The sequence below is a fragment of the Alnus glutinosa genome, chromosome 2 (genome assembly GCF_958979055.1).
Source record: "Alnus glutinosa chromosome 2, dhAlnGlut1.1, whole genome shotgun sequence".
NCBI lineage: Eukaryota > Viridiplantae > Streptophyta > Magnoliopsida > Fagales > Betulaceae > Alnus > Alnus glutinosa.
The window spans coordinates 13150476-13222564 of NC_084887.1; the positions used below are offsets into that span (position 1 = coordinate 13150476).

Genomic DNA, 72089 nt, shown 5'->3' on the forward strand with positions numbered 1-72089 from the left:
TTCAAGCCATGCCAACTTACAGCATGAGTGTCTTTCAATTGCCAGTTGGTTTTTGTAGGGAGTTAAACAGTATGATGACAAGGTTTTGGTGGGGGCATATGTCAAACTCCTCAAAAATAGCCTGGATGAGCTGGGAGAAAATGGGAAATGCAAAGTTGGCTGGAGGATTGGGTTTTAGGGATCTCATTATTTTTTTAATAAGGCCTTGCTTGCCAAACAATGTTGGAGGCTCTTACAGCAACCAAACACCCTTATGGCCAGGATCTTCAAAGCTAAATATTTCCCCCACTCCTCTTTTATGGAGTCTTCTCTTGGGAGCCGCCCGTCTTTTGCGTGGAGGAGTATCTTTTCAGCAAAGGATCTACTCCAATAGGGCTTAATTTAGAGGGTTGGAAATGGCCAGAATATTCAAGTCTGGGGGGACCGATGGCTTCCTGTTCCAGTTTCATATTCTGTCCAATCTCCCAAACAATTGCTTGCTGTGGATGCTACAGTAGCAAGTCTCATTAATTCGAATACGAAGGAGTGGAAGGCTGATCTAGTGAAAGCTGTCCTGAATGCAGAGGAAGCACAAGTGGTCCTGAATATCCCCCTTAGTCCTTCCCTTCCACCTGACAAACTTATATGGCAGGGAACCAAGAATGGTGTGTTCTCAGTCAAAAGTGCCTATCACCTTGGAAAGGAAATTCAATAGTGTATGGTGGAAGATTGCTCTCATGTGGACAAGGAGAAGGATGTTTGGCAACTCATTTGGTCTTTGAAGATCCCAAATTTTGTAAAACACTTCCTCTGGAGAGCATGTAAGAACATACTTCCCACAAAAACCAATTTGTTCAACCGTAATGTGGTGGACTCTAAACTTTGCCCTTGCTGTCTTGTGGAGGAGGAGGATGTCCTTCATGCTATGTGGAGTTGCCCAGGATGTGTGGGGTAGTGGCCCTTTGATTTTCCAAAAGAGTAGCTTCATTTGGATTTCTTTTCAGCAGCTTTTGAGTTTTTTCTCTAATAGGCTGGGGTGGGATGATCTTAACTTAATGGCGATTTTGTCTTAGCGTATATGGTTCAAGCGGAATAAATTGGTCTTTGTTGATGTTCTCCTTCATCCTTCCATGGTAGTCCAGGAGGCAAAAATGGGGTTGGAGGTTTTTTTGAAAAGCTATGCTTCTTAGTTGAACAAGTATAGCCTAGCCCATCAATGTTTACTAGAAGATGGCAGCCCCCTCACCCAGGTACAATCAAAATAAACTGGGATGCCTCAATAAATAAATCTACAGGTTGTGTTGGCTGGGGGATTGTGGCCCGTGATCACTGCGGTTCTGTACTAGGGGCAAAAAGTGCTTACAAGAAGATTTCTGTGGAACCGGCCATGGCTGAAGCGTTGGCAGCATTGGAAGCTTGTCTCTTTTGCAAAGAAGTGGGTTTTTTTGACATCATACTTGAGGGGGACGCATTACAGATAGTCCTTGAGATCAACTCGGGTTCACCTTCTCTCTCTCGTTTTGGCCATTTCATTGATAGCATTAATCGTGAATTATCGTCTTTTTGTTATGCAAAGTTTGTTCATGTACCAAGGGAGTTGCATTCAGCTGCCCATGTTCCAGCAAAGGAAGCTTCCTTCCATTGTCTAGACCATGTGTGGTTGGAGGAAACCCCCTATAGTATCAGTGATGTTGTACTTAGGGAACATGTGTCTCCCTAGATCCTTTTTGTTCTTGGATCAATTTTTTTGACTATTTGTCTAATGAAGCTTGATGATTTTGTTCAAAAAAAAAAAAAAAAAAAAAAAAAAAAAAATATACACTGAAACCTCAAAATATAGTTCAAAGTTCTATTAAGTTAAAGTCTATGGGAGGAAAGTATAGTTTAGCCAAATTATAGGGTTCCTTTCTTTATAATGGTATTTGGGCCAGCCCACCGACTTTGCCTAAGTGGTGTGCACATCAAGTTATAGCATATTTGTTTGGCAATTGACTTTATCTTTGTTCTCACATCTCTTTAAAAAAATATAAAAAAATAAAAAGGATGGGGAGGGGGGGGGGGGGGGGGGGGGGTGGAACTATACATCCCCTCAAACTACCATTCAATTGTCAATGTCTTCCCTCCCCTCAAACTACAAAAAAATGTCAATGTCCCCCTTAAGACTAACAAAAAGATAAAAATAACCATTTTTTTTTAGTAAGAAAAAATGTCCTTATGAATTTGAAAAAAAAAAACTAAAAACTAAAAATTAAAAATTAAAAATTGAAAAATAAAATAAAATTAAAGAACTTAAACAAAAAAAGAAAAGAAAAAACGAAAAAAAGAACGAATATTTTTTAAAGAAAAAAACTAATTTTTTTTAATAAAAAAAAAAAGAAAAAAAAAAACCAGTTTTATTTTTTGCTATTTTTATTTTATTTTTTGTGTAACTTTTTGTTATTTTATTTTTTTAATAATTTTTTTTTTAATTTAAAATAATTTTATGATGGATATTTTTGTCATGAGGGGGAACATTGACATTTTTTGGTAGTTTGAGGGGGGACATTGACACAATTGGTAGTTTGTGATGCAGGAGAAGATTGACTTTAGGGTAGATTTATTTTATGCATGTGTGCTTTAGTTTTACTTTTGAAATAAGGATTGAGTTTTCTATTTTATGCATGTGTGTTTTAGTTTTCCTTTTCAAATAAGGATTGTGTTTTTCCTTTTCTACTAGGACTATGTATTTCTTTTCGAATTAGGATTTCTTTTCATTTTCCTTGTTCAATAAAGTTTTGAAGTATCAATTAAATTTTAAGTCTTTCAGAGTAATTTCTCTGTTTACTTATTTGGGGCAATTAGGGGTTATCTCTTCCCTATTTGTTATTTTCTCTCTTCTTGAATTCCCTTTTCTATCTTCAATTCATAAATTCTATTGCTATCATACGCTATCAGAACAATCTTAGTTTTGCCTGGCGTCAGTTGGTATCAAAGCTTAAGTGTCTTCTTGGGGTGAACTTTTCATCAGCTTTCATGGTTGGTGGTCATGGTCGTGGTTGGTGTGGACAAGTTCCGAATGAGGAAGTCCCCTACCATAAATGTTGTTGTGAGTTTTAATGAGTACTCACAAGCGCACGAATCGTTTGCAATATAGTGTGTGCAAGTGCGAGGTCGAATCCATAGGGAAATGGTCAAATATTGATGTCTTGTTTAATCAACCTCATTTTTAACCTAGTTCCAAAGGTTTGAGGATTGATTCAAGAACAAAAGACTAAATAAAAGAGATGAAATAAAATATGCAAATTACAAGGAACTAAGGCTAAGGAATCTACCAAACCAAATCCAACAACTCACACTCTGATAAGTGCTGAATGTTACATATTCAAGCCCCTTAATTTACATATGTTAAGCTCTTATTTTTGTTATAATTTGATGTTTTGTGTTGTTTTTGTGTTTTCTTGTATTTTACAGGTTTTAGAAGAAAAACTGATCAAATTCCAAGATTATAATGAAGTCAGCAAACTCACTTTTGGATAGATTCAAACTCCAAATCAATTTTGAATTTAAGGAAAGAGAAGTTGGCAAAAATTCATTATCTTTGGAAAGAATCCAGAATAAGCATGTTTCAGTAATTTAATCATAACTTTCGCCTCAAGTATCAGATTGCAACAAAATTGGTGGCGTTGGAAAGCTAATAATAAAGGAAACAAATATGTATGAAATAGGTTTTTCTTAATTCGGACGTTTTCCATGCCAAAATCGCCCCGCAATAAAAGACCGCAAATCTGTACGAATTTTGGAATCCTTTTCCTACTTGGATAGAAATTTCAGAAAAGGAGAAGACTTGTAATTATTCTTTTTGGACTAGAAAACGTACTTAGAATTGTAATAGGAATATTAGAGCTTTTAAAGCTTCTATAATCCCTATAAATAGGCCTCTAGCCTTTGAAGAAAGACACACAAACTTAGAGGAAGAATCAAAGGCTACATCAAGAAGGAGGTTTTTTTATAGTTTTTATTTTCTTTCTTTTCCTTTATTAATTTCTTATGAGGATGATTTCCATCCAAATTATGTGTAACTAATACTTTAGTTAGGGCTCGATTGAAGCCCTAATCATGTCTTTTTAAGTTTTTCAATTTGCCTTGCTACAATTTATATATTGATGCTTAACTTGATTAATTCTAGTTTCTTGAATTCCTCGCATGTTTATGTTTAGCTAGTATATTCTTGTGGTATGGATTTGTTATTTATGTCAATTTGGATGACCGAGTCCTGGGTATAATAGAGTAACGGAAGAACCCCGACACAGGTTCTTGGATTAATCAACATAAAGACAATTGGAATAGATACCATATTCCAATTTGAGTGTGTTTACCGATTTCCATAGATTTATGCTTTCTTGAAGAACAACTTAGTAGATACCATGCCTAACTCGTTGTTTAGGGAAATTAATAGCTTTAGGAGAAGATACCATTCCCTTGTGGCTGGTAAGCATTAAGCATCATGTTATGATTGTAGTATTGTGCATATTGCGAATCTATTTGAGTATGATTAGCGGTGGATATCGAAGCCTTACCTTTTCTTCATAGTATTTTTAATTCAATCTTTTATCCTGTCTTATTTTACATATCGCTTTTAGGAATTTCTCTTTAAATACAATTTATACCAATCTTCGTGGGAATGATCTTGTATTTGCCTGCTATACTATTGTTTTGATCTTGTGCACTTGCGAGTAAAACGTACAAGTATTTGCCTATTTATTTAGTAGATATTTGCACAACACACTCTTGGTTTCCACTTGAACACCCAAAGAACATTAAGCTTTGGATGTCATTCAAATTTCTTTACCACTAACTCTAGAACCATTAAATGAATCCAACTCAAAAATAAATCACAAAGAGTACCCATTTGAAATCAAATCATCAAATGTATCCATTCAATGAACAAATCACAATGGATATCATCATTCAAACCGATAAAACAATGTATCCATCGGTTGAAACACATTAAATGTCATACATCTACCACCAACCACATTCATTGCAAAAGATGAAGCATTATATGAATGGAATTTGAACAACAAATATGATATATCATTAAATGTGCAAGTAGTATAACAAGAGTGTGAGTGTCATCACTGGAAAGGTTTCATCCTCAACCTTAGTTGAGGTTACTAGCCTTCCATGACTAAGAACACCACAAGAAAATGAAGAACAAACATGGAAATAGAAGAAAAGCTTTACAAAGAGAAAGTGTCTAAGAACAAAAGCTACTGGAATACACTACAAAATGCACGAAATTAAACCTATCTATTGCTCTCTAAACTCCCACAACAAGGAGGCATGGCTATGGCTTTATAGAAGGAAATTAGGGTTAGAAACCCATGTAAAATGACTTCTCTAACTCCCTCTAGGGTTCCTCTCTTGCTAGAGACAACCAAGGTCACGAAACCAGCGTGTTCTGCTGTGAAAATCAGAGGGAGAACTACTTTTTGTCATGGAGATGCTCCTGATTAGGTGTTCTGGCGCGCTTCTGCAAAAGTAAGTTCTGGGAAATTTCGATCGATCGATTGACTTTTCAGGACTTCCGAATTTCTAAGCATTTCCACATGAATTTTGCCATTCCTCACTTATTGACCTACAAAACATAAAAACACAAAAACTAACCAAAGCATCAGAAAATAACAAGGCTAAAGGTCTAACTAATGTAAATCAAGGGGTCCAAATACACAATATTTGGCACTCATCAAATGTGATGTACAAGATGTGACTATTGAAGACTTGCAGAGGCAAGTTACAGAGTTAACCCAGCGTCTAGCGGCGCAAAACTTGGAAAGGGATCGTGAGATGGATGATTGCGATTCCAATTCCAGCTTTGAGAACCCGTATCATAATTCTGTTCTGGGTTGGGAACAACGTGGTCGAGAACATCGATATGGAGATTTAGGCTTCAAAGTTGAGCTTCCCTTCTGGCACTCTACAAGCCGAAGGCTTCATTGATTGGCTACACGAAGTAGAGCAGATCTTTAATTATAAGGAAGTTCCAAATCGCATGAAGGTGAAGATTGTCGCCATCAAACTAAAGAGTCGTGCATCTGCTTGGTGGGAGCAAGCAATTGAAGCGGTCACGGGATAGACAAGGCAAGCCAAAGATCTATGATGGGGAGAAAATGAAGAAGAAGATGAAGGGGCACTTTTTAACCTTCGAATACACACAAACATTGTTTCACCGGCTTCATATGCTGAGACAAGGTGTGGAATCTATTGATGATTACATCGAAGAGTTTTACCAATTGGTTGCTCGAAACGACTTGTGAGATATCGAAGAGCAGTTGGTGGTGCGATACTTGGGAGGTTTACGGCAGTCCTTACAAGACGTCCTTAGTCTCCACTCCCTTTGGACGGTTTCTGAAGCCTACCAACGTGCCTTGACTGTAGAAAAGCAACAAACCAGAAGCAATTCCAGATCTACACCAAGACGAGATCAAAATACACGAGGAGTCCATCCTCAAGAACCTCACCCTAATCCTCAACATATGCAAGGCCATAGTTCCAACTTCGACATTCACTGTTTCAGATGTGGGGAGCCCGGTCATCGAGCGACTGATTGTCGAAAGCCTGAATGTAGAACGAGTAAGAATCAATTGAAGATGAAACAGTAGAATAAGTCAACATCAAAGATCCTGTTTTTAATGATAGCAATGACGAGGAGATTTTGTAGGGAGATGGGCACGAGACTCTTGTTGTCAGAAAAAGCTTGCTTGCTCCAAAAGATGACTCCGAAGAAGCTTGGTTAAGAACCAATATTTTTCATACCACATGAACGATAGCGGAATAGGTTTGTAAGTTTATTATTGACAGTGGTAGTTGCGAGAATGTGGTGTCAGAGGATGCAATTAAGAAGCTTTAGTTGAAGATTGATCGCCATCCAAAACCATACAAATTGTCTTGGTTGAAAAAGGGAAGTGAGGTAACAGTAGATAAAAGGTGTTTGGTTTCGTTTTCAATTGGAAAGAAATATTTTGATAATGCATGGTGCGATGTAGTGTCTATGGATGCATGTCATTTATTACTAGGCAGGCCTTTGCAGTATGATCGAGGCGTTGTCCATGATGGGCAGCGAAATACCTATAGTTTGAGCATCAAGGGAAAGAAGGTGGTGTTAGCACCTCGGCGAGGAGTCATCCCTATACCGGTGGCTAAGAAGGACATTAATCTATTGTCAATGTCTCGGTTCCTGGAGTAAATAGAAGAAGAGGGCGTTGTGTACGCCTTGATGACATGTGAAAACGGTTCCAAAATAGATGATGACGTGTCAGTGGAGTTACGAGAGGTGTTGCTTGAGTTTGCTGGTTTGATGCCAGAGGAACTACCCCTTGGTTTGCCACCCATGAGAGATATGCAGCACCACATCGACTTTATGCTAGGGTCAAGCTTGCCGAATAGACCAGCTTATTGCCTCAGTCTGAAGGAATCTGAAGAGTTGCAACGCCAAGTGACAAAGTTGCTGAAAAGAGGTTACATTCATGAGAGCATGAGTCCATGTGCAGTTCCCGTGCTCTTTGTTCTGAAGAAGGATGGATCGTGGTGCATGTGTGTTGATAGCAGAGCCATCAATCCTTATATATATATATATAATATGTGTGTGTGTGTGTGTGTGTGTGTGTCCAATGTTCAATATTATACAATTTATAGAAAAGCAACATTAATGCAATTGGAGTTTTGGACGCTAGTTCCAATAAGATTTTACTTGCATGTTGAATGATCAAGAACATGTTCTTGACGTTCTTGGTGTTCTTGATTAAACGTTCAGATCTTCTCTTTGATGAATGATTAGGACCGTGAGTGTGGACTTACAAACTATTCTCAAATCAATAGAATAGGTAGAAGTATAACCTTGAGAAAACCAAGTATTCTCACTTGAATATTTCTCACAATCCTTTTTGCACGTTCTTGTGTCTTTCACAAAAATATTTATGAAACTTGAGTCTCGCAATTTTTTAACTTATGAATTAAAGAATTCTATCAATCAACGAATTGGTGAATTATGTTTCACTATAGTCCTCTATATAGACTTAGATTTACAATCATGATTGGCTTAAGAGATTAACTGGAGTTGTAGAAGAACTAAGATTGGAGTCATGGATGAACTAAGACTCCTAAAATCCTATCCTATAGGGTGCACAGTCGAGGGGATAAAATTACTCCCTTTGTGTCACAGTTCTTTAGGAAGAAGAAGGGTAAAGTTGGGATCTTTGAATGGAAGAGCATGGAAGAGGATAGAGGCATAAGGGTGTTCTATTTCAAAGGACACGTGGCAGTAGATGAAGTGGTGTTAGTGAGGTGCATTCCAGCTGGGGCACTTTACAGGGGTTATGCGGTGCGTTTGGGGCTAGCCTAGGCCAACCGGTTATGCTAAATAAATGGGCTGTTATAGTGGTCTATTTAGCATGGGCTTTAGTTATCATTTAGGCTATTGGGCTTATTTGTAAAAGACTATATATATAAGGTCTCTACGGTTGTTAGAGGGTATCTTCTTGGCATTGATTGCTTTCTGTTTTGGAGGTTGGCTTCCTTGAATCAGCCATTACTGTTGCTCCCTTTATTCCTGCATTTTGCATTTATTGAAGCTACCAATATTTTCTTCATCCTATTCCCTAAATATCCAAACCATAAATTGTGTTGTTCCACTTTGCCCCTGCACCATATGGCCATGGAGGGAAAAATTATCGCCATGCGCTTAGGGCTAGGTTAAAACCCTAGCCCACTACTACTACACACTGTAATGTTCTAGTGAATTAATTAACTGGTAGTTAACTTCATGGTTCGTCTCCTAATCTTATTCTAAGAAGAACAAGACTACAAGGATTTCATCCTCTCCAAAGAGAGTATGGAATAGAAGACTTTCACTCAAAAGAATAAAGATAGCATTCTAAAATCCACAATCACCACTAGAATGGCTAGAGTAAACTAAAACATAATAATAATAATAATAATAATAATAATAATAATAATAATAATGTCAGCCAAAGCACTTAAAATACGGTCAAAAGGTTAGTCATCAAAATTGTTAGTATTTTATATTGGCTACATTCTAGATAACCAAAAACACTTTATGTAATGGTTGCGAATTAACAGGATGGTCGGGTATCAATTCAAAATCTTCATATAATCAGACAGTGTTCAAATCAAAGCATATTGACTGATCACAAGCTTCTAGAAGATGTCCATGAAGAGTCCTTGCAAATTCCAAGCCAAATCAACCAGCTCTTGTGCAATCGTCCGGACGAGCCTTTGAAGACGTCCGGACGCCCCGCAGTGTCCAGCAGATTATGTTGAAGACGTCCGGATGATAGAGCAACACCGTCCGGACGCTAGGTCAATCAGCATTCAACTCGGAGTTGGATTTCAAAAGTCGATATTGTTAGGGAGTCTCTGCAAGCTGTTCGGATGACATGGCAACATGTCTGGAAGCTGTCCAGCATTTCAGAATATTCCAGTGTTCCGTTCGAATGTAGAAAGGAGTTTTAGCGAGGACCGTCCGTACGCTCGGCCAAGCCATCCAGACGTGGACCTAATAAGGATAGAATTGCGCTGTTTCTGAAAGGATATCGCAGAAGACCATCCGGGCGTGGCTAACTTCCGTTCGGACACTCAACAGCCATAGCCCGAATCTCAGCAGTTTTAGGTTTCTTATAAGCCTATAAATAGAGGGCCCTAGGCTTGTAAATTGTATAGAATTCGGTATTGAATTCTCTTAGCTTTGAGGGGGTGTTTAGGGAGAATTAAAAATCTGCTAGCTCTCAAGCCGTTGCTGGTGTGTGCTCAATAGTTAGTGTGAAGTCTATCTTAGGGCTCGGCCTTAAGGTAAAGGAATCTATCAAAAACCCCTTCAGGTAGGAGATCTGGTTGGAAAGCGTTCACGATAGGCTTCGTATCAGAGTTAAATGTATGACTACTGCATAAGGGTATGTGAGTACGAGTGTCTTGTAACTAGCTTTGTTTTTAGATAGTGGAGTTCTTGGGTTTAGCTGCCCCGAAGTGGTTTTTCTCTTCATAAAGTTTCCACTTCGTAACAAATATCTTGTCTTATTTAAATTTCGCATTTAAGATATTTTGTTGCATACAAATACACACACTTGGTTAATTTAGAAGTCATTATTTATTTTCAAAAATGATACAGATTCGAAACAAAAAGATCTGAGAGTCACCAACAACAAGGGTCAAATCCACACTTAAGAAGATACAGCATAAAGTGATATCTATCATAGCACGGCGGGATTCACTAGGTTCTCTCCACATTTGCGCCAGCCAAATAGGATCTAACTACTCAAAAATGATCTTGAGCAGTCCCTCCAGCAGGACCACATGCTGCTCCGAACTCGTCATCACAAAAACTATCTATAAAACAATACATGTTTCATAGGTCGAAAGATGCAAGTGTAAGTCTATCACTTAGTGAGTAATAATATGCATGATACACATGTTATTATATGGTGAACTCAGTTTAAGTTTAAATCACATGCGAGTATTCTTTTCATTGTACAAGATGATGATGATATACATATAGTATATTGCAAATGATCTATAGTTCATGTTATAGTTCAATTCCAAATGATCTACCCAGGATATTAACCCCTTCCTAACAGTGTAATGTCTGAGACATTATTTAATGTTTAAAGTATACAAAATTAAGTGATTAAATGATTAGGATTAATAAGATGCCAAGAAAATACTTAGAAAACCTTAGAAGTTGAGTTTCTAGACATAGCGTCTGAACAGGCTTCAGAAGGGCTTTGGACGGGAGCCACAGAGAGCAAATGTTCTCTCTGGAGTATGCGTCTTGACGGCTACAACTCCCGTCCGGATGGCAGCCACAGAGAAGAAATTTTGCAGCATTTTGCATGCGTGTCTGGACCTTCACTTAACCTGTCTGGACAGCACCTGAGATAAATATGAGAATGAGTCTTTTTGGACTCATTTCTGCCGAATCACACCCCCAAACACGATTTTCTCTTAGGGTTTTCACCTAAAACCCTAGATCTACGAAGATCCAAGCTTCCAACCTCAAATCTAACCCTAGAAACGTGATCTACGAAGCTCGATCTACGTTTCTACCGATTGTTTTGAGGTAATTTCGTAAACTTTTATCTTTTGAAATTTTGGGCTAAATCTTGTGATGTTAGAGTTTAATCTTTGATGTTCTTTAGTATTTGTGTGTTTTGGACCTTCCAAAATATTCCCAAGCTTTAGGTAGCGTTTGAGTGAATTTTGGTGAGTTTTCCAAAACCCTAGATTATGAACATTTAGTTTAAATAGTATTTTATAAGTTTAATCCTAAGATATTCTTATGGGTTAATGTTATTATGATTATGTTAGTGCTTTATGTTTATGGGTTAATGTTTATTGTGATTAGGTTAGCAAAATAATGTGGTTGGACTAGTGTTTATTGTTTATGGGTAGTTGATTGGAAACCCTAGAAAATTCTATGGGATTTTCCATGGGTTAGCTCTTGAGTAACCTAAGAGCTAAGTGTTGGTTTAATATTAGAAAAATGCTAAGTGTAGTGCAATTTTTTTATTTACAGTGGCGCATTGCAAGGCACTATCTAGGAAACCTAGTTTGAGTTTAATATCCGCACAACCAAGGTGAGTATTATACTCACTGAGAAAATGATACTATTTCTATGTACTTTATAGAAACACAAATAATATATTGTTTTCTATACCGAACCGACATTATGTTAATTATCTGTTTTGGATGTTTTGAGTAGCTTTAATTAGCTTGAGATATATAAATGATCTTTATGAGAAACTAGAATTGATTGTGAAATATGACTTTTTTAGTGAGTTTTATTGCCTGCTGTTGTTGGGATAATTGAGAAATTGACATATTGCATTGTTTAGAATAATGTTTATCAAAGAGCATGATCATGACTTTGGGAGTAATACATATATATAGTTTTGAGTATAGAGCATTGTGTTCTAAAAGACCCTTGGGCTGGTGTTCCCATTGGCAAGTTGGAAGACCTTTAGGCCAGGGTTCCCATCGGCACTATTTGTGAAGACCCTTAGGCCTGCGTTTCCATTGGCACAACAACATTATGGTGATAAAGACTTGTGGGCCTACATTCCCTATGGCACAATATTGTGTTGTGTACATGAGCATAGCATTGTTTTATGATAATTGAATTGTTTTCATGATTATACATAGTAGTTTTCATGCCAGACGTATCTATATGCCTATGAGGCTAATGGGAACAACGCATATGTATACGTTTACGGCTAGATTGCTTAATTGTTTTAAAAGCATTGAGCTTTGAATGTACATGGATGTTCACATTGCTCAGGATTGGGAAATGCTAATGTCTTTGTATAGATAAGCAAACTGTCATTTGTTCTTCAACAGAGACGTGCTTGTATACTAGAGCTTCGCTCGAGTGTGTGCGTGATCGAACTGATGTAGCAAAAGCACTAAGCTTCAATGTACTTGGATATGGTGTTACCTATTTTTAGAAATGCTGATATCTTTGTATAGATAAGCAAGATGCCATTGTTTTCTTGCTTAAGGCCTATGTGTATGCGTGAACCCGTAATGGAGTAATCGCGTACATGTATGTCTGAGCTACCGATCATAAAAGTATTATTGTAGATGGGTTTATATGTAGATGTTTCCAAGGTGGGATGACTGGAACTTCTACATATGTTCACAGCTGCATAGTATGCTTTAATGTTTTCTTAAAAGTCGGTGTTTACTATATCAACTACATGTGTTTTTAAAATGATAAATGTTGTAAAAATGGGTAGCTAATATTGTAAATGTAAGACAAAGGAAAAGTTGGTTCTTTGTGAAAACTCAGTGATTTTTATACTATTGAGGTCTGGGTATATTATGTACTGAAACAATGAACTCATAATTTTCGCCTGTACGAATGTGGTCAACCCCACAACCGTGCATACATTGAAGCTTTGGCTGCAGGTTCCGTGAATGTAGATGATGACCGGTATGCTTAGTGTGGGATGCTATGATTTGAGCACTTCGTGACAGTCATATGTCACGGGTTCGAGGGTAGTCTGCATTTTGGTAGTATTTTGTATGGCTTGTGTATGATGCGACACTTGTATTTGGAGAACCATCCTTTTGTTATGTAATTAGAGTATTATTATGTTAAAGCCTTAAACAGATAGACTCATAATGGCTCTTTTATGTAAACAACAGGTGTGTGTGTGTGTATAGATGTGTTTCTGCTATTGATATGTATTCCACAATATATTGATTATGTTTTCCATTGCATAGATGTAACTCTGATTATTAGGTACATGTTATGGGGCATGTGCCATATGTTGGCTGAGCGACAAATAGTTGTGCCATTGTGATGATCCGTTTGTATGTTTTCGAAAAAAAGGGTGAGGGGGTCGTCATAGACAGGATTGGCACTGTCCTGAGGGACCTGTAATACAACACTAATGCCCCGAATATGTACGCATACCATCATATACTAGCAGCCCAACCGAGTTCGACCTCAGATGGTCCTAGCAAAGTCGTAACCGTGACCTCTATTCAGATGGCCCTAGCAAGGCTCATCATAACACATTATAAACTTTTGACCATAAAGAACAATCTAGATAATAGTGAACCCATGGCTCTTTTTTTGCACAAGATGGTGTAACATGTCATACGATGCAATTTAGTCTTCATCGTATTTTACATGCATGCTTTCATAATTTCATTATCTTGCGCCATTAATCACACAATTTCACAAAAAATAGAGCACAATAATAAAAATGACATTTCATGTGAGTTGTAAACATACATGTTTTGAAACAAAAAACATTCGTGCTATGCGGAAAAATAATAATAAGAAGTATCCATGTGAGTTTTTACTCACTTGTATCGCATGGCTCCTTCAACAAGTCTCCTTAAGGTTCCACAATCTCGAAATTTGAGAAAAACCTTTCATCAGCCTTAAACTTGAGCTAAAACAAGCCTTAATTCCTAAACAACTCAAAATAAGCTTTCTATTCGTTTGGCAATTGTTCGTCCAATGAATGGCGAACATTCGACTTAGACATCGTCATTCGTCTAGTGAAGGACGAGCGTTCAAGGCTCGGGCAAAATCCCAAATTCCAACCAAAAAGCCATAAAACTTATTCTAAACAAGTTTTAGGGTCTTAACATGATCTCTAACATAGTTTTAACCTCAATAACATCTCGATGCAGTACTAGGTACATTAAACCTCATTTAAACCACTAGTATATCGATAAACCAATATTAATGCTGAAACTAAGTAAGGATGTAAAACTAGTTAGAGATATTAACAAAACAGTAAGCAAGGTTACGAAAATTAACTAAGAGAGCTCCTTCTCTTTTTTCTCCAAAACACTGTCTCACTCTCCCTCAAGGATTTATTGACGAAATGGGCGAAAATGATACGAAAAGGGTGAAAATTATACGAAAAGGGCTAGGATAAGGGGTATTTATAGGAGAAGAAGTTGAAATGGATAAGAATCAAATGATTTGGCTTTTGGCGAACATTTACCAAGCGTAACGCGAACATTAATGTAAAATCTAGGGTTTGGCGATCGTTCGGCGTACTGCCGCGACTGAGATTTACTTTCTAACACACAATACAACACGCCAACGATCATTCGTGGAGGGGACCACGAAAATTCCTAGTGGGAACTGTGAACAATCCTGGTTCGTTCAACGAAAAAGTCAAAAGATTCAAATTTCCATAAGTAAGAGCTAATTATCTTTCGATAATTATCTGGGGCACTACATACACTCTTAAGCATGGGCTTGAGTTTTATCACTTAGGCCTAATGCTTCTTTAATTCCACTTAATTCTTTTGGAATAAATTCTAAGAGCTCAAAGCTCTTTAATTGCTTAAGCTCTTATAAAATAAATTCCTAAGCTCAATCATCTCTAAGTAATAAGTCACTTAGGAATCATACTCCTTTAGCCCATGTTTTATTAAATAAAACAATCCAAATAAATAAATGTATAACTAATGTCCAAATCAAATGGTCAATTTACATCACCTCAAAGGGGGGACCTATAGGAAAAATTACAAGTAGCTTCAATAGGTCTGTGACAGTATTACACGACACTTTTAATAACAATTGATTCCATTAAACAAATTTGATTGCACTCTAATATGTATTTTCAAATTAATAAATTAATCTACTTATTTATTATATATTAGCCCTCCATGGAATCAATCCATAGTTGAACCAAAATCAATACACTGTAACTTTGTTTACTACCTATTTTTCTTGATAACCTTATTTACTTACATGATATATCTTTTTTGTTCCCTATGAGATATCATCTCACCTTTCACAAAACAAAGTTTCAATAAATACTACTAAAACACTCAAATCTGAGCTTTAGGATATTGATTCACATTAAATTTACTTCAAGAAAAATATTCCTTACCACTTTGTTCTAGGACAAAGGATTTGGATTTGTTCTTGAAGAAGGTGTTCCTACAATATCCATGCGATCACCCAATGCACACATATGTTGACCATAGATTGATCTCACTCACATACATCAAAGTGACTTACATTTTACATCTTAGTTCACAATCTTCTTAGGATTTAGAGTAACTGTTATAAGTTGTCGTACACGTACATCATTCTTTATCATAGTGTTGAAAGAATGATTACTCACGTAGTCTGTTCGGTGCATGGTACTACCTTTCTCTTACACCAACATATTAACCTGAAGCCCTACCTGCTTCTCCTAATCAAGATAAATCGTTGAGGTTGACATGTTATAGTCTAGATAGATTTCTTAGTTCAATTTACGACTATGAACAATCTTTTATAAGTTACAGGACCCTATGACTATAATATTCTATGTGATAATCTCATTATTCACACTATAGTCAAATACAATTTAACTTAGGGACCTTATATGTATATAATATAAAAATATTGAAACATATATGTACATGTAAAATATTAACGTATATGTCCAATGTTCAATATCATACAATAATAGAAAAACATCATTAACACAATTGGAGATCTGGACACCAATCCCAACAGTTAAAAGGGTGCATGATGCTTCTGTACTAGCGCATACACCTAAATATTGACATTAATAAAGAATTTTCTTTTCTTCTCCCTTTCTAAGTGACTCTTCTTTCTTTGAAGGCTATATAAAATTAATGGAAAAGGATTCGTTCCATTTTATTTGAATATTTGTTTTATTATTTAAATTTAAAGTTAGTGTATTTAACCGTACATGATGTCAAATTATTTAACTTTTATAAAAGACGAACAAAAGTTGATAAGTGAAACCTTTCTAATATATATATCTATATATTTCCTGCAATTATTTTCCTAGGTCAATTACAATAACATTTCAATTGTGAACTGCTGGGAAATTTTATTTATTTATTTTTCAAATTGAAATGGAAAGGATCCTTCTCGGGTAACGGTGGACTTTTTCCCTTTTCCAATGTTTGGTTAAGAACATGGGAGTTTAAAGTGGCAACAAAGTAAAATAGAGAAGAGGAAGCATGGTTTTGATGGGATACGCTTTACAGCACTAGTAATAATAGGCGTGTTCCCTATAATAAAAAATACAAATATTTATAAGGAAAAATTTTAAGAAAATAGTTCGACCTCCCCCTTCTCCCAAAATTGGCAAGAGCAAGTGGCTCAACCGCCCTAAAGAACTTAGAGATAGTTGAGCCATCCCCTCTAGCCAATCTAGAGGTAGTCCGATCGGTCATAGATTTTATTTTATTTTCTAATTTTAATTTTATATTTATTGTTTTTTTTTAAAAAAAAAAATTATTATAAGGAACATGTCTTATTATTATTGGTGCCGTGTGGGTTCTAATAGTTTCTGTCAAAATTTTAAATGAAAATTTGCGAAGAATTATTTGCCATTTAGGCTTACCATGGAAAATTTTAAGCTATTTTTTTTAATCCTTATCTTATTGAGCTTATTGCAAAACAGGGACTGATTTTGCATTATTAAAAATGTAGAGAAGCACAACCCTAGCGCACAGAAAATATATATATATATATATATATATATATAAAACCTATCCAAAGAAGAAAACCACATTAAGAAATTTTTGAAATCCAAACATAAAGAGACAGGAACATATAGACTTTTAACTCAAGCAGGGTCCACTCGCAGTCTTCAAAGCTTTGAGCATTTGCATGCGCAGAGAATACAAATAACATTAATGAACCAAAATGTAACGCCCAACTATACTGGTCCAAATTTGATAGTTAGGTGCATCGTAGCATGGTCTATTTTCGATACTGGGGAGACTGGACCAGCCAGAGATTTGAAATTGAGACTTGCGTGAAATCCGGGTGTTCAAAATGAATCAGAAATAACCCACAAAATTTGCAGCAGCCATAAAACATTTTGAAATTCCCATGGTTAGAAATTAAGCGTTTAAGAAAGTCAAGTTGAAGTGGACAAAAAAATTGATATCAAACTTCAATATAATCATGCAAATCTTAGAGCTGGCTCTCAAAAAGAATAAAAAAGGCGGCCTTCAAAGACATTAATTAAGATAACTACTAGATGATTGAATTTCTTCACAAGATTCATCTTTCATTGATAAGTTCAGAAATCATTTGTTCATCCGGAAGATGACTTCAGTGAATTTGAAGTCCAAAAGATTCACAAATCATTTCTCCATTAATATTTTAAGACCAAAAGACAACAATTAAGTTTAACGTACATTTAAGAAATTCGTACAAGCATAAAACTCCCATCATCATGCACCACTTGCATATAAACGGGTCCATTCCTTTGCTGCAAGATTCCAATCAACAAGGGCAGTAATAAGTAACATGAATGAAAAACGTCTTGTAAATTCAACTGAAATCATTTTCATTACATTAGACAAGTTATATATTATGGTGAAAATAAGATACAATTTAGCTCTACATAATAAAACAACAAATAGTGATATAAGATAGATAATCTTAAAAACTAATCCACTATGGAACTATTCTAGGTCACATGCCTAGGATCTTGGTATAAGCTAACAGCAGAACTATAAATATCATTGAAATTACCTGTCTCAACAGCTTCAGCTTCGTCTGTCTTCCAATGCTTCGCAATGTTCTCAGAAAGAGGATCATCAGGGTTTGGAGCACTCAAAAGAGCCTGGATGCTGATCCATATAAAGCACACAATATTGTTAATAAAGTCAGTTCTCTTTGCTTAAAATATCATATCAAGACCCAAGATCAATATTTCTTATCTACCTTTGTCTTCTCACGACTTGGTTTACATTTCAGTAGGATTTTAAGTACTCATGATCCGAATATTACACTTTTTTTTTTACGTAGATATTTCCACATGTTTTAAATGAAGGAAAGCCACTTCCTAAGCATGGAGTTATGTATGCTTTTAATGTGGGAGGACCAGATCACCTCAGCAATACCGTTCGAATTTGGAGGGCTGGACTCCATTTGTCTTTAAGAATATCAAGGCATATCCTTCCAAGCTGCATAATAATACCCATTATATTCAGAAACAATAAACATCGGATTTCAAGCAAGGGAAAGGAGTGAAAGGGGGCAGATACTATACTTGCCTTATCAATATTAGGATGATATATTTTGGTCAGGAAGCGAACCTGTCATGGAAAAGCAGAGTCTATGAAAAAAAAAAAAAAGACCTCAAGGTTGAAAGCAACAATCCAACTACATATAAAGGATATGACATTGTTCAGAATTGCCAAGTTTCAACCGCAAAAACTGCCTACAGTGAAGGGACATATAGTTAAGAAGCACTTATGTTCCTCCTAAAGGATTTTCAAATATAATAAACTTTGTTACTATGGCTAAGAAAAGATCAGTTACGTATTCAACCATGTATTTGGTTCTACATATGCCAACAGAAGGATAAACAAACAGACTGCAAGATTAAAAGATGTGCTAATTTTTTCCACTTCTGCACAAAGAAAATAAACAAATCAAGTCTCTTCCAACTTAAATGAATCAATTGTTACATGAGTAAGATATAGAAAAGAACGGAAAGAGTTGAAACTAAGTGCCTAAATTAACAATCAGGACATCACAATCTTGAATAGCTAGCTCATCAGCAGAAAATTAATTTAACCTATTTAGCAAGGAATTAAATCAATTGATCTAGCACAAGGGAAAAGAGGCTAAATTGTAGCCGTTAGTTTATCACAAAGGAAAAGTTAATCAGTTGGTATAGATAAGGAACCTCCATCACTGTCATTCTAGACAATGAAGCAGATTTTGTGTTCACGACTGCATGTCTCATTTGATACAAAGCAGCTTCCTTTTCTAGAAAGTGAATTTGATATAACAACCTCTTTACTCTCATAGAGAACCTTTTCTACAATGATCTATCTAGCTACCCTGATCTCCTCACAATCCCTGTAATTATAGCTTCATTCAACACACTGTTTCTCCAGATCTCGTTCTTCAGTGAAAAAATTGAAGCCTATATGAAAATGCAAGATAATAACTTAATTTTACCATACACTGGTCAAAATAATAATAATAATAATAATAATAATAATAATAATAATTTTACCATACAGGCTTCAATTGTTTCATGTAGGTCATCACCTTATACTTTTTCTTTTTTTTTTGATAAGGCCTTATACTTTTTGTTAGAACAAGTACAAAATCAGGAGAGCCTTTTCCTGGCTGTTGAATGTAAGTTCAGACCATCAATTACGTAATATAAATAAAAAATGGAAACACATGGCTGAACTAGTATTTTATCAAAATGATTATATATGCTTGAAGAACAAATCGGCTGCATTAAACATATATGCTGAACTACGAGAATAGATTAGACTACCTAAAACTCAAATATCACTTTCATCAAAATGAACTTACAGATGTCAAATATCTCATTCCCATAAACTTCTTACTCCAATAGATGATCTGAAATTTTGATTTGCTCTTGTACATGCCATATATGGAAGGCCTAACCATACTAACTGTTTTGGTAACTTAACTTCTAACCACTTATCACTAGTCCAAAATTGCTCTAGGAATTTTATTGTCTATAGAGTACTTAGTGGCTAAATGTTAAATGAAATCTCAAAACTTTCTTAAGTGAAGGAATCCTCTGGAAATCAATGATGTCCAAAGATTTGTTTCACATTAATTTTATACCAGCAATACAATCAAATATCAATGGAAACATCTCAGTAGAATCTCTTCAAAAGCCAAACCAACTTATCTAAGAGATCCTCCAAATTCAATTCATGGTGGATAAACTGCCTCTTGACAATGATGCTGCACACAGAACCACCATTTCTGGTGTTTCTATGGCAAGTTGATCTTGTATGCAGCATGCTAAAGAACAGAGCTGCATACATATATCTAATATAGTAAAACTTACCAATTTTGTCTGTATTCAGAAATTATTCTAGGGCTTTCTCCTGTCAGATCATTTAAGCTCATTGAATACTCCATAATTTTGAAAACCTAATTTTTCTGTGAGGTTTATTTCATTATCAAAATATTTCTGAATGATTGGAAGAGATATCTTTTCTCATATCAGTACATACTGAGCTTAAGGCCAGAAATTGAAAAAATTGAAAAAAAAAAAACAAAAAAAAAATGTAGAAATTTTCCAATCTATAAAAACCAAATTGCTCTTGAAATTTAATTGTCTATTGAGTAGTTTATAGCCTAATGCAGTCCCAAAACCTCTTTTAGTGGTAAATAAGGAGCTTACTCTTAATTGAGTAGTTTATATCCAAAGATATGTTCGTATAAATTTCATATAAGCAATACTATCAAATATCAACTTACCTAAGGAGCTACTCCAAATTCAACTCATGGTGGCTAACTGCCTATTTAAACTGACGCTGCAGAAGAGATTGGTATGAGGAGGTTTGTGGTGGTGTTATTGTGGTGAAGTGGTGCTGTATGTGTAAGAAATGTGGGGAGTCTATTCACCATCTTCTCCTTTGTTGTGAGGTTGCAACAAAATTGTGAAATGTGCTTTTCCAATTGTTTGGTGTTGATTGGGCTATGCCTTGAAGGATGAGCGAGTTGTTAGGAAGTTGGAGGGTACAATTGGAAAACCTTAATGCTTTGAAAATATAGAGGTTGGCTCCTGTGTTTAATGTGGTGTCTTAGGAAAGAGCGGAACACAAGAAGCTTTGAAGATTGTAAAGAATGGATTGTTAGAGATGAAAAAGATGATGTTACAATCCCTTTGTACATGGAGAGTGGTTCTAAATTTTCCCAAGTTTTTGGAACATAGTTCTTCTTTTTCTATAATGTAGGGGGTTCTCTTGTATACTTCATGTGTAAGGGTTGTGCCCCTTTGCACTTTGAATTAATATATAAAAAATAAATAAATAAAAAAATTGACGCTGAAGAAAGAATCATTTCTGGTATATTTCTATGCCAACTTGACCTTGTAGTTCTTCATATTTTTAGTATTTTTATAATTCTAATATAATAAAAATAAGCAAGCACACTTGCCCATTTTTATTTACGATTTTTCTTTTTCATTCTCACTCGATTCATAAACTTCTCTCAACACAATTTGATTCTTTTTTCGACCCAACCCCGGAGAGGAGGGGCTATATGGGACATCTATCTATGGGGGCCTGCACTTTATTATAGGGAAAGGGGGGAAGGACGAACTTAATTCGGTAGCAGCGGGGTATGAGTCATTGGAATGCAGCATGCTAAAGAATGGGTGTGCATGAAACATATTTATCCATTGTGGTAAAGCTTAGCAAGTTTATCTCTGCACAGCAATTATTCCAAAGGTCTAGGGCTTTCTGATCTGTCAGATCCAATTAAGGTCTTGCATACTCAAATAGTTTTGAAATTCTAAATGTTCTGTAAGGTTATTTTCCATGAGCAAAACATATCAGAACTATTGGGTTAGACATCTTGTCTGACAACAAGACATTAATCCGGGTAATGAGACCAAAAATAAATTTTAGAAATTTAACCAATAGGATTTCAAAAAAATAAAAATTATCCAACCTAGATACTGTTATGCAATAACCAGAATGCCTAAACCAGAATACAAAATCATAGATTTAACATGCTGGCAGAAAGAAATTTGGCACAAGTTCAGCCCCGTCCAAAAGTTGATGCATACAAGAAAAAATAAAACCACGAGAAAGAAAAAAGTAGAGTCACGGAAATGTGGTCAAATAAACATCCGAATTTGACAGTGCAACTTGTTTGTATCAATTAGTTGCCTGGAAGTTACCATTAGACTTCAACTCCCTGAAAGAAAAACAATTAAAAGTACGACAACGAGGAGATCACAACCTAGACCTGCTTAACCATTCACAATGAGATAGGAGGAAATATAAGGAAAACTTTACAATCTAAGCCACTATAAAAATAATTATCGAATAATGTGAGCGACAGCAATTCTTCAGACAAGCAACCATCTGAAACAGCATATATGTATCTGACTCTCAGTTAAGATCAAACAGGCGAATGCCTTCATAATGAGAAAATGACAACTATAGAAGTTCAACAAGATAGCATTACATAGCATAAATAATATGCCTACATATTACCTTGGGAGCTGCCATTGGGTATTCTTCAGGAAGAAACAATTCTAACTTGAAAACTCCACCTAGATAAATATCAAAATAAAAGAGTTAACACCAAGCATAAATAGGTTAAAGGGGAAGTGATCTAAGAAACAAGGGATAACAAATGCTTTTATGAGGTTCCAAAAATTCCCATATAATCCATAAAACGTTTGCATGATACTATCAGTTGTATACAAGTCATTTGTGTACTTATCGCTCACAGTGTGAGAGACAATCACAAATATTCTCATCCAATGAAGCCACAAAGCAATCAATATTCAGAAGTGCCAATTAAGAAAATCCATAATATATATATATATATATAATGAAGTCAACCATAGAAACAATGTTAATTAGCTAATTACCTTCATAAGGTGATTGAGCTGGGCCAAGAATCATAACATTAAAATATCGCATGTTTTCCTCGGAAGGAGAAGCACTTATCCCAGGAGCTGTATACAAATTTCACAAAGCATACTTAATAAAATTCAGCTCTTCGATTAGAACAAGAATTTAATAAGGAGAATCTACAAGAACATAACCATCCAGATAAACAAAGAAGGCTTAATTGGTCCATTTCTAGCTTCTTGACATTGAGCCTACGTACCCTACATTGGCCAACCCATGAAGTGCAGTACTGCAATAAAGTTAACAATGGCTACTGAAAGCTAGGCCAAAGAAGGCTAACAGAGGTGCTGTCACTATGACCAATCGTAAAGGATTTTTTAGTCCCTTCAAAAAAAGTAAACCGTAGTAGCCTATGAGAGAACATTGTTTCAACATTCAAATATAGTGCTACCCAAATCTATTCAGTTTTATGAATTGCTAACTGAAAAAATGATGTACTGATATGACACACATGATCTTTTAGGCGACTAAGATACTGTGACCCCAACACAAGCTAAAGTAAGCTTGCATTAGTCTAGGTTATCCTATTCCATACTAGCGCATGAAGCTGTTTGTTTTTTATTTGCTCTCCATATTTAAACTAATATGGTTCAATTTGAGTGTACTATACAACATTGAAAGAGACAAATAGAGAGGTAGTAAAACCAAAACATATTTTGGGCACACCAGGTCCAAGGTGGATACGCTGAAGATCTAGTCTTATGCCTAAGTTATTGTATGCTGACACTGACAATTCCTGTTCCTTTTATTTCCAAACTTAGTCTGGTTAGCCATGCAAGAAAACACTGTAGTATGGAGTAAAGAGTTCCACTTGGCGCCTTCCATGATTAAGAGCGGTGCTTGTATGCAGGGCTATGCTATCCCAAAACAGGTTAGAAACATGTGTTCATGGTTTTTGATCACAATTATGTGTAGGAACAAAATGCAAAAATTTACTCCACCCTGAAAAGGATCTTCCCAAATCCTATCCTCAATATACTCCTTCCGCATTTCTCCCTCTCACCATCCTCTTAACAATCTCAGAGCACCAGGAGACAAACATCTTCTAATAATCTCAGGGTTCAAATTTCGAATCAAGGGAAGGGAAAACACGACCCATAACTGGAAATCAACTTCTTCCAAACCAGCTCTTGTAGTTTTTTGTTTATCAATCAAAATATCATAGACGAAAAGAATTGCCGTGTACTTTCTTCGCTCTCGAGAGTAAATGGAAATGATTTTAGTCTTTAAGAAGTAAAAGAAATATCCTCAAAGGGCAAAGCAAAAAAAATCCTTTTTTAGGGGTAAGTAATTGTATTGTATAAAATTGGAGAAAAAAAAAATAAAAAATTCACAAAAGCACGGTGTATCCCAAGCAAAAGAAACAAAACCCAAATGTTCAAGGCTATTCGTAATTTCCATAGCATCGAAGAATAAACCTAACTACCACTAACATTAAGCAAACCCACCGACAAAAGTTGGAGGATTTCAGGTTCTTAATAACTCAAAACGCATAATTAAGCATAAGTAAATTAAAATCGACAAAGTTATCCGCAACATAATAAACACATAAATATATTTACAAATAGAGAGAGCGAGAGAGAGAGAGAGACACCTGGTTCACTGAGAAGCCGCTGGGTTTCCTGTTCATTTACAGAGTCATATATAACCAAAAATAAACCCACAACGATACGAGAGAGAGAGAGAGAGAGGTAAAGATCGGAAGGTGAACCTTGATAATTCTTCGGGGAAGAGTGTTCGCCATTGATTCTTTCGAAGATTGAAGCTGAAAACAGAGAAGGAGAAACGCAGAAGATGGTTTGTATGGAACGGTAGAAAAAGTTAAAAGCCTCTAAATTTTAATATTTCTTTCTTCTTCTTCTTCTGGTTCTTCTGACTCCACGGGCTATTATTTGTTTAATTATTTTGTTGGGAAGTGCGTGCTTTGTTTGCTGGGTAGCTATTTGTTGTCACTGACCAATGAAGTATGGGTTGAAGCATGTGAAAATGAATTACATTATTTTATATGTATTTTTTTAAAATAAAAAAAATTGCAAAATCAATTATTGTGATTTCACCAAATTATAATTAGCTTTATGGGTTATAAAAATTTCCTGACATCTCCCTATGTAAAATAAATAAATAAATAGATCCGTATAATCAACTTTCGTTTAAATTTTTTACAAAAACAGCCAAATATCATGTCAGTCTCAATTATATTATGACATGTGTCACTTACAAATAAAAAAATATATAAAAATTAAAAAAAAAAAAATTGAGAGCGTGGTCGTGCCACCATTTTGCCAAATGGGGAGAAGCCGAACCACCCCATGGCCGATAAGGTGGTTCAATTGCGGCTAAATTTGTTCAGAGAGAGTGGTCGAACCACCTTCTAAAAAAAAATTCTTTTTTTTTTTTCTTATATATATATATATATATATATATATATATATATATATATATATATATATATATATATATATTTTTATTGTGGGTGACACTAGGATTGTACATGCCAATACATTTATTGACAATAATCGTATCTGCATTCACATTTTGCAGTTATCATTTTTAGGTAACCGCATCCGCATCATACGGTTTCTAACTGTTATTCGTGTGGTTATTGAATGCTATCCATTTATCAGGTAATTGGCATTTTTAGGCCTATTTTAAATGATTTTGAAAATGTTTTGGGTTTTTTTTTTTTTTTTTTTTTTTTTTTTTTTTTTTTGTGTTTTGGGCCTGTGTTTAGTATTTTTTTTTTAAAAAAAACGATTTTGAAAATGTTTTGGGCCTTTTTAGGCCTGTTCACAAGAGATAACCTATACAAGTTGAAGTTTAAACATTTACGTTTGAATCTAGATAACATTGATTCTTATATATTCAGTTAGATAGCTTTATCTTTATCGATATCTGATGGTTGATGAGTATTTGAATTCATTTGTTGAATATCCTTGACACGCCCCCTCAAGAAGCGTCCTTATTCGGTCATGTTGTGAACAAGAATAGACTTGCAATTGATCCAACAAAGGTAAAGGTTGTTGTTGAGTGGGAACGACCGACGAATGTTCAGGAGATCTGTAGTTTCTTGGGTTTAGCTAGTTACTACCGAAAATTTATTGAGGGATTCTTCGCATTGTCAAGGCCACTAACTGCTCTCACAAGGAAGAATGCCCAATATGAATGGAGCGAGGAATTTGAAGCTAGTTTCCAAGAGCTCAAGCAAACACTTGTGACTGCACTTGTGCTTACACTACCCATGGAATCTGTTGGTATGTGGTTTATATAGATGCATCATGGAAGGGATTGGGATGTGTGCTTATGCAGCAATGCAAGGTTATGCCTTATGCCTCAAGGCAACTGAAGGATCATGAAAAGAACTACCACACTCATGATTTGAAACTGGTAGCTATTGTGTATGCCTTGAAGATATAGAGGCACTACCTCTATGGTGAAGAGTGCAAAATCCATAGTGATCACTAGAGTCTCAAGTACATTTTCACACAAAGAGAGTTAAACATGAGGCAACACAGATGGCTTGAAGTGCTGAAAGATTATGGCAACAAGATGTTCTACCATCCTGCTAAAGCCAATGTAGTGGCTGATGTACTAAGCAAAAAGTCTCATGATGGTGAGATCAACCCTGAAATGCTTATGGAGCAACTAGCGCAACAGTTTGTGATTGTGCAGATTGACGAAGTGCTAACTGATGGGCCACCAATCATGGCAACCCTTGTTGTGAAGCCACTATGTGTGGAATGAATCAGACAAGCGCAAGAGAATGATCTTGAGTTGCAAAATCTTGTTGATAGCGTCAGGCATGGAGAAGCATCTAGGTTCTATCTACCAGAAGGAGGAATGTTGAAGACTAGGAGTGGGAAAACAGTTATTCCCAATGATGTTAAGTTTATAAGGGAAATTCTTGATGAAGCTATGATGTGGTCTTTTGTTTACCAAAATATATCAATAATAAAATTACCACTCGCAATAGTACGAATCCTTATAGGATAGGGCTATATTGAGGGTGTCGAACCTCAAGGACTGTAGGGGTATTATTATCAAGCTTTTTGAGATTAAATATAATTTAATTAAAAAGACATTTGATTTTTGTCTTCTAAAAATAAATGCATAAAAATAAAAGACATAAATTTAAAGAGAGTAGGGATGAGATAAAGAATAGATGATTGATTTCACCACTCACTGCATAACAATGGTCAATCATACATTAACAAAGAAAATTCATACTATGCAAGATATAGGGCTCGTCTCACTCAAGTAGTCTAGAAATTACCTCTAAAGAATAAGTATAATCCATCTTCGGTTGGCACGGACCATCCACCTAACCGCTAAGATGCGGTACGACTCGTCTTCCCTAAGTATGGACTAGCTACATCTTTAATAGGATATACACACAATCAATGGAATAGTATAACCCATCTTCGATTGGTTCAGACTGTCTACCTAACTTACACTAAACTAGGGTGTAGTACAATCCGTTTTTCCTAGGCATGGCCTATCTAACCCTCTTGTTCATATGTCAATTAAAACCGTTGTATAACAATCATTCACATAATCACAGAAAATATGAAGGATTGAGTTCAATCAATATAAAAGACTTTCTAAGACAAGATAAGAAATTCATAATGATTGAATATAAACATTAAGATCAATTCTCACAGTTATACAACCATCATGCATATAGAAAATACCAAATTAAAATACAATCAAACCATTGTTACTTGGAAAGGGCTACATCAACACCCTATTAGGAATTTAGCCGCTCATCATGGTGCTGGGATGGCTTCTACTATGTTATTCTCCTCTTCAACTTGTCAAGCATCCAAGAATAATTTCCTGTCTAAAGCTAAGCACAAGCACAAGCACAAGCACTAGTACACCTTCTCTTGAAGCTTAGGGGTTTATTTACAGAGACTAGGAGAGGTCTAGAAGCTCTTGGAATTCCAAAAAAATCGTCTCTTGAGTCTTCTTGTCCAAGTATGAGATTGAAACTTCAATCCAAGTAAGAAAAGGATTCCAAATTCGTCCAGAATTGCTGTATTTTATTATAGGGAAATTGTGGCATAGTAAACGTTCGAATTAGGGAAAAACTATTTCTGACATATTTGTTTCGTTTTTTATTATCTTTCCAACACCACCAATTTCATTGCAATCCAATATCTTAGCCAAAAGTTATGATCAAAACACTAAGACATGTGCAGAATCCAAATTTGAACCCAATCCAATTTTGACTCTTAGTGAAAAAATTTCGATTTAATCCTTCACTTGATTTGATTAAACTTAACCACATCATATAGGTCTTCAATTATGATTGGTTAAGCTTAAACTTATCTTCTAGGTCTTCTCAAAGTGTGCTTTAAGCCCAAAATTAATGAAATTAATTGCATCTTTATTTAAAACCCAAAAATATTAAAACAACACAAAATCAAACAAATAACAATGCTAATGAATTAACATATACAAGTTAAGGGGCTTGAATGTACGACATTCAACGCTTATCAAGCTAATCAGACATGGTACATTGTTCATCCCGGCAATAATAAAATGTGTTAGTTTGTATTGGTTGCATTCTGTTTGACAAAATCATTATCTCGTAAAGTTGCTGTTTTAATCAGGGATGCCTTATATTTCAGAGTCTTCATTATGGAAAAGTTGTTCAAGATGTTCAATGACTATTTTGTGCAAATTCCAACTCAGAAAAGTCGGATCCCAAGTTTCCATCCGAACGGCCTAGTCATGCGTCCGGACGCCCATCAGTGTCAAGAAGTCTAATAGTTCAAGGTTGCATCCTTCCGGATGTCATGGCAACACATCCTAATGCACTTTAGGGTTCGAGAAGAATTAGGTTTTCCTTCACAGAAACGAATATGGGAAGACAGCTGCATCCGTCCGGAAAATAGGGTAACATCGTTCGGATGAGGTCCTTAATAAGGCAACATGGAGAAGAATTGCAACCGTCCGGACGTCAGGGCAACACCGTCCGGACATGATCCTTATTATGGAAATTACATACAGCAGAGTTGCAACCGTCAGGATGCTAGGGCAACACCGTCCGGACGCGGCCTTAATATGGAGAGCGTGAAGCGCGTTATGGAAAGGCAGTTGCACAATTATTTGTCCGGATGGCCTTAGCTTACGTTCGGACGCGGCCTAGAGAAATCCAATTCAAAGTTGATTTAGGTCTTCTATAGCCTATAAATAAAGACCTTTAGTCATGTATTATACACAGAATTCGGTATTCAATTCTTTATAGCTTAGAGAGGGAGTTTAGGGAGAAATTGTGAAGATCCGCTAGCTCTCAAGCTGTTGCCGTTGTGCTGTTGCTATGCTCGTGTTTGAAGTCTATCTTAGGGAGGAGCCCTAAGGTAAAGGAATCCATAGAAGACCCCTTCAAGTAGGTGACTTGATTGGGAGGCGTTCACGTTGGGTTACGTGTTAGAGTGTAAGATACAATCGCTGCATTAGGTATGTGAGTGTTACTGTCTTTGTACTAGCTTTGTTTTCTGATAGTGAATTTCTTGGATTTGGCTGCCTCGGGGTGGTTTTTCTCTTAATTAAGTTTTCACTTCGTCAACAAAATATCTATCTCTTTTAATTCCGCACTTTTGATATTTTGTTACACGTTGCACACACACACGGTAAATTAGAAGTCAATTTAATTTTCAATTGGTATCAAAGCTTGGTACACTCTATTTAGATTTATTTCTTGAGTGTAATCCTTTTGACTTCTATTTTTTTGGCTATGTCTCAAAATTTTAATTCTTTGATGGCACGAACTATGGCTATTGGAAAGCTTGTATGCGTTTTTTTTTTTTTTTTTTTTTTTTTTTTTTTTTTTAAATCATTGATGTTTGGCAGATTGTTGAATCTGGTTGGATTCAGCCAAAGGATACAACTATTGAACTAGTTCATCAAAAAAATGCATGACTTGCTAACGATAAAGCCCTCCATGCTCTATGTCAAGCTCTTTCACTGTCTGAATTCGCAAGATTTCAAACTGTGAAACCGCTCTAGAAGCATGGCAAATTTTAGAAACAACATATGAGGGCACAAAACTTGTTAAATCCGCTAAGTTTCAAATGTTGATTTCTAGATTTGAAGGAATTAAGATGCTTGAAGAAGAGACATTTAAAGAGTTTTACACTAAGATCAGCGACCTAAGAAACTCGATTGTGAGTCACGAGAAGTCAGTCTCGGATGTAAAACTCATCCGAAAAATTCTAAGATCTTTGCCGAAGCGTTTCAGTATAAAGATGACTATCCTTGAAGAAAGCAAGGATCTAGAAGAGATGAAGATTGAAGAGTTGATGGGATCTCTTCAAACCTATAAGTATTCGCTGCCTCCAGTCAAGAAGGCAAAGACTATTGCCCTCAAGGCATCTAAGAAGAAGGCCAGAGTCTCATCTGAGGAAGACTCTGATAATGAAGAAGATGCAGTGGCAATGCTGGTCAAGAACTTGGGGAGACTAATGAAGAATGAGAAATTCAAGAAGAAGTTCATTGAAAGACTAAAGAAGGCCCTTAGAGAATCTAAGCCTGAAGAAGCTGAGAAGGACCTGAGAGGTCCTAGGTGTTTTGAATGCTCAGGCTTTGGGCATATTCGGGCTGACTATGGGAATCTCAAGCAGGGTAAATGGAAGGCCTACAATGCGACTCTTTGTGATGAGCCAGAAGAAGAAGAAACTCCTGCTAAAGATCAGAAATTTCTAGCCTTTGTGGCTATACATGAAGACTATAAGGATTCTCAATCCTACTACTCTAAGCACAGTGATGAAGACGGGGAGGAACTCAAAGAGGCCTATAAAGTCTTCTATGTAGAGTTCTTGAAGTTGAGGGAGACTCGCAAGCAGCACATCCATGAGCTAAATAGTATGTGGACAGAGAAGAGTTCCTTGCTGCTCAAAATTCAAGACCTAGAGGAGAGGCTATTGGAGACATAGCTACAGTTGGAGAGGGTCACTGAATAGAAGCTTACCTACATGCTATTTATTTAGAAGAGCCCAACTGATAAAACAAGACTCGGGTATGTAGTTTCTTCCTCTGATATCCCTTCTACTTCTAAGACTGTATTTGTCAAGCCCATAGTCCCTGAGCCTCCATTTGTCTGCATGGATAAAGGAAAGGAAGTAATTGGTGGGGATGTTCCGGCTAGTGCATAGGCCACTCAGAAGCCTCCTACCATTAGATGGCCTTCTATATGCCATCACTGTGGTTTAAGTGGTCACATCCGAATCCATTGCTCACTTCTCAAAGCTCAGAGATCAAAGGTCAAGAAGGAGTTGCCAAGACAAGCTACATTCGGCACTAGACCTCTGGCCGGCATCAGGCTCTATGTCATCAGGCCTCACGGCATCAGGCTCCTTAGCATCAGTGGCAACAACAGCGATTTGTTCTTGCCAATCAGAATGGCAAGCCCAAAACAAACAAATCAAGGCACTACATGAAGAAGCCATAGAAGACTAAAAGTGACCAATTTTATAAGGAGCTGCCTATGTTGATGCAGAGCATGATAAGGTGGATGGACCATCAGATGAAGGTCTATCAACAACCACCACTGGCAAGGCAAGTATGGGTTAGAGAGGATGAAGCCATTCACCCCATAAGGGGGAGTGGACTCACCTAGATGGTGAGGGTACACATGCTTAGGGTTTGGTTCCTAATCCTAGAGCATCAAGTTTGATTGCACTGCTTTGTTTTCTCCATGACATATTTTGTTTGCCTTGCAATCTAGGAACCAGTGTTGTCTTATCCCCATTGTTTTCTCATGTTGTCTTGAGAAACTTTTGTAGGTACTATTTGGGGATAACAGAAAAAGCACGTTGGGCGCTGGCTTTTCTGTCTTGGTAATTCTGAACCTTTCTCCTTGAGAACAGGTTTGATCTTGCCACACATGCTAGGTTTAGTTTTGTTTCTTTACCGTTGAAACTTGTTTTTATTGTTTTTATTGGGGAGTAAGGTTGCAGGTTGTTCCTTTTAAGTTTTTCAGCCATCTCATTTTTTTTATCTGATATCTCAGTTCATTGTGCTTTGATGGATTATGCTTACATATGTTTGAGATCATAAGTCTGAGATTTGCTCAGTTTTCCTACTGCCTATTTATGCTAGATAGTTGCTTTTCTCACGCAATGATAAATTGTGCACTGTCCAAGGCTCCCCTAAGGTACATTTTTTTTTTTTCTCTCTGACTTTTAACTTCTAAAAATTCTAATGAGAGAGTTTTTTTATGCTAAGATGGTCAAATTGACCAACTCTCAGGTTGAACCTAAAACCTATAAATTCTAGTATTCTTTCTAGTTTGCAGCACCAAGTGATAAAAAACATTTAAATTTCAGTACTTACGGATATTTGAAAAGATCCACTGCTTTTGTGCTATAAATTTGTTCTTAAACTTGTCCCTAAAGAAACAGTCAGTAACCAAATCATTGTTGTTAGTATTTTGGCCTCATTTTGTGTTTGGACAAAATCACTTATATGTAAGGATGCTGTAAACAGGGATTCCACTGTTCAGAGTGAAGTCAGAAGAATTTCAAAGTTCCCTGTTAGCCGTCCGGACGATGTGTCATCCCGTCTGGATGCCCATCTGTCTACTTCTCCATCCATCCGGACGATGTGTCATCCCCTCCAGACACCCCAGCATCATCCGTCCGGACGACGTGCTTCTTCCATCCAGACACTTCACTAAATCGAGAAGCTTCTGTGTCAGCTTGCTCCGTCCGGATGTTTCAACAGCACGTCCGGACGCCTATCAGTTCTCGAACGGTTCACTGATTCTTTCCAAGTTCCAAGAAAGGGAAGATCAATCAACTGTCCGGATGATGTGGTATACCGTCCGGACGTGTATCTCCGTAAGGCAAGAATCGTAGTTCAAAATGAACCGTCCGGACATCTGACAGCTGTGGTCCGGACGCTAGTGCATCGTATATGGTAACTGACGATTCGACTTCAGCCGTCCAGACGTCTCCTCCTTATGATTCGGACACACACGCATCAGATATGGAAATTGCGTATTACTTGCAGCGGACGTGCGTCCGTCCGGACGATCGAGCCATCCCGTCCGGACGATGTTCTTATATAGGAAAGATTTCTCCGCAAAAATTTTGAAAAATCCTGTCGCATAGTTGTCCGTCCGGACGGTCATGGTCCACCGTCCGGACGATCATGGTCCACCGTCCGGACGGCTCACAGGCTTATTTTGCTTGATGCTCATTCTGACCCCCAGACTATAAATAGGGGTCCTTGGGCACTTAGAGCTGCAAGAATTCGGTGTGAATTCCATTAGAGCTCAGAGATATGTTATTTCCTCTAGAGCCGTTTTTCAAGTGTGCTGCGCTATAAATCGAAGTCTATCTTAGAGGTCGGCTCTAAGGTAAGGAGTTCCATTGAAGACCCCTTCAGGTAGGTGAACCTGGTTGGGAAGCGTTCGTGTTGGGTTACACGTCAGAGATCAAGGTACGACCACTGCATCGGTACATGTGAGTGTTACTATCTTGTATCTATCTTTGTCTTCTAAATAGTGGAATTCCTGGGTTTAGCTGCCCCGGAGTGGTTTTTCTCTTAACTGAGTTTCCACTTCGTCAACAAAAATCCTTGTGTCATTTACTTTCCGCTGTGCCTTAATTTTTGTTGACACTTATGCACACACTTTACTTTTAGAAGTCATTTCAATTTTTCAATTGTGAAAATAGATAGACACTAAAGGACTAAGTAAAAGAAAAGTGATGCAGCTTAGGGGGAGTGTATCAGATGAGGGTGGCTAGGCCCTAGTAAAATAAGGTTTGACTTTTGACTGATCTATTTTTTATTCTCTCTTGTTTAGAAAATTTAGTTGCTTTAAGTCATATCAACGAACTTCAAACCTTATTGAGAAAGCCTTCACACATACACACACACACACTCATTGCATGAGTTGAGCAAGCTATTTTAAATATTGTGTCTACAGGGAAATTTTTGCTTATTAAATACTTATCTCTCTTCTATATGTTTGCATATTTCTGACTTGCTATCTAACTGATGTCTCAGGTTTAGATACATGCGTGTGCTGATTTTCTTGTGAAAGGACTAACCTTGTTGTCTTCCTCTCCTTTTTTAGTAGGATGTTTTCTGTGGCTTTTCTTAGTTTGTGTTGGCTGCATTCTGTTTGACAAAATCACTATCTTGTAAAAAAGTAGCTATTTTAATTAGGGATGCCGTATTTTCAGAGTTTTCATTTCATAAAAGTGTTTCAAGATGTTCAAAGAAGATTCTGTGCATATTTCAACTTAGAGAAGCAGGATCCCAAATTTCTTTCCGGACGGCCCATTCATGCGTCCGAATGCCCATTAGTGTCTAGAAGATTCTAAGTGCTCCAATGTACATCTGTCCGGACGTCATGGCAACACGTCCAGACACATTTCAGGGTTCGAGAAGAATTAGGTTTTCCTTCACAGACATGTATATGGGAAGACAGTTGCATCCATCCTGACGTCTAGGTAACACCGTCTTGACGCGGTCCTTATTATAAAGTTATGTGTAGCAGAGTTGCAACATTCCGGACGCTAGGGCAACACCGTCCGGACACTAGGGCAACATCGTCTGGACATGGCCTTAATATGGAAACACGTGGAGCGCATTATGGAAAGTTGGTTTCACAGAAAACCGTCCTGATGCTCAAAGCTTCTGTCTGGTCGCCACCTAGAGAAATCAAAGACAGACTCATTTTAGGTCTTTTTAGCCTATAAATAGAGGCCTCTAGGCATGTATTCTTTACAGAATTTGGTATTGAATTCTTTATAGCTTAGAGAGGGTGTTTAGGGAGATATTGTGAAGATCTTCTAACTCTCAAGCTGTTGTCGGTGTGCTGTTGATGTGCTCGTATTGAAGTCTATCTTAGGGAGGAGCCCTAAGGTAAAGGAATCCATTGAAGACCCCATCAAGTAGGTGACTTGGTTGGGAGGCATTCACGTTGGGTTACGTGTCAGAGTGCAAGATACGATCCTGCATATGGGTATGTGAGTGTTACTGTCTTTGTACTAGCTTTGTTTTCTGAATAGTGGATTTCCTGGGTTTCGCTGCCCTGGAGTAGTTTTTCTCTTAATTGAATTTTCACTTCATTAACTAAACATCTGTCTCATTTAAATTCTGCACTTTTGATATTTTGTTACACGTTGCACACACACACGGTTAAATTAGAAGTGAATTTAATTTTCAATTGGTATCAAAGCTTGGTACACTTTGTTTAGATTAATTTCTTGAGTGTGATCTTTTTGACTTCTATTTTATTTCTACCATGTCCCAATCTCTTAATTCTATTCCTACCTTTGATGGCATGAATTATGGCTATTGGAAATCTCGTATGTGGTTCTTTTTAAAATCTATTAATGTTTGGCAAATTCTAGAAACTGGATGGACTAAACTAGAAGCTACAACTGCCGAACTATCTGTTATTCAAAACAGCGCACGATTTTCCAATGATAAAGCCCTCCATGCTCTATGTCAGGCCCTTTCATCGTTAGAATTCGCAAGAATTTCAAACTGTGAATATGTTCAAGAAGCGTGGCAAATTTTGGAAACAACATATGAGGGCACTAAACTTGTTAAATCTGCCAAGCTCCAAATGTTGATTTTAAAATTTGAAGAAATTAAGATGTTGGATGATGAGACATTCAGTGAGTTTTACATCAGGATTAACAACCTGAGAAACTCGATGTTGAGTCTTGGGAAGAAGGTCTTTGATTTAAAACTCATAAAAAAGATTCTAAGGTCTTTGCCGAAGCGTTTCGGGATTAAAGTAACAACTATTGAAGAAAGCAAGGACTTAGATTCGATGAAGATTGAAGAGTTGGTGTGATCTCTTCAAACTTATGAGCATTCCTTGCCCCCAGTCAAAAAATCAAAGGTGATTGCCCTCAAGGCAATTAAGAATAAAAGTAAAGTCTCTCCTCTGATGAAGACTCAGACAATGAAAAAGAAGATGCAGTTGCCATGTTCGCCAAAAATGTCGGTAGATTGATGAAGAATGATAAATTCAAGAAGAAATTCACTAAAAGACTGAGGGAAGCTCCCAGAGAAGCCAAGACAAAAGAAGATGAGAAGAAGGATCCTAGAGGTCCTAGATACTTTGAGTGCTCAGGCTTTGGGCACGCGAGGGCTGATTGCGGGAATCTCAAGTAGGCCAAGGGGAAGGCTTACAACGCTAATCTCAGCAAATCTAAAGAAGATGAGACTTCAGATAAGGATCAGAATTTCTGGCCTTTGTAGCACCTCATGAAGAATCTGCGGGGCCATAGTCATACTACTCATAGAGCAGTGATGAAGATAGGGAAAAACTTAAAGAGGCCTACAAAATCCTCTATGTAAAGGTCTTGAAGTTGAAGGAGACGCACCAACAGCACATGCAGGAGCTAAACAGTCTAAACACAAAAAGAAGCATGATGTTGATGATGATCACTGATCTAGAAGAAAATCTGTTGGAGACACAGATGTAGTTGGAAAGAGTTATTGATGAAAAGCTCACTCATATGCTATCAATTCAGAAGTGCCCAACTGACAAAACAGGACTCAGGGATGTAGCCTCTACTTTTGATATCCCTTTTACTTCCAAAACTGTGTTTGTCACACAATTCCCGAGCCTCCACCAACCTGCATGGATAAGGGAAGAGGCTGTCATTGGTAGAGATGTTCTGGCTGTTGCAGAGCCTACTTAGATACCTCCTACCAAGAGAGAGCCTCCTATATGCCACCACTGTGGCTTAAGTGGTCACATCCGACCCAAGTGTCGACTCCTCCACGCTCAGAAATTGAAGGTTAAGAAGGAGCCACCAAGGAAAGCTACATCTGATACTAGACCTCTAAAGGAGCATTAGCGGCAACAACAACGATTTCTTCCTGCCAATCAAAATAGCAAACCCAGGAAGAAAAATCAAGGCACTACAAGAAGAGGCCGCAGAAGCCCGGAAGTCTTATGAGAGGTTGCCTATTTTAATTCAGAGCTTGTTGAGATGGATGGACAACCAAATGAAGGCTTGTTAACAACCACCACGAGTAAGGCAGGTATGAGTCAGAAATGATGAGACCATTCACCCCTTCAAGGGGAGTGGACTCACTTAGAGGTGTAGTCTTACCATGCCTAGAATTTTGGTTCCTAAATCCTAATGCATGTCAGGTATGTTTGCATTGCATTGTTTATCATATCATATCTTATTCATGCCTTGCATTCTGTTTGAGGAACCATTTTTTCTATCCCCATATTTTCTCTTGTTTGTCTTGAGAAACTTCTGCAGACACTTTTTGGGGATGACAGAAAAAGCATGTCGGGCGGCTGCTTTCCTGTCTTGGTATTTTTAAACCTCTCTCCCTAAGAAGATGTTTGATTTTACCTCACATGCTAGGACTAGATATTGTTTCTTTTCCTCATAGCGAGTTTTTGTTGTTTTTTTGCCTATTTTTTTTAACTTTAAAAAAAAATTGGGGGAGAAGATGTAGAATTTTTATTTCCTCTTTTGATAGCTTTTCAGATATTGTATGTATTTTAGCTTGATATCTCAGTTCACTGTGCATTGATTGAATATGCTTATATATGATTGAGAGCTTATGTTTGATATCTGCTAAGTTTTCTTGTTGCATTTTAATGCTAAATAGTTGTTTTTCTCATGCGATGAAAAATTGTGCACCATCCAAAGCTCCTCTAAGGTACTTTTTTTTAGTCTCTGATTTGTAGCTTCTGAAAATTTTGACGAGAAATTTTTTTTTTCCCTAAGATGGTCAAATTGACCAACTCGCTAGTTAAACCTAGAACCCATAAATTCTGGTATTCTTTCTAAGTTGCAGCACCAAGTGATAAAAAAAAAACATTTAAATTTCAGTATATATGGATAAATAAAAAGATCCACTACTTATTGGGCTATAAATTTGTTCTTAGACTTGTCCTTATAGAAACACAGTCAGCGACTAAATCATTGCGGAAATAGATGGTTACTAAAAGACTAAGTAAAAAAAAAGTGCTGCATTTTAGGGGAGTGTATCAGATGAGGGTGGCTAGGCCCGAGTAAAATAAGGTTTGACTTTTGATTGATCTAACATTGAATTTCTCTCTTATTTAGAAAATTCAGTTGCTTTAAATCATATCAGCAAACTTCATACCTTATTGAGAAACCTTTCACACACACACGGATTGCATGAGTTGAGTAATCTATTTAAAATTTTTATTTGCAGGGAAATTTGTGCTGATTGAATACTTAACTCTCAATTATATCTTTGCATATTTTTTAATTGCTATTTGACTGCTATTTGCAAAATCAAGCGACTAAAGGTTCTTCAATCTATGGTCCCCTGCTTCAAGAGCTAGAAGCCGAAGTAGCACATATTTAGCTTTATGCACGGTTCTCTCTCCGTCACTTGCTTTCAGTGGATCCGCATGATTTGTCTATGGTTTTTATATATATACTCTGTTCACCCTTGTCCTGTTGAGATATTAAGGGGAAGTATTTTATAGCTGGTTTTTCTGCTATGTTTTCCCTTTGTCCTTTTGAGACAAAAATGGGGAGTAATTTTTGTTTTGGACCGGAAATGTATTTTTAAAACCGGTCAAGTGATTTTTGTCCCAGAATGGCCAAAGGGGGAGTTTGTTAGTTTGTGTTAGCTGCATTCTGTTTGGCGAAATCACTATCTTGTAAAGTTGCTGTTTTAATCAGGGATGCCGTATTTTCAGAGTCTTCATTTTAGAAAAGTGTTTCAAGATGTTCAAAGAAGATTTTGTGCAGATTCCAACTTAGAGAAGCCGGATCCCAAGTTTCCTTCCGGACACCCATCAATGTCTAGAAGATTCTTAGTGCTCCAATGTACATCCTTCTAGACATCATGGCAATAAGTCCGGACGCACATCAAGGTTTGAGAAGAATTAGGTTTTCCTTTGCAGACATGTATATGGGAAGACAACTGCATCTTTCCGGACGACAGGGCAACACCATCTGAAAGAGGTTCTTAATAAGGCAAGACATGGAGAAGAATTGCAACCGTTTGGACGTCAGGGCAAAACCGTTCGGACGTGGTCCTTATTATGGAAGTTATGTGTAGTAGAGTTGCAACCGTTCGAACACTAGGGAAACACCGTCTGGATGCAGCCTTGATATGGAAACGCGTGGAGCGCGTTTTGGAAAGCTGGTTGCACAAAAGATCGTCCGGACGCTCAAAGCTTCCATCCGGATGCTGCCTAGAGAAATCAGAGTCAAACTCGTTTTAGGTCTTCTTAGCCTATAAATATAGGCCTCTAGGCATGTATTCTTTACAGAATTCGGTATTGAATTCTTTATAGCTTAGAGAGGGTGTTTAGGGAGATATTGTGAAGATGTACTAGCTCTCAAGTTGTTGCCGGTGTGCTGTTGCTGCGCTCATGTTGAAGTCTATCTTAGGGTGGAGCCCTAAGGTAAAGGAATCCATTGAAGACCCCTTCAAGTAGGTGACTTGGTTGGGAGGCGTTCACGTTGAGTTACGTGTCAGATTGCAAGATATGATCACTGCATATGGGTATGTGAGTGTTATTGTCTTTGTACTAGCTTTGTCTTCTAAATAGTGGATTTCCTAGGTTTGGTTGCCTCGGAGTTTTTTTTTTCTTAATTGAGTTTCCATTTTGCTAACAAAATATCTGTCTCATTTAAATTCCGCACTTTTGATATTTTATTACACGTTGAACACACACACGGTTAAATTAGAAGTCAATTTAGTTTTTCAAGTTAGAAGTCAATTTAATTTTTAGCTTTTTACAGTTTTCTTGTTCCTTTGGACTTCGGAATTGTATTTGTTTATGATTTTTGTACTCTGTTTACCCTTTGTCCTTTTGAGAGAAAAAGGGGGAGTATTTTCTGTTTTAGACCGGGAATGTATTTGTAAACTAGTTAAGTGATTTTTGTCCCAGAATGGCCAAAGGGGGAGTTTGTTAGTTTGTGTTAGCTGCATTCTATTTGACAAAATCACTATCTTGTAAAGTTGTTGTTTTAATCAGGGATGCCGTATTTTCAGAGTCTTCATTTCAAATAAGTGTTTCAAGATGTTCAAAGAAGATTTTGTGCCAATTCCAACTCAGAGAAGCTAGATCCTAAGTTTCCATCTGGACGGCCTAGTCATGCATCTGGACGCCCAACAATGTCTAGAAGATTCTCAGTGCTCCATCGTACATTCATCTGGACGTCATGGCAACACGTCCGGACGCACTTCAGGGTTTAAGAAGAATTAGGTTTTCCTTCATAGACACATATATGGGAAGACAGCTGCATCCGTTCTAACAATAGGGCAACACTGTCCGGATGAGGTTCATAAATAGGCAAGCGTCCATCTGGACGCCGCCTAGAGAAATCAGAGTCAAACTCATTTTAGGTCTTCTTGGCCTATAAATAGAGGCCTCTAGGCATGTATTTTTTTACAGAATTTCGTATTGAATTCTTTATAGCTTAGAGAGGGTGTTTAGGGAGATATTGTGAAAATCTACTAGCTCTCAAGCTGTTGCCGGTGTGATGTTGTTGTGCTCGTATTGAAGTCGATCTTAGGGAGGAGCTGTAAGGTAAAGGAATCCATTGAAGACCCCTTCAAGTAGGTGACTTGGTTGGGAGGCGTTCACATTTGGTTACGTGTCAGAGTACTCGCTGCATATGGGTTTGCGAGTGTTACTGTTTTTGTACTAGCTTTGTCTTCTGAATATTGAATTTCCTGGGTTTGGCTGCCCCGGAGTGGTTTTTCTCTTAATTGAATTTCCACTTCGTTAACAAAATATCTTTCTCATTTAAATTCTACACTTTTTATATTTTGTTACACGTTGCACATACACACATGGTTAAATTAGAAGTCAATTTAATTTTCAGCTTTTTACAGTTTTCTTGTTCCTTTGGACTTTGGAACTGTATTTGTTTCTGGTTTTTACACTCTGTTTACCCTTTGTCCTTTTGAGACAAAAAGGGGGAGTATTTTTTGTTTTTGACCGAGAATGTATTTTTAAACCGGTCAAGTGATTTTTGTCCCAGAATGGCCAAATGGGGAGTTTGTTAGTTTTGTGTTGGCTACATTCTGTTTGACAAAATCACTATCTTGTAAAGTTGTTGTTTTAATCAGGGATGCCATATATTTCATAGTCTTCATTACAGAAAAGTTGTTCTAGATGTTAAAGGAAGATTCTGTGCAGATTCCAACTCAGAGAAGTCAGATCCCAAGTTTCCATTTGGACGGCCCAGTCATGCGTCCAGACCCCCATCAGTGTCAAGAAGTTGAATAGTTCACGGTTACATCCGTCCGGACTTCATGGCAACATGTCCAGACGCACTTCAGGGTTCAAGAAGAATTAGGTTTTCCTTCACAGACACGTATATGGGAAGACAGCTGCATCCGTCTGGATGATAGGGCAACACAGTCCGGACGAGGTCCTTAATAAGGCAATATGTGGAGAAGAATTGCAACCGTCCGGACGTCAAGGCAACACTGTTCGGATGCGGTCCTTATTATGGAAATTACATGCAACAAAGTTGCAACCGTCCAGACACTAGGCAACACCGTCCGAACGCAGCCTTAATATGGATAGCGTGAACTGCATTATGGAAAAACGATTGCACGGTTGTCTGTCTGGACGACCTCAGCTTGCATCCGGACTCGGCCTAGAGAAATCTGATTCAGAGTCGATTTAGGTCTTTTATAACCTATAAATAGAGACCTCTAGGCATGTATTATACACAGAATTCGGTATTGAATTATTTATAGCTTAGAGAGGCTATTTAGGGAGAAATTGTGATGATCTGCTAGCTCTCAAGCTGTTGTTGTTGTGCTGTTGTTGGGCTCGTGTTTGAAGTCTATCTTAGGGAGGAGCGCTAATGTAAAGGAATCCATAGAAGACCTCTTCAAGTAGGTAACTTGGTTGGGAAGCGTTCACTTTGGGTTACGTGTCAAAGTGCAAGATACGATCACTGCATCGGGTATGTGAGTGTTACTGTCTTTGTACTAGCTTTGACTTCTGATAATGGATTTCCTGGGTTTGGCTGCCCCGGAGTGGTTTTGCTCTTAATTGAGTTTTTACTTCATTAACAAAATATATGTGTCTTTTAATTCTGTACTTTTGATATTTTGTTACACGTTGCACACACACATAGTAAATTAGAAGTCAATTTAATTTTCGAAATGTACTAAGATCTGAAGAAAACTTTTTGGTGGTGTGGCATGAAGCAGAATGTTATTGAGTACGTTGCACAATGTCCTTCGTGTCAACTTGTAAAAGCTTAAACCAAATGCCAGTTGGGCAACTTCAGCCTCTCGAAGTGCCAATGTGGAAATGAGATCAAATTGCTATGGATTTTGTCGTTGATCTTCCAAAAGCACCAAGCAAACAAGATCCCATATGGGTGATTGTATATAGACTCATGAAGAGTGCCCACTTCCTCCCCATCAAGATTACAGATTCCTTAATCACATGTGGGAGATAGAAAGGCTACATGGAGTGCCGATATCCATTGTGTCAAACTGCGATCCACGGTTCACTTCAAAGTTTTGGGAGAGATTGCATGAAGCAATGGGAACAAAGTTGAACTTTAGCACGACATACTGTAAACCAATGGCAAATCCAAGAAAACCATCCAAACCCTCGAGGATATGCTTAGGTTGTTCATGTTGGATTCCAAGGGTAACTGGATACGATACTTGCCTTTAGTTGAGTTTGCTTACAGTATCAGCTTTCAAGCAACTATTGGCATGGCACCATACGAAGCTCTGAATTGACGCAAGTGTAGATTGCCATTGTATTGGGATGAAGTTGGCAAAAGACAACTTAATTGGCCCGAAAATGATCCAAGACACAAAAGAGAAGGTTGCACTCATTCGGAAGCGGATGCTCGTCGCCCAAAGCCGACAAAAGAGTTATGTGGATAAGCATTGCCTCAAGGTGTCGCCAATGCGGGGCGTGATGTGTTTTGGCAAATAGGGCAAGCTCAGTCCAAGGTATGTTGGACCATTCCAAGTGTTGAAGCATGTGAGCCCATTAGTGTAGAAAGTGGAAATGCCTCTTAGCTTGGCAGGTATTCACTACGTTTTCCATGTCTCTCAGTTGCGGAAGTGTGTTCATGATCCATCACACGTCATTAGGTATGAGCCTCTTGATATTCAAGCAAACTTGACTTATGAAGAGTTTCACGTGCAAGTGTTGGATCGCAAGGAACAACAATTGAGGATTAAAACCATTCCACGTGTAAAAGTCCTGTGGCGAAACCATGACGTTGAAGAGGCCTCGTGGGAACTTGAGCAAGAGATGCGGGATTGATATCCCCATTTGTTTGAGTAAACTCAGGTATGATTACTTTGTCATACCATTTTTGAGGCATTCCTCTCGATATAAAACATGTTTATGAACTTGATTAATTGTTTAGAGTTTAAATTTCGAGGACAAAATTCTTATAAGGAGGGAGGGATGTAATGTCCAAGATATTAATTAGATGCTAAAAATACGAATTAAATTAATTAACTGAGTAATTAGGTAAAATGTAGGAGAAAACACTTAGAAAACATTTAGAGTTGGATTTCAGGATTGGGTCTCCGGATGGACCATTTCTTTGTCCGGACGGATTAGTCAGTAGAGCCTTGCTGCTGTCATGTCCAAACGGTTTACAGACGGGTTAATCAATAGGTTCATTTTTCAACACGTGTCCAGACAGGGCAATCCTATGTCCAAACAACCTTGGCAGAAAGTCCATATTTCAGCGCGTGTCCGGACAGGCCTGGGTAGAAATTGCTGGAGCAAGTTTTCAGTCCATATTTCATTATTCTTGAAGTGTTCTAGCAATTTTCAAGCATTGGGTTGCATTTTGGGAGAAATCAAGGTAAGACTCAAAACCCTAGTTTTTATCTAAGTGTTTTAAATGGATGAATTTTGTGTCTAACCCTAAGATTATCTTTTGGGTTAGTGTTATTAGTTAATAGGTTGTCAAATGGAGCCCTAAAAATTCTATGGGTTGTTGACTCTTGAAAAAATCAAGAACCTAAATAGAATTTGGAGTTAGAAAATATTAAGGGTTAGTATTAATGTGTCTTGAAATGTGAAATGTAATGGATCATTGCAAGGCATACGTCGAGCATACTTTCCTAAGCCAAATTGTCAAGCAGCCAAAGTGAGTTTTAACTCATCGAAAAGATACAAAACTTTTAGTGATTTTGTTGGTATAAAATGATACAATTATTCTAAAATCGAGCCCATAATATTTTAGAATGATATATGCTTGTGAATATTTTCAATACCTTCAATTAGATTGAGATGATTTGATGATGGTTTATGAAGATGAGGATTGAGTTGTGTTTTTATGTGCTTTATAAGAAATTTAGAATTCATGTTATGTTGAAAAGTTTAAGAAAAAGCATATGATGATAAGAGTTGCATAAGTGTGAAAGCATGTACATGAAACATATATGACATGAGAGCACGAGCATGTTACGAAATCATGAATGCTGAACATAAGACCAGGGATTCAAGTCCCACAGCAGAGCAAGTGTAAGAGCATGGGTTAAAGTCCTACTGGCATCAGAAACAAGACCTGGGGTTCAAGTCCTGCAGACACTACGAAACCAAGAAACATAACAAGAGTATGCATAACATGATGGTTTGTGACATGTTTTAATGATGGATTTCATGCTAGATGTATTAATATTCTAATGAGTTTGAATGAGACAGAATATATGTATATTAATAATCGGCTAGACTGCATATAATGTTTTATGAAATGTCATATATTTGGAGTGCATGTATACTTGTATTCCACAAAGGTTAAGAAGACTTGTATGCACATATGGTCAAGATATGATGTTGATTGTTTTTATGGAGATGTGATATTTGGGAGTATACGTATACTTGTATTTCACAAAGGCTTAGAAGTCTTGTATGCGTATATAGTCGAAATATTATGTTGAATGCTTTCTTGTGATGTAATTTGGGACTACACATATACCTGTGTTCCATAAAGGTTTAGAAGACTTGTATGCATGCATAGCAGTAATATTATATCATTTTCTTTCTTGTGATGTCATGTTTGGAAATACGTGTATACTTGTATTTCACAAAGGTTTAGAAGACTTGTATATGCGTAGAGCCAAAACATAATGTCAATTATTTCCTTGCTTAGATATACCCGTATGCTTGTATTTCCCAAAGGTTGGAAAGCTTGTATATAAATGTATTTGAGTCACATGATATATATGAATAAAGTTCCATATATAGAATAAACATAGTGAATATTATAGAATAATGTTCCATGTTTACTGTTAGTTTGATTGGCTTCACTCTGGTGACAAAATCACTATGATGTAATGTTGCTATCGTAAACAAGGTTACCGTATTATTTAGAATCTCCAGTTTATTAGAGTTTATTTCTCTAAAGATAGAAAGAGCCTTATTATGACAAATTTAGTGTCACAAGCATCAAGAAGGCAATTTCAGAAGTCCCAAGAAGATTCTGCGCAGATGACGACTCAAAAAAAGTCAGATCCCTAGTTTTCGTCCGAACATCCAAGTCATGCGTCTGGACGCCCTCTAGTGTCTAGAAGATTCTGACAAGCTCATTATTGCATCCGTCCGGACGTCAGGGTAACACATCCGAACGCTTTTCAATGTTCGAGAAGATTCCAATTTTCCTTTGCAGACACGGATCGGGAAAGACAATTTGCAACCGTCCAAACGCTAGGGAAACACCTTTCGGACTCTAGGGCAACACCGTCCGGACGCTGCCTTAATATGGAAACACGTGAAGCATGTTATGGAAAGGTGGTTGCACAGCTCACCATCCGGACGCTCTATGACTCCATCCGGACACTGCCTAGAGAAAATCTGAATCAGTGGTGATTTAGGTTTTCTAAGCCTATAAATCTATAGGCATGTATTATTTACAGAATTCGGTATTGAATTATCTTTAGCTTAGAGAAGGTGTTTAGGGAGATATTATGAAGATCTGCTAGCTCTCTAACTGTTGCTGGTGTGTGGCTACTTTGTTCGTGTAAAGTCTAGCTTAGGAGGAGCCCTAAGCTAAATGAATCCATTGAGGACTCCTTCAAGTAGAAGACTTAGTTGGGAGGTGTTCACGTTGGGTTATGTGTCAGAGTGCAAGATACGATCGCTGCATAGGGGTATGTGAGTGTTACTGTCTTATTACTAGCTTTGTCTTTTGAATAGTGGAATTCTTAAGTTTGGCTGACCTGGAGTGGTTTGCCTCTTAATTGAGTTTCCGTTTCGTTAACAAAATATTTGTCTCATTTAAATTTCGTACTTATGATATTTTGTTACACATTGTACACACACACACACATCGTAAATTAGAAGTCTCTTTATTTTTCAATTGGCATCAGAGCTTGGTACATTCTGTGTAGATTAAATTCTTGAGTGTGATTCTCTTTGACTTCTAATTATTTTCTATCATGTCTATCAATGCTGATTTGATGGAAAAAGGTAAACTCCAAAGCATGTGCCAAATTGTTCAAAAAATTTGAAGATTTTAAAAATTCTAGCATTGATCATCTACAAAGACTTAAAAATTTGAAATAGAGAAAGATGTTCTTATTGAAAAAAATTAAGTCTTTGGAAGATGCTCTAATGAAATCAAAACTGCCTTTGGAAAAACCTTTGGATTCTATTTTGAGTATTGATAGTGTTGCTTCTTCTTCACATGCTATGCCTGCATATAGAACTATGTTTGTTAAACCTAGCATGTGTAAACATCATACTCATTCTACTTGTGGGGACAAGGGTAAAAGTACTAAAGGGACTGGGCATAAAAATTTCAATTCTATCCCTACCTATCATCACTGTGGCGTTAGTGGTCATATTAGCCCTAATTGCTTTCAGATACATTCTCAGAAACCTTGAGATAAACGACATGTGCCTAGGAAAGATGAACCTGGTATTGGGAACCAAGTCAAAACCTTAAGTGATCAGGTCAAACTCATTAGTGAAAAGCTAGGAAGCCTTACCCCTAATGAGAAGAAATCTGTCATGCTTAATAAAAGGAAGAATACCACCAATAAACAAGTATGGATTAAGAAAGAAGACAACTTGTGTTTGGTTGTCCATACTGCCTTGAAAATACTTGATACTTGCCTGTGGTATTTGGATAGTGGATGCTCTAAACATATGACAGGTGATAAGACACTTCTAAATGATGTTCAGATGGGCAGAGGAGGAAGAATCACCTATGGGGATGGAAGTTAGTCCAAGGTCATCGAAAAAGGGCTTATTGATATTCCAGGATTGGGAACATCTCAAGAAGCCTTATATGTGGAAGGAATCAAGGCGAATCTCCTCAGTATCAGCCAATGTGACAACGACTCGTTGGTTCAATTTTCCAAAAAGGAATGCAATATCTTTGACAACAATGGCAAGTGGCTAATAGGAGGAGAAATGACTGTTGACAACTGTTATGGCCTCCCAGGCCTCACTTCAGAGCCTCAGATAATCTGTAACAAGGCAACCATTGATGATAGTGAATTATTGCATCAAAGGTTGGGACATTTAAACTTCACAGATATGCTCAAGATTGCCAGCAAGGAAATTGTCAAAGATCTACCCAAGATGGAGAAAACTAGAAAAGGAGTTTGTGGTCCATGCCATCTAGGAAAGCAGACTGGAGCAGCTCACAAGAAAACTTCAGGTATTCTCATTTCCAGAAACTTAGAATTACAGCATATGGATCTCATGGGTCCTACTAGAACTGCTAGTCTAGGTGGAAGAAAGTATGTATTGGTGGTTGTGGATGACTATTCCTGGTTCACATGGGCTCTTCTTCTCCTGGAAAAGTCTCATGCTTTTGATGCAGCTCAACAATTATTCAAAAAAAAATTCAAATTGAGCAAAACTGCCCCATCATGAGAATCTGCAGTGATCATGGAAGAGAATTTGAGAATGCCAAATTTGAAGAATTTTGCGAATCACATGGCATTCAGCAAGAGTTTTCATACCCCATTACTCCTCAACAGAATAGGGTTGTGGAGCGGAAAAATAAGGTTATTCAATAGATGGCTCAAGTAATTGTTAGTTTGTGATTGGTTGCATTCTGTTGGACAAAATCACTTTTATATAATGATGGTTATTATACAGGGATGCTATTATATCTAGAGCCTACACTTCTGTTTTGTACTTCAAGAAAACTTTGTCCGGATTTCAAAACAGTTAGTTTAGTTCCCTTGCATCGTCCGGACAATGTCGTTTTCCGTCCGGACGCTCATCTGTCAAGCATCATTCGTCCGAATGACGAGAACTTTTCATCCGGAATCTAATTTGTGCCTAGAAGCTTTGAACTGTTCAAGGTTGTATCCATTCAGACGTCTCAGCAACACGTTTGGATGCCTTTTCAGTGTTTGACAAGTAAAATGATTTCTTTCTAAAATACAGATATGGGAAGACAGCTGCAACCGTTCGGACGATGTAGTGTTCCCGTCCGGACGCTATCCTTGTTAAGGCAAGTCATGCAGAAGATGTTCAACTATCCGGATGTCAGACTCCACTGTCCGGACGTTCAGGCGTTAATATGGAAATTATGTGCTGTAGAAGCGCAACCGTTCGGACGCTAGGGCAACACTGTCAGAATGCGACCCTATTCAGGAAAGAATATTCAGCGAATTTGAAAAGCCAGTTGTACAATTGTCCGTCTGGACGCCCTCATCTACCGACCGGACGCCGCTTAGGAAAATCATATCAGACTCGGTTTTGGTTTTTTGTAGCCTATAAATAGAAGCCCCTAGGCATGTAATTTGTAAGAATTCGGTAGTGAATTTCATAGAGCTTAGAGAGTATATTTTAGGAGTTGTTGTGCAGATCCGCTTACTCTCAAGCTGTTGCCATTGTGTGTTGTTGCTGTATTGAAATTGAAGTCTGTCTCAGGCGTTGACCCTAAGGTAAAGGATTCCATTGAAGACCCCTTCAAGTAGGTGACTTGGTTGGGAGGCGTTCATGTTGGGTTACACGTCAGAGTTCAAGGTACGACTACTGCATAAGGGTATGTGAGTGCTATTGCTTTGTAACTAGCTTTGTCTTCTGAATAGTGGATATCCTACGTTTGGCTGGCCTGGAGTGGCTTTTCTCTTAATTGAGTTTCCACTTCGTTAACAAAATATTTGTGTCATTTAAAGTCCGCTTTTATAATATTTTGTTACATGATACACACATGCACATTAATTTAGAAGTCTCTTTATTTTCAATTTGTATCGGAGCTTGGTACACACTATTTAGATTTAATTCTTGAGTGTTATCTTTCTTGTTGACTTATATTTTTTTTAATGTCTCAAAATCTTACATCTTTTCCTGCCTTTGATGGCACAAACTATGGGTATTGGAAAGCTCATATGTGTGATTGTTGGAAAACTATTGAAACTGGTTGGACTGAGCCAGCGGATGCAAATAATGAGCTTGCAAATGAAAGAAACGCACGACTGTCCAATGATAAAGCCCTCGATGCTCTATGTCAAACACTTTCACTGTCTGAATTTACTAAAATTTCAAACTGTGAAACTGATCAAGAAGCATGGCAAATCTTAGAAACAACATATGAAGGCACAAAACTTGTTAAATCTGCCAAATTTCAAATGTTGATTTCTAGATTTGAAGAAATTAAGATGATGGATGATGAGACATTTGGAGAGTTTTACTCCAAGATTAGCGACCTAAGAAACTCAATGGTGAGTCTTGGGAAGACTGTCTCGAATCTAAAACCCATCTGTAAAATTCTAAGATCTTTCCCTAAGCGTTTCAGAATCAAGGTAACTACCATTGAAGAAAGCAAAGACTTAGAAGAGACGAAGATTTAAGAGTTAGTTGGATCTCTTCAAACCTATGAGCTGTCCCTGCCCCTAGTCAAAAAGGTGAAGACTATTGCCCTCACGGCATCTAAAAAGAAAGGAAAAGTCTCATCTGAAGAAGACTCTGAGAAAGAAGAAGATGTTTTGGCTATGCTGGCCAAGAATTTCAGAAGATTAATGAGGAATGATCGGTTCAAAAAGAAATTCTTCGAAAAACTAAAGAAGGCCCTAGAGAGTCTGAACCTGAGGAAACTGAAAAGAAAGACCCCAGAGGCCCAAGATGTTTTGAATGCTCAAGCTTTGGGCATATAATACGACTCTCAGTGATGAGTCTGAAGAAGAAGAATCTCCTGATCAAGACAAATTTCTAGCCTTTGTAGTTCCACATGTAGAAGAGGAGGATTTCTTACTACTCGTGATGAAGACATGGAAGAAATCAAGGAGGCATATAAAATCCTCTATGCGGACTTTGAGAAGCTAAGGGAGACTTGCAAGCATCATATCCATGAGCTGAATAGCTTACAAACTGAGAAGAGTTCACTACTGCTCAAGATACAAGACCTAGAGGAAAAGCTACTGGAAACACATCTTCAGTTGGAGAGGATCACCGAAGAAAAAGTTGACTCATATGCTGTTAATCCATAAGAGCCCAACAGATAAGACTGTACTTAGGTATGTAGCTCCTCCCTCTGACATTCCTTCTACTTCTAGGACTGTCTTTGTCAAGCCCACAGTCCCTAAGTCTCCACTCACAGTCCCCAAGCCCACATTCCAGAGAGGAGTGTTGTCAGAGCTGATATTATGGAGCTCCCCTGGACGTTATCAGTGAGATTATCCAGACCTACCACTAAGGCTACCTCCATAATTGCGCCTGCATCGTGCTCACCAGGCTTGCCAGAGAATTTTATGCTCATCTAGAGGTGGTGCAGAATGAGGACAGTGGCGCTATTCTTCAGTCTACTATTGTAGGGCATGTTATTATGGTTGATCCTCAGGTCATCAGTCAGATCATTGGGGTGCCAGTGCTTCAGATTTTAGCAAGCCCTTTTAAAGAGGTCGTGGTTGCTCCCTCCTTGGATGATCTTAGGGAGTTCTTTCATGTTGTCCCACAGGGCGAGGAGTGATTTTCTACCATCCGAATCGGTGCTTTGTCACCCCCTCACCGCCTGCTTGTGAAGATTGTCCAGCACAACCTCTGGCCTATTGTTCGGAGGAGTGATATGATTTTAAAGATGGCTCAATTTTTGTATGCCATCTTTCTAAGATTGCCGTTCTACTTGTGCAAGCATATTCTTGATGTTATGTTGGAGGCCCGAGATGAGGGTAATACCTGTCTTCCATTTGGCTGCTTGATTACTCAGATTATTCTACAGGCTGGCATTGATGTTTTTGGAGAGCGCAAGATGAAAATTTAGGATCCCATCAGCAAACAGACCCTGATGAAGTCCAATGCCTTGGGCGTGAAGATGTGAGTTTTAAAAGTACTCGTAAGCGCACGAATCGTTTGCAATATAGTGTATGTGCAAGTGCGAGGTCGAGGTCGAATCCACAGGGAATTGCATTGTAAAAATCAATTTCTATTTAAATTAATCCTATTTTAACCTAGTGCCAAATTTTTGGGATTTTGTGAATAAAAGAAAAATAAAATAAAACAAAATAAAACAAAAGAAAATGTACTAAGGTTTTAGAATCCACAACCACCAAATCATAGCAACATATTCTCATGTTCGTCAATACATATCCGAAGTTCGCACTGTACAAATCTTATGTATGTTCTGCTATGTTTAAAAAATTAATTAAAACATTCAATGAATCCGTTCTTTGCACAAATCTCAAAAGATATCTGGTTTAAACAAAATCACCAAATGTATCCATAGATTGAAACACAATGAATATCCAATGTTTTGATAAATGAAAAATCCAAGCAATCAATTAAATGAGACTATCTCAAATCATTACATGTATCCGGAAATCAATAGATATCCAAGAAATCATCTCAATAATTGAAAAGAAGTAAAACATTAGAAATATTAAACCCAATAAAATTGGATAGTATAGATTCTCATGAAAATATTGTTTCTCTTCAAAAGTGAGGTTTCATCCTCAACCTTAGTTGAAAAATTAGCTACTCATTACTAAGAAGAAAATACTAAATTTTATTAAGAACATAAAAATAAAAAAATAAAAACTTACAAACTGCTACATGCCTTGGTGTGGTTGCAGGCTTGTGCCGCTACCCCCCCCCCCCCCACACGTTTACAAGAGAAGGCAAGCATGTAAATAGAGCAAGTCCTAGGGTTTTGGGTGCTGCTAGGTCAATAAAATATATCTCTCAATCTCTAAGGCCCCGCACGATCTCTAAGGAAAATGTGTGTATCTCTTTTTGGTGCTGCCAAGCTTGGAATGAACGTGTCTTGGGTCATAATTGGTTCGGTGCTGATCCTTGCCAAAACTGGAAAAAGATGTGTCTTCATTCCTGCCTTCGTTAAGTCCTCTTGCACCACACATGTTCATCTTTTTCTAGCTAGGTCTCGGTACTGGCTTCAAAAGGAAAACCTGTTTTCTCTCTTCGGTGCCCACTAAGTTAGCAACAAGTATTCCTTCTTTGGCACTGCCTGAGCTCATGTTAAAATATTTTGAATTGCCTAGCTTTGGAAAGAAATACTCTTGTCTTGGAAAGAAAATGTCTTTGTATCACTCATGCTCCAGCTGCTGGTTTAGTGCATAGGAAGAATCTTGTGCCAGTTTATGGAAAGAATCCTTGGAGAAATGGTGGCTGAGGCTCGGTGCTGCCAGTTGGCTAAGAAGAATTGCTCCAGAATTTTGCCTCCCACGTCTTTCCTTCAGGTTCACGTGTTTCCAAACCTCAAGGACAAATATGTGTGTTGGCTGCTCATTCTTTTGGAGAGAATCAAATCTTGTGTCTCATGCATGGCTGCTCCACGTCCTGGTGCACTGCCAGGTGGCAAAGAGGAACACTTGTTTTCGGCTGTTGCCAAAATTAGGAGAGAATGTGTGTTGCCAGCTGCTGCTATATATTATGGAAAGACATGTGTCGGTGCTTCTCCAGGATTCGGTCTTCAATTAATTAAGGAAGGAATCTTGCTGCCAAATTTACATGGATGAAAACGTGTAGAAGAAAACTAGAGAGCTGGCGCTGCATACACCTTTCCTTCCTAAAAAGAAATTAATGTCTCTCTGTTCGGTGCAGCAAATCCTGTATAAAAACGTGTCTTGGCTATCTTTGGAAAGAAGTGTGTGCTTTTGATTCTTTGCTGCTCCTTTGGACAGAATCGTGTAAAGCCATACTCACGCACTGGTCTAGTTCAGCCTTGTTATGGAAAGAAATCCTCTTCTCAGACTGCTTCGTCGCCTCCACAGCATGATGCAGGTTATGCTCAGATTTTAGCTACCTTGACATCTCTACAGGGGGGTATGAGTTCTATGCAGCAGGTTGTTTCCTCTATGTAGCAGGAGGTTCACACTATTAACCTCCGTGTGGAGCAGTGCCTGCTGGACATCTAGGAGTGTCTTTTTTTTTTTTTTTTGAATAGGGCATCTAGGAGTGTCTCCAGCATCATCATCCATCTAGTAGTGATGACAAGGATAGTGCACCCATGGCTGAGGATATTTGAGTTTATTTGGTGCTTTGTTTTCTTTATTTTGAGTCATTGTTATTATTTGTTTTCCTGGTTGGATAATTTTCTTAAACTCTGGATTTAATTACTTTGTTTACCCTTATCTTGCTGAGAGATTAAGGGGGAGTAATTTTAATTGTGGTTTTTCTCATACTTTGTTTTATCCTTTGTTGTCCTTTTGAGACAAAAAGGGGGAGTATTTTTTTGTTTTGAACCGGGATTGTATTTTTTTATATGATTGGCTTCATTCTATTGACAAAATCACTATCATATAATGTTGGTGTCGTAAACAGGGTTACCGTATTATTCAGAATCTCTAGCTTATTAGAGTTTATTTCTCTAAAGATGGAAAGAGCCTTATTATGACAAATTCAGTGTCACAAGCATCAAGAAGGCAATTTCAGAACTCCCAGAAAGATTCTGTGCAGATGACAACTCAGAAAGAGTCAGATCCCTTGTTTCCGTCCAGAGGGCCTAGTCATTTGTCCGAAAGTCCTCCAGTGTCTAGAAGATTCTGACAAGCTCAGCGATGCATCCGTCCGGACGTTAGGGCAACATATCCGGACGCTTTTCAGTGTTCGAGAAGATTCTAGTTTTCCTTTGCAGACACGGATCGAGAAAGACAGCTTGCAATTGTCCAGACACTAGGGCAACACCGTCCGGGCACGGCCTTAATATGGAATCGGGTGAAGCACGTTATGGAAAGGCAGTTGCACAGTTCATGGTCTGGATGCTCTATGACTTTGTTCGGATGCCGCCTAAAGAAATCCAAATCAATGGTGATTTAGGTTTTCTAAGCCTATAAATAGAGGCCTCCAGGCATGTATTATTTACAGAATTCGGTATTGAATTCTCTATAGCTTAGAAAGGGTGTTTAGGGAGATATTGTGAAGATCTGCTAGCTCTCTAGCTGTTGTTGGTGTGTGGCTACTTTGTTCGTGTGAAGTCTAGCTTAGGGAGGAGCCCTAAGCTAAAGGAATCCATTAAAGACCCTTTCAAGAAGAAGACTTGGTTGGGAGGCGTTCACGTTAGGTTATGTGTCAAAGTGCAAGATACAATCACTGCATAGGGGTATGTAAGTATTACTGTTGTCTTGTTACTAGCTTTGTCTTCTGAATAGTAGAATTCCTGGGTTTGGCTGCCCTGGAGTGGTTTTTCTCTTAATTGAGTTTCCACTTCGTTAACAAAATATCTGTCTCATTTAAATTTCGCACATATAATATTTTGTTACACATTGTACACACACACACACACACACACACACACACACACACACTGTAAATTAGAAGTCTCTTTATTTTTCATTTACAAATGCCTGTTTACTTTATTAGATACAAAGCCTTTTTATGAAAGTCAACAATCCACAAAGTAGCTATTATTGTAAATACACAGTAGAAAGAAAAGAGTTGGCTTATTACGAAAACTTAGTGAGTGTTATGGAGTTTATGGACCCATATTTCCACCTTTGCTAACGTGACTACCACCAAGACTATGTAGATTTTTGTTAGTTTTTAATTAGCTGGATTCTGTTGACAAAATCACTATTATGTAAGTTTGCTGCCATAATGAGGATACCATATTTATCAGAGTCTTCAGAATATTTAGGAGTTAATTTTCTTAACATGGAAAACCTTAATATGACAAGTATCAGTGTCATCAGCTCAAGAAAGGCAATTTCCAGGTGTCAGGAAGATTTTGTACAGTTTACAACTCAGCAAAGTCGGTTCCTTACTTACCGTTCGGACAGCCTAGAGGAAGTGTCCGAACGCCCATCAGTGTTCGATGAAGTGTCCAAACACCTCAACAGACACCAATCACAGGGAACTTATGTTCGCACAGATGTCCGAATAGTCCAGCAGACAACAACTCCAGAGAGCACCTATTTGCATAGGTGTTCGAACAGCATACTGAAGGCTACGAACAACGATCATTGCAAGCAACCGTCCGGACGCTAGGGTTATTCCGTCCAGACTCGATGATTGAAGATTAATGAAAAAACGCATGAGATCGCGTGTTTTGAAGTCATTTGCTGCTTGCCGTCCAGACGCTCATTATCTAAGTTCGGACGCCGCCTAGAGAACTCCGAATCAGACTTGTATTAGGTTTTCTATAGCCTATAAATAGAGGTCTCTGGGCATGTATTATTCAAGAATTTGGTATTGAATTCCTTTGTACTAAGAGAGGGTGTTTAGGCAGAAACACAGATATTTGCTAGCTCTCTTAGGGTGGTTCTTGTGTGATTTGATTAACCTTTGAAGTCCAACTTAGGGAGGAGCCCTAAGCTAAAGGATTCCATTAAAGACCCCTTCAGGTATGAGACCTGGTTGGGAAGTGTTCATGTATAGGTCACGTCAGAGTGCACGGTATGACCACTGCATAATTGGTATGTGAGTGCGAGTGCTTTGCTATTAGTCTTGTCTTCTGAATAGTGAAAATCCTGGGTTTGGCTGCCCCATAGTGGTTTTTCTCTTAACTGAGTTTTCACTTCATGAACAAAATATATGTCTTCTTTAAATTCCTCATTTAGATATTTTGTTACACAATTGATCACACACGCACATGATAAATTAGAAGTCTATTATATTTTTCAATTTTGATGCTTTAGCTGCAGGTACCGTAGACCTCGATGAGGACTTTGTGGCATTGTATTTGGGATACAACGACTGAAGTTTTTCACGACAATTGTATTTGTTGGACTTGTGAATAGTCTATCTTTTGTATAGACTTTATATATGGCTTGTGTCGTATGTGACACCCATTTTGTATAGCCATTCTTTTGATGTAAATAATTTTTTGATTAAGTCTTAAACATATAGATAGTTAAATGGCTCTGATATTGTAATTACACTTTTTAGTTAATGAATTTAATTTCCGGTGCAATTGTTTATCTCTGATATATTATGCATATGTTATGAGATGTATAGGTTGATGTTGGCTTAATGACCAATCGTCATGCCACTGTGATGATTCTGTTTTGTATATATATATATATATATATATATATAAAAGGTCGTCACAATCATGCCCTTTTTTTTCTTTTTTAAATTGTCTCTTTGCATTTTCAAGTAACTATTTTGAACCCTTTTGGAAACCCTTTAAGGGCATGGTGCCATGAAATCTCATTTTGTGTTTATCACAAGCGTGCTTTATGTCTATGCGATGTTTAATTACTAAGTCGTGGACTTATGCAATTAATGTTTCACATGTAAAACTAGTGCGAGGTTAGGGACAAAAGCTCTTTCGCTAGGCTTGAGTCGGGAAGTGAGGCCTTTTAGAGTTAGTGTTTATTGTATTCTAGTTTTAGTTTTTTTCTTGTAAGTTTGATTATGATTAGACAATTGTTGTTTCTTTCTAGAAGCTCTAGTTTGTAATTTATTGTAAGAGAGACCATTGAGGTATTAATGTACAACCCAAATCTTTATTTTTTGGCATTATGCTATGTGTTTCACTCTGATTAATTGTTGTTAAAGGTAGTTCTTCAAGTTAATTACAAGTTAATTAATTTTGGAGCGTTGCCAGTAACACTCCCAATTGATTATTTTAATTAATTAATTTTGAAAGCGTTACAGATGGTATGAGAGCAATCGGCTTTGAAGAGTATATAGTGGATTTCAGTTTAGATGGTGTCTCACCAGAGCATTGGTATAGGTTTAAGCGAGTGCTAAAGCTAAGTCTCGAAGTCATGGTCCAGGTTAAGTTTACAGCCTACGACTATGAATTGTATTAAGAGATCAATTCAATGAGTTTCTTAGAGTAAGCTAACGTACAGTCGTATTGCAGAAGGTTGGCTTTAGGGTACAAGCATATGAGGGTCCAGTGGAGGCGTAGAGGTTCTATAACACCCTGCTTTTGACAAAAAAAAAAATGTAAGTGAAAATTTTGATTTCCATGTGACATTACAACATCATTAGAGTTAAGAAATTGGCATCGAATATATATACTTTTCTTAACGAATGGGAAACTATCACTTCAAAACTAACTGAATAACCTCTTTGCATAAAAATACGAACCATGTGTTCTATTATAATAAATACAATCAAATAATGACATATGTGCCACATGCGGCACTTAATAATATAACATTGTTTTATCCTAATACATACCACCACATAATAAAATGTCCCATCCTAAAACGTAATAATCCTATTAGTTCCAACCTTCCTTCCGTCCTACACAAACTTACATGTGATTGTAGTTATCACCACAATCTCATATTGTAAAAACAGTGAGTCAACTGCATCCCATAAAATAATGACATATTGATTCATTTAACAATACACAATACTATAACATGATGTATGATGGATTCATATGCATAGCCTTATTAACAATTCTCTTCTACAGTCTCATTAATTAATGTAGATGGATAAATAGATGCTGTGAGACTCTAACTCATGATACAGTCTTATTATTGCCGTGGGTCTTTTACCATCTCCAGTCTTACCATAGATAGTTGCTTGGGGACTTTAACCACCTATTTTTCTTTCATTGGTACGGTGGACTCTAACCACCTCTTTTTCTTTCATTGATTCTGTGGGCTCTAACCAACTCTTTTCGTTCATTCACTTATTCATGCCTTAGGACTTAAACCTTTGATTCTTCTTATTAACAGATTCATATCTCATGACAGTATAATATGTAATGACATTTCATAAGCAACCTCATATCATTAAAATATGCAGATCCCAAAACATATCACATATCATTAACTGTAACAGAAATCACAACATCATAAAAATCAATATCACCATATAATTAAACAAACCAATAACACCATATAATCAAACAAGCATCATTCCTAGTAAGTATTCTAGAAACACTTACCTACACATATACCTAAACAATGGCATATCATTAAATAAACCTACATATCGCCGCATTATAGAACTCAGTATCATTCTTAGTGAGTGGAATACTCACATTTATTTCCTGCTTTAGAAAGTATTCAAAGACAATTGTTCACTGCTGAAAATAAATATTGACTTCTAATTTAACCAAGTGTGTGTGTTTGTGTGCAACCAAATATCTTAAATGCGAAATTTAAATTAAACAAGATATTTGTTAGGAAGTGAAAACTCTGTGAAGAGAAAAACCACTCCGGGGCAGCTAAACCCAGGAACTCTACTATCCAAAAACAAAGCTAGTTACAAGACACTCGTACTCACATACCCTTATGCAGTAGTCATGCCTTTAACTCTGACACGAAGCCTTTTGTGAACGCTTCCCAACCAGATCTTCCACCTGAAGGGGTTTTTGATGGATTCCTTTACCTTAGGGTCGGCCCCTAAGATAGACTTCACACGAACTGTTGAGCACACACCGGCAACGGCTTGAGAGCTAGCGGATCTTCGATTCTCACTAAGCACCATCTCAAAGCTAAGAGAATTCAATACCAAATTCTGTACAATTTACAAGCCTAGGGCCCTCCATATATAGGCTTACAGGAAACTTAAAACTGCTGAGATTCGGGCTCTGGCTGTCGAGTGTTCGAACGGAAGTTAGCCACGTCCGAACGGACTTCTGCGATATCCTTTCAGAAATAGCGTAATTCTATCCTTATCAGGTCCACGTCCGGACGGCTTGACAGAGCGCTCGAACAGTCTTCGCTATAACTCCTTTCTGGTTCGAATGGAACACTGGAATATTCTGAAATGCTGGATAGCATCCGGACGTGTTGCCACGTCATCCGGATGGCTTGCAGAGACTCCCTAACAGTATCGACTTCTAAAATCCAACTCCATGTTGAATACTGATTGACCTAGCCGTCCGGAAGGTGTTGCTCTGTCGTTCGGACATCTTCAACATAATCTGCTGGACACTGCGGGGCATTAGGACGCCTTCAAAGGCTCGTCCGGACGGTTGCACAGGAACCGATTGATTTGGCTTGGAATTTACAAGGACTCTTCATGGACATCTTCTAGAAGCTTGTGATCAGTCACATGTTTTGATTTGAACACTTTCTGAATACATGAAGATTCTGAATTGATAACTGACCATCCTGTTAATTTGTTACAATTACATAAAGTATTTTTGGTTATCCAGAATGTACCCAATATAAAATACTAACAAACTGCCCATTTGGCCATTCTGGGACAAAAATACTTGACCGGTTTGTAAATACATTCCCGGTCTAAATACCAAAATAAACCAAAAAATAATCCCCCTTTTTGTCACACAATGAGAAAGGGTAAACAGAGTATTAATTAAAACCATAAGTGTTTTAATAACTACAAAACGACATCACAAATTTAAAATTATTTTAAAATAAAACAATAAAAAGTGATAATAAATCAGTCCTCATCATCAGGCTTGGGGTGATGGTGCTGCAGGCACTCCCTGATGTCAATCTAACACTATTCAACACGCTCTCCTATAAAATTAACTTCACGCTGAAGAGCGCCCATGGATGACATAAGCTGAGTAAATGCAACCTCTAAATCAAATGTAGGAGGCACAGCCTGTGATGATGATGCAGCTGCTGTTGGGGGAACTAGTGGAGGTTGAGGAACACCGCCTTGAGCTTCATGTCGCAATTGCGCATTCAACTTCATGAGGGTCTGAATGCCAAGAGGATCTAGAATCCGTGATCTGGTCTCAGAGTATGAAATATCTGTCACGGTCTGAAGACAGATTTAAGTGATTAAACACCCAAAAGATAGACTCATGTTCTTCTCGTCTCGAACCTCGAGCATAGTGTGCAAGATGTGCTTGCACAAGCAAAAAGGAGTCTGCATCACAATTGCATAGAGAATGGTGGCCTTCTTGAGAGTAAGCTCACTCCGACGAGCTTGAGGCCAAAGTTTTGTCACGACAACCTTTGCTAAAAATCAGTGCATAGGAGCAAAAGCACCAATGTTGATCTGGGAGTGGGACTTGTCCTCTCGCTGTGGTCTAGTCTCAAAGAAATCATGTAGAAAGTCAATGTTGGGTGCCTCATCACCAGCAGGGAAAGGAATGCCTGAGACTGGTAGAACAGGGACCCCGATCACAGAACTGATAAGCTGGGGATCAATCAGAATTGTCTGGCCTCTGACCGTAGTCTACATGATCAGTCCTCTGTCATCATCCTGGATGACGATCATGTGGCCATAAAATTCCAGCACCAGTCTGGGAAAGGCCAGGCAGGCACAATTGTACAAGTACTCCCATTGGTTCTCTTGAAGCATTTGAGCAATGGGGAGTAGAACGGGATCCTTCAGATTTGTGCAGAGAAGATTTCGCTCCGATAGGACCTGCCGCGATTGCATGTGGTGCAACCTGTCAGCAACTGACTCTTTAGTTCTTTGCCTGACTCGGGGAGGAGAGTCATCTGAAGACATAATTCCTGGGCTAAAAAAAATCACAGAAACAAATCCATGAAAGCATTAATTCCTATTAGTCCAAAAAAAATTGGGCATTATGACGGCTGTAAAATGGACTATCCCAGAAATTACAACAACATGAAATTCAACCCAAACAATATCAAGATACCAAATATACAAAATCTCAACCCAAATAATAAAGAATTTTGAGCAATAATACATATTAATCTCAAAATAAAAGAAACCCAAATCAAACTATTTTAAGCATAAAAAAACTTAAAATAAATTAGTAAAAGAGTATAAAAACATACCTAGGGTGGAGATAAATTGCAAATATGACACGTGCACCTGAGAAATACGCATAAAAAGCACAGAAAAGACACACAAGACCACAAAAAGGATATATATTTCATAAGCTATTAAATCCACAATCTTTCCATCACATTCATGCTTTAACTTACTGATTTTGCTTGCTGGCTTTGCCTTGAAAGTTTCTGTTAACAACAAAAGAGGTCTATAAATATATATACATACATAACCGGTTATTGTCTTCTCAAGGTAGGAAAAAAAGTCACAGTGTAAAACTAGAAAAGATTGCTTATTCTTTGAGAGATTTAGGAGAGAAACTACTTACTGCTCCATAGTGATTCAAATGAAGGTAATGAGTTGCTTGTCCAAACCAGAAAATTCCATCAATGGTGCCCTGTTTTTTGGTCTAAAGACAAGGGCTGGTTCTTACTCAGTTCTTGCTGATTTTAGGGTGATAAGAGGGCGATTTTAGGCTTTAGTTTAGCTTACTAGGTCTAGGAAAAACATGGTGAATCAAAGATATTTTCGTACTCAAAGTTCTGCACTATAACAAGGAAGAAAACAGTGTGTTACGTGAGAGAGAGTTTTACCGAAATTTTGGCTCTTCTTCATGAAAATCAATCACCCATGCATCCTTATATAACAATCTTGAAGGGTTGAGATCAAACCAATACAATCTCTTTCAATGGTTGGGCTTTTGATAGTAAAAAAGAGAAAAATCTAAGTAAGATTATACAATATCTAATATTAGATTATTTATCATATCTAACATCATAATTAGGTAATACCACCGTATCTAGTTCATTTTCAACCAAACTAGGCTAACTTAGACTAACTAAATGGGTTTCAATCGCCTAAAATTGTTTACACACATTGGGTTTAAGAATTAAAGGTAGAAAATCGCCACTTGTAGCTTACACGTAAACTGCATCGCACTGGATAATTGAGTCGCTCGATTGACTATTCAGTCGCTCGATCGAATTCGACCCAGAATCGCTCGATCGATTCCATTTACCCGCTATTATTAAGTCGCTCGATCGATTTATTATTCGATCCATCAACTTCGCTTCCAAAGTCGTTCGATCGACTATAAAGTTGCTCGATCGACTTTGGTTAATAATATCTTTACTTATCCGATTTGTATACATGCATATGTACATATACACAATTCTATTTAATCTATAACTAACATTAATTAAGTCTTATACCTATGTATGCACACATGTAAAATATTATTATATGGGCATTATTACCCTAAGCATGATATTTTTCGGGTATTACATCCCACCCCTCTTACAAAAATTTTGTCCTCAAAATTTGCAATCCTATTAATCATGATGCTAACTAATAACAATCAAGAAATAATAATAATTTCTTTCTTGTTACCTAATTATCTTCATCATCATTGAAGATGTCCATGGGTGGTGCTGCAGGAATCTCTTCTACTTGGTTAATAGGAGCTTCTGCCTTCGGTTGGTCTTCATCTTCATGAGCTGGGGAAAAATTCTCCATCGAAATATTCCACCCCATGTCCTGATGTATCTGTACCATCCTATTACGTATTACCTCATTAAGGGCCTGGTTATTAATAAAAGTCTGACGCAGTAACATGAACTCTCCTACTAGGTCAAATACGCCCAAAGGAATGGGTCCTAACATGAACAGGTCTGGGGCAGGTGTCTTCAAAGGAACATCAACAAGTGCTGATGGATCTTCAAGAATATCAACTAGTGCAGGAGGTACTAGTAGAAAACCAGGTGGCATAGGATTCCCTTGTGAGTCCATGCCTCAAAACAAATGTGGATATTTGTTCCTTATTTCATGTTCAAGTTCCCAAGACGCTTCCTCAACATCGTGGTTTCACCAAAGGACTTTAACTAAAGGAATAGTTTTGGTCCTGAGTTGTTGTTCTTTGCGATCAAGGATTTGAACTGGTAATTTTTTGTATTTGAGGTTGTCTTGTACTTGAAGTGGTTCAAAATCCACAATGTGTCGCGGGTCATGAACATGCTTCCTCAAAGTTGAAACATGGAAGACATTATGAATTCCAGATAAAGCTAGCGGTAGCTCAACTTTATATGCCATGGGGCCAACAACTTATTTAACTTCAAAGGGGCCTACAAATCTTGGGCTCAGCTTCCCTTTCTTGCCAAACCGCACTACTCCTTTCATTGGTGATACCTTTAGATACACAAGGTCACCCACATTAAATTCTAGTTGGTGGCGGTGTTTATATGCGTAGCTCTTTTGCCGGCTTTGTGCTGTCAACATCCTTCTCCGAATAATTGAGATTTTGTCCTTCATGTCTTGTATCATCTCCGGCCTATGAGGTATTTTTCTCCCACTTCATCGTAATATAGTGGGGATCTACATTTCCGTCCATACAGCGCTTCATATGGTGCCATTCCAATAGTTGTCTGAAAACTATTGTTGTAGGCAAATTCGACTAAAGGTAAATATTTAATCCACTTACCTTTAAAGTCGAGTACGCATAACCTCAACATGTCCTCCAAAATCTGGATGGTTCTCCATGATTGTTTGTCGGTTTGAGGATGATAAGTAGTGCTAATATTCAGCTTTGTTCCTAACGCGTCTTGTAAGCATTTCCAGAATCTAGAAGTAAAACAGGAATCTCTGTCAGATACAATAGAAACAGGCACTCCATGTAATCTGACGATGTCTCTAATGTACATTTTGGCTAGCTTGGGCACAGAGTCGATAATGTGAAATGGAATGAAATGAGCACTTTTGGTAAGTCTGTCAATCACAACCCAAATGGAATTTTGGCCACCAGGTGCTTTTGGCAAACCTACCACAAAGTCCATGGTAATCTGATCCCATTTCCACTCAGGAATACTTAAAGGTTGAAGCGGTCCCACAGATCTCTGATGTTCAGCCTTCACTTGCTGACAAACATGACATTGAGCCACATATTCAACAACATCTCGCTTCATGCCATGCCACCATAATTTCTTCTTCAAATCTTGGTACATCTTAGTACTTCCCTGATGAACCGTATATCACGTTTTGTGAGCTTCATCAAGGTTGAAGCGTATATCCCATTTCCACTCAGGAATACTTAAAGGTTGAAGCGGTCCCACAGGTCTCTGATGTTCAGCCTTCACTTGCTGACAAACATGACATTGAGCCACATATTCAACAACATCTCGCTTCATGCCATGCCACCAGAATTTCTTCTTCAAATCTTGGTACATCTTAGTACTTCCCTGATGAACCGTATATCGCGTTTTGTGAGCTTCATCAAGAATATCTCTTCTCAGCTCTGCATCATTAGGTATGACAATCCTGGCATCTCCCATTCTCTAGTAAACTGTTGTCTGTGAAATGAAATCCAAAAGTATCGCTGCGATTAGCCTTCTCCATCAGTTCCTGTAATTCGAGATAATTTCCTTGGGCCATTCTGATCCTATCAGAAGTTAATGGTTGAATAACTAGAGTCGCCAAAGCTGCTTGTTCGTCTATGACTTTCAATTAGATCATCTCCATATGCCGAGCAAGTTGATCTGGGGTGGTGATAGAATTTAAAACTCCACTGCATGATTTTCTGCTTAACGCATCTGTAACCACATTCACCTTCCCCGAGTGGTACATAATATAACAATCGTAATCCTTGATCAGCTCCAGCCACCTTCGTTGCCTCATATTTAATTCCTTTTGAGTGAAGATATACTCGAGGCTCTTGTGATCGATGTAGATTTCAACTGTTTCTTGAAATAGGTAATGCCTCCAAATCTTCAAAGCATATACGATTGCTGCAAGTTCCAAATCATGTGTGGGGTAGTTCTTCTAGTGGTCCTTCAGTTGTCTTGACAAGTAAGCGATCACCTTGCCTTGCTACATAAGCACGCAACCTAGTCCTTGGAGAGATGCATCGCTATAGATAACGAATTTCTCCGACTCCTTGGGTAGGGTTAGGACAGGTGCAACTACTAGCCTCCGCTTCAGTTCTTAGAAAGCTTGGAAAAACCTTCAACAAATCTTCCGTAGTATCTCGCAAGCCCTAGGAAACTCTGAATCTCATTTACATTCGATGGTCGCTCCCAATTCATCACTACTTCAATCTTCCTTGGGTCAACCGCTACTCTATCTTTCGGGATTACGTGACCTAAAAATGAGACTTCCTTTAGCCAGAACTCGCACTTCTTGAGTTTAGCAAACAGTTTCTTCTTTCTCAGAATGCTTAGCACCGTCTTTAGATGCTTTTCATGTTTTTTGAGAGTGGCGGAATAAACTAAGATGTCATCTGTAAACACTACTACGAATTGATCAAGGTACTTGTGAAATACCTGATTCATTAAATCCATGAACACGGAGGGTGCATTGGTTACTCCAAAGGGCATAACCAGGAATTCGTAATGACCATAGCGCATACGTATTGTCGTTTTTGGTATGTCTGCTTCCTTCACCTTGAGCTGGCGATATCCCGATCGGAGTTCGATCTTAGAGAATACCGTAGCTTCTTTCAGTTGATCGAAGAGATCGTCGATCCTTGGCAATGGGTACTTGTTCTTGATCGTCACTTGATTCAATTAGCGGTAATCAATGTACAAACGCAAAGATCCATCCTTCTTCCTTACAAACAAAACGGGCGCTCCCCATGGTGAGGCGCTAGGGCGAATAAAACCCGGGTCTACCAAGTCTTCTAGTTGCTTCTTCAACTCCTTCAATTCCGATGGTGCCATACGATATGGTGCTTTATGAATGGGTTGAGTTCTCGGCATGAGATCGATAGTGAACTCGATTTCCAGATCAGGCGGCAATCCGGTTGTGACCTCGACAAAAACGTCTGGATAGTCACGCACTATAGGTATATCTTCTAGTTTACACTCTCCTACGGGTTTAGCCTTGATATAAGCTAGAAATGCTTGCGCACCATTTCTAATGCTCCATCTTACTTGAATTGCAGAAAGAAGAGGTGGAGTGGCTCGTACTCAAGATCCACAAAATTTGAATTCTTCCTCACTCGGTGAGCGAAAAATAACTTCTTTCTTCCTACAATCAATATTAGCATAGTATTTCGACAACCAATCCATTCCTAAAATGATATCAAAACCTAACATTTGAAACACTGCTAAATTTGCCGGTAGAACTCTATCTCCTATAATGATAGGGCAGTTCTCAATAAATTTTCTACATGTAACATCTCCAGCAGGTGTTGATACAGTTCCCTGTCTACAATCCCCTTTGTGTATTCTTGAGCATTTACTGCAAACAGCTTTCCGATTCTTGATTATCGGCGGGAAGTTCTTACCCATGGTGGGTTTGGAACCACTTCCAATAGCGTGCCTTTTGTCTGGGCATGACATCTGCTGCTTCGAACGTTTCTTCAATTTGTATGCCGCTACTGATTCTCGTATTCTTCTTTCAGCCAGTGTTGCAACTTCTACCAATCTGGCGTAGTCCTTTATTTCCGAATAGATTACCCTCTACCTGATGTGAGGGTTGAGGCCATTCTCAAATCGTTCTGCCTTCGATTCTTCATCAGGGATGAGATTGGCCGCAAACTGAGCTAACTCCATAAATCTAACGGAATATTGCTCTACTATCATGTTACCTTGAACCAAATTTTGGAATTTTATTACCCGAAGTTGCCTTTGGGATCTAGGGAAAAAGCGCCGATTGTACTCCACTTTGAACATTTCCCAAGTTATCACCGTTTCCTCCCCAAGTAGCACTTTCCTCGCGTTTCACCATCTCCCAGCTTCACCCGTCAGTTGCAGTGCAAGGTACCGAACTTTCTGCTCGTCTGTACAACCGAGAGTATTGTACAACACATCTATGTCTGTGAGCCATGCTTCAGCGGCATTTGGCCCTTCAATTCCTTCAAAAGTTCAAAAATGGTAGCTAGCAAAATTGCGTAACAAACAAACTATGGGTTCGGCTTGTTCGTTAGGTCATGGAATTTGTGAGATTGCTTCAGTAAGATGCCTAGTGGCGTCAGCTATAAATTGAATTAAAGTTGGGTGTATCCTATCATTGTATGGTGGTGGTGGAGGTGGAGGTGGCAACTCTCCTTCACCATTTTCTTTGGGACGAGGGTCATGGTTAAAGTCACAGGGAGGGCGGCGTCTAGGAGGCATGATTTTGTATTTAAAGGAACAGTTATCCCACATTTCGTAGACTAAAATCAATCTCCTTTGAAAGACTATATAACACTTAAACCAGCTAAAACTAATCATTTTGCAGTCAATTATTAACAAGAATCCATCAATAATAATAAACAGATCATATTGCAAACAATTATAACACTCAAAATCATTCAGGTAACAATCATTATAAACAATAAATTTAAGTGCACAAATACATATATCCAATGAAGCATGTTAAAAGATTTTACTCTCACTCTAATTTATGGAATTCTACTTTATGTCTAGCATATATATATTAACAAAAATACTTTTATATTCCTATAGCTCTTTGTGTTTCCATCCTATGCTAAGGTCAAGTCTAAGGTCCTTAGAGCAAACTGCTCTGATACCAAACTGTAACGCCCCACTTTTACAAAAAGCGTAAGTGAAATTTTTTGAATTTTCACGTGACATTACTATCTCATTAGAGTTGAATGTTGGCAATGGAATATATAAATATAATATAGACTTGGGAATTTAATTACACTTCAGAGGTTCTATTGAAATACCTCAAAATATATATAATAAGGAAGTTAGCATAATTATACAAAAGTAGTAGTATTCATGCCTCACAAGGCGTATATGATTCTACAAGCCAAATGTCTAGAGTTTAATAATTACATAACAGCAGAAATAAAAATATTGTTTCTGGAGCTAGGTTAGTGGACTACATCATAGTAGTTCACTAAAAGGAGGCGGTAGTCTAGCCTCAAATACTAGTATCAGGATCCATCTAAGGATTTGGATAGTCCTGATATTCTTCTTCTTCATAACTTGTATTATCACACAATACAAAGAGGAAAACAACAAAACAAAATACCTAAATGAGTCTGTTATTTCCCATAATATAATGAGTGCTGATTTATTTAATAAATGCAACATTATGCAATATGGCTTTATAATCACATGTATACGCAATATATAATCGATGGTCGCGAATCATAGACATAAATTGAATATAAACATAATCATAAAGCCGTGATATGACAATTTTAAATGCGGAGTTTTAGGTATTGCCCTTTTTCCACTCCTCTGTTGACCTAGGCATGGTTAGCATCTTATTTAAAGCCTGGGCTTCCTCACTTTAACGTTTACTTATATTCTTTGGAAGCCTAGGCTCTTGGAAACCTAGGTTTCCCTAGTGACCTAGGTACACCAGTTTTTGTATTTATTATTCTCTTTTCGAGTACTTCCTCATTCACCGAGAACCTAGGAACTCCTGTGAAGCCTCATGTACCCACTGTGGATCTAGATCCAACAGTTTGTTATTAGAGAGATTATTAAAAAAAAAAAAAATATGCAAAGTTACATGCGTAAACAAGTAAATAAGACAGTAATCACAATATTATAGGGAGTCAACCAGCTTCATTCTCAGTAAGTATAGAGATACTTACTGTTTTTGCTCCAAAGATTTTCCACAAAAGCTGCATTAATCATAATCATGCAATAATAGTGAATTAGAAAAGGCTTTACGAAAATATTTATTACACTAATTCTTAGGAAATTATCTTCCATCTATAAAATGAATGTCATAATGGCATGACTAGAATATTGGATGCCATTTATTAACTTAAAATATTTGAGTAGTGTAACACCACCATAATTAAATTAATTCTTTATACATGCATACATTATATATATATATATATATATTAAAATGACTCACACTCACACACACACAATCTCCATGGCTTACACACACACACACACTGCCACCTTCTCTCTTTTCTTTCTTATTCAACACTTTTCACTCCATCACTCCAAAACTCACTCACTCTCGGTTCTTACCCCAACACACACACAAAGCACATATATCTTTACAGTACACACATACACGTCCCTCTCTCTCTCTTCATCAACATACTTCTATCAAAGTCACACACAAAACACATATCTATAAACATAATATATATACAAGGTATTAAATCCACAATCTTTCCATCACATTCATGCTTTAACTTACTGATTTTGCTTGCTGGCTTTGCCTTGAAAGTTTCTGTTAACAACAAAAGAGGTCTATAAATATATATACATACATAACCGGTTATTGTCTCCTCAAGGTAGGAAAACAAGTCACAGTGTAAAACAGGAAATGATTGCTTATTCTTTGAGAGATTTAGGATAGAATTTACTTACTGCTACTGCTCTATAATGATTCAAATGAAGGTAATGAGTTGCTTGTCCAAACCAGAAAATTCCATCAATGGTGCCCTTTTTTTGGTCTAAAAATAGGGGCGGGTTCTTACTTGGTTCTTGCTGATTTTGGGGTCATAAGAGGGTGATTTTAGGCTTTAGTTTAGCTTACTAGGTCTAGGAAAAACATGGTGAATCAAAGATATTTTCGTACTCAAAGTTCTGCACTATAACAGGGAAGAAAACAGTGTGTTACGTGAGAGAGAGTTTTACCGAAATTTTGGCTCTTCTTCATGAAAATCAATCACCCATGCATCCTTATATAACAATCTTGAAGGGTTGAGATCAAACCAATACAATACAATCTCTTTCAATGGTCGGGCTTTTGATAGCAAAAAAGAGAAAATCCAAGTAAGATTATACAATATCTAATATTAGATTATTTATCATATCTAACATCATAATTAGGTAATACAACCGTATCTAGTTCATTTTCAACCAAACTAGGCTAACTTAGACTAACTAAATGGGTTTCAATCGCCTAAAATTGTTTACACACATTGGGTTTAAGAATTAAAGATAGAAAATCGCCACTTGTAGCTTACATGTAAACTGCATCGCACTGGATAATTGAGTCACTCGATCGACTTCGACCCAAAATTGCTCGATCGACTAAAAAGTTGCTCGATCGATTCACCATTTACCCGCTATTATTAAGTCGCTCGATCGATTTATTATTCGATCGATCAACTTCGCTTCCAAAGTCGTTCGATCGATTATAAAGTCGCTCGATTGACTTTGGTTAATAATATCTTTACTTATCCGATTTCTATACATGCATATGTACATATACACAATTCTATTTAATCTATAACTAACATTAATTAAGTCTTATACCTATGTAAAATATTATTATATGCGCATTATTACCCTAAGCATGATATTTTTCGAGTATTACATCCCACCCCTCTTACAAAAATTTTGTCCTCGAAATTTGCAATCCTATTAATCATGATGTTAACTAATAACAATCAAGAAATAATAATGATTTCTTTCTTGTTACCTAATCATCTTCATCATCATTGAAGATGTCCATGGGTGGTGCCACAGGAATCTCTTCTGCTTGGTTAATAGGAGCTTCTGCCTCCGTTTGGTCTTCATCTTCATGAGCTGGGGCAAAATTCTCCATCGAAATATTCCACCCCATGTCCTGATGTATCTGTACCATCCTATTAAGTATTACCTCATTAAGGGCCTAGTTATTAATAAAAGTCTGACGCAGTAACACGAACTCTCCTATTGGGTCAAATACACCCAAAGGAATGGGTCCTAACATGAAAGGTTTTCTCCTCTGTTGGCCAAGAAAAACCGAGGGGAGAGGGAGAGCGATTTCTTTCTACTGGACTGGTAGAATGAAACCTAGAGAGAGATGAAAGATTCTGAGAGCTCTATTGTAGAGCTTCTTCTTCCTGAAATCACAGAGAAACAGAGAGAGGAAAGAAGTTGTAGAGAATGAGGAGGAGAGGGGAGGAAACTTACCCACAAAAAGAGAGTTGCTGCTCCACTATGGCTGCTGGAAACCAAGATCCACAGAGAGGGAAAAACAAGAGGAAAAGCTACTGATCTTCCTTTGATGCAACCACAGAGAGAGGGAGAAGAGAGAAACCGAGAGAGTTTCTGAGAGAATTGAGAGAGAGATGCGTGAAATGAATTGGGGGATGGATTCTGTTTTATAGCAAAATGGTAGGCCCAGATCACCCAAAAATATCGTATCCAATGGCTGGGAGAGATTTGAGATGATATTTTATTTAAAATATCAACAGACATGTGTTCGAGCGAGATTCTGCAATTTGCCAAACGCCTGCACTGGAGCTCATGGTGTCCGTGGGATCAAGCGCAATCGTGCCAAGCATCAGTGTTGGGGGTTGATTTGTTGATGCGCTCGAGCGCAACTCATTGTGGGATCGAGTGCACTCGCGTTCTGAGCCCTAAATCCAATCCTTTTCAGTTCGAAGGCTTTGTTGTCTAGACTAGCCAATTTAAAACTATATCTCAAATATTAATGAATATTTAATCCTATAAATATTCATAGTGAATATTTACACTTGTAAATATTCATATATTCTTTCATATTATTATTAAATATTAAATTCCTATTTTAAGATGTTATATTTTATGTTTTAAAAGTTTGGGCGCTATAGGTTCTGTGTTAGCAACTCACATTTAATAGCCTTGACCAAATGGTCTACATCCACATCATTAACTGCTTCTTTGTAGGTACTTGGATCAGATTCAATTTCATCAGATATAGGTACATGAGCTTCTCTTATGAATCTGTTAGATGCCCAGACAATCTTCCCACGATGACGAGGTATAATGTTTCTTGGTGTTACATCAATAGTAATCAGTGGCGTATCTAATACAACCACCTCATCTTCAGGAACTTCTAAAAATGTAGTATTTCTTGCATATAACATCTCATCTAGAACCACCTTACCCTTTGGTTTGGAATCATTTACATAGTCCTCCTCATGAAACCTAGCATTTGTGGTAACAAATACTTTCATTTCTTCAGAACTATAAAACAAATAACCCCTTGTCCCTTTTCAATATCCAACAAACAAACATACTTCTATTTTTTATTCCAACCTATCCGTCTTTCCTTTCAGCACATGTGCTGGGCAACCCCAATTGTGGATGTATAGGTTTTCGCCCCATCCACAATTCAAAAGTTATCTTGGAAACAGTTTTAGATGGGACCAAGTTTAGCAAGTGCGATGGGCCCCATGGTAGACTGAATCTTAAAGATCCCTTGCAAGTTCTAGATGGGCCAATCACAAGGTCAAGAGCGAAGAAGATCAAGG

General features: G+C 37.7%; 2 protein-coding genes across 2 annotated transcripts; one reads left to right on the forward strand and one right to left on the reverse strand.

Moving 5' to 3' along the window:
* The first annotated feature begins 7234 nt into the window (after positions 1 to 7234).
* Positions 7235 to 8359, forward strand: LOC133860298 (uncharacterized). Its single transcript, XM_062295932.1, has 2 exons — positions 7235 to 7545; positions 8137 to 8359. The coding sequence occupies exons 1-2, from the start codon at positions 7235 to 7237 to the stop codon at positions 8357 to 8359; spliced, it is 534 nt and encodes a 177-aa protein (XP_062151916.1).
* Positions 8360 to 17531: 9172 nt separating this feature from the next.
* Positions 17532 to 24804, reverse strand: LOC133861300 (ubiquitin-conjugating enzyme E2 36-like). The gene is made up of 8 exons (XM_062297053.1): positions 24644 to 24804; positions 24527 to 24554; positions 22890 to 22976; positions 22507 to 22565; positions 18547 to 18588; positions 18383 to 18456; positions 18023 to 18120; positions 17532 to 17756 (listed from the first exon to the last, which is right to left on the reverse strand). Exons 1-8 carry the CDS (start codon positions 24674 to 24676, stop codon positions 17719 to 17721), a joined length of 459 nt encoding a protein of 152 aa, XP_062153037.1. The 5' UTR covers positions 24677 to 24804; the 3' UTR covers positions 17532 to 17718.
* Positions 24805 to 72089: the final 47285 nt, after the last annotated feature.

What these genes read in the sequence shown, in the direction of transcription:
- LOC133861300 (XM_062297053.1), bottom strand. Translation starts at nt 24,676, where the DNA reads ATGGCGAACACTCTTCCCCGAAGAATTATCAAG. An exon ending in TTCCCCGAAGAATTATCAAG is followed by an intron (nt 24,555 to 24,643) that starts GTTCACCTTCCG and finishes GTAAATGAACAG; the next exon opens with GAAACCCAGCGGCTTCTCAG. An exon ending in ATCATCCTAATATTGATAAG is followed by an intron (nt 18,457 to 18,546) that starts GCAAGTATAGTA and finishes ATTATTATGCAG; the next exon opens with CTTGGAAGGATATGCCTTGA.
- LOC133860298 (XM_062295932.1), top strand. Translation starts at nt 7,235, where the DNA reads ATGACATGTGAAAACGGTTCCAAAATAGATGATGACGTGTCAGTGGAG. An exon ending in CTGAAGAAGGATGGATCGTG is followed by an intron (nt 7,546 to 8,136) that starts GTGCATGTGTGT and finishes CCTATCCTATAG; the next exon opens with GGTGCACAGTCGAGGGGATA.